At 37.0% G+C, this 68,212-nt stretch overlaps 1 long non-coding RNA gene and 2 pseudogenes across 2 annotated transcripts; 1 reads left to right on the top strand and 2 right to left on the bottom strand.

The window, feature by feature from the left end:
* The first annotated feature begins 22,135 nt into the window (after nucleotides 1–22,135).
* Nucleotides 22,136–24,771, top strand: LOC108528671 (uncharacterized). Its single transcript, XR_001885246.1, has 3 exons — nucleotides 22,136–22,192; nucleotides 23,332–23,488; nucleotides 24,689–24,771. It is a non-coding gene; the product is annotated as an uncharacterized LOC108528671 (long non-coding RNA).
* A 15,036-nt stretch (nucleotides 24,772–39,807) lies between these two features.
* Nucleotides 39,808–40,509, bottom strand: LOC108528669 (high mobility group protein B3 pseudogene; annotated as a pseudogene). Its single transcript, XR_001885244.1, has one exon. The product of XR_001885244.1 is annotated as a high mobility group protein B3 pseudogene (transcript).
* A 17,579-nt stretch (nucleotides 40,510–58,088) lies between these two features.
* On the bottom strand, nucleotides 58,089–58,929 carry LOC108528668 (citrate synthase, mitochondrial-like; annotated as a pseudogene).
* Nucleotides 58,930–68,212: the final 9,283 nt, after the last annotated feature.

Here is a 68,212-nt window from a genome sequence, read left to right as displayed (position 1 = left end):
ATAATAATAATAATAATAATAATAATAATAATAATATGCAGGCACTGTACCTGTGTATCTAACTATACTGAAATTTGTTGACACTGCAAGTCAGCTACATTTAGGGCAACTCTAGGGGCAGATAGTCATCCTGATGAGAACAACTGGTTGTTCTAGAACAAGTTTGTCCAACCTGTGGCCCACGGGCCACTGTGCGGCCCAGGACTGCTTTGAATGCAGCCCAATGCAAACTCCTAAACTTTCTTAAAACATTATGAGATTTTGTTGAAATTTTTTTGTTTTTTTTTTTCTCATCAACTATGGTTAGTGTTAGTGTATTTTATGTGTGGCCCAAGACAATCCTTCTTCCAATGTGGCCGAGGGAAGCCAAAAGATTGGACATCCCTCTTCTGGAGTATAAATTGGATGTTTAGGTTATGCCTTTGGTCAGCTACTGGTACAAGAAAAGAGTATATATAGCCTGTATCTAACTACAGTAGATATTCAAGCTTATTATCCTGTCACAAGTCTGTAAAGATGAAGAAGGGATCATTTGAGAGTCATAGGGTCAAAATAGCCAGAATGCAGCTGTGCTTTTGCACTGTGTAAAATCGGGTCAACTGTCCTGCAGGTCCTTGAGTGTCTATAATGTGAGACAATTCTAATAACAATTCTATAGATTTAGTTCATCTTACAATTATTTATCCTCATCTTATATACAGATATATAGAATGCCTTACCTAGTGGATTACTCTTGATAAAAATGGGATTAAAATTTTAAGCCTTCTACTCCTAATTTGTATTTATCTAATATTTTTTACACTTTTGATGTTTTCCTTTAATGAATCCACTGCACCTTAGTTGGAAGTACCTGGAAACTCTTAGTAAATATGTGTGTTTTGTTACTGAAGCCTTTTTTGGAAAGATTAGATATTATAATTATTTTGTCTCTTTTGGAATAGAGTCTATTTCATCTTCAAGATCTAGCAAAGGAGGAAGAGAATAGAGAGAAAAAGAGAAAATTAGAGGGGAATGGAGGTAGATCTTAAAGAAAATATAGCAGGAAATTTCTCTTGTCAGTGGTTCCTTCTTTGTTCATTCAACTAACATGAAAAAGAAAAAAAAAAAACTATTCAAGAAATGAGTTGTAAACCCTATGGACTGTCCTCAAGGTGGCTGTCATGCATTGAATAACTTGTGATAAATGTTACTGTGGCATCTAACACATTGTCACAAATGAGTCTTGTTGGCTGGGTGTGGTGGCTCATGCCTGTAATCCCAGCAGTTTAGGAGGCTAAGGTGGGCGGATCACCTGAAGTCAAGAGTTCCAGACCACCCTGACCAACATGGTGAAACCCCGTCTCTACTAAAAATGCACGACATTAGTCAGGCGTGGTGGTGGACGCCTGTTAATCCCAGCTACTCAGGAGGCTGAGGCAGGAGAATTACTTGAACCCAGGAGGCAGAGGTTGCAGTGAGTGGAGATCACGCCACTTGCATTCCAGCCTGGGTGACAGAGCAAGACTCTGTCTCAAAAAAAAAAAAAAAAAAAAAAATCAGTCTTGTTAAATATAAAGATAGAGTTATTCCAGAGAGGAGTTTTTCAGACTTGAACTTTATGAAATCCACGAAAGAGGTTATTGGGAGTGATGATATCCAAACTTTACATTGAGAATTATATAAAATTTAATACTGTAATCATAATAGACAATACTTTATTGTCTGCTACTTGCCCCTTATTGTGTGCTAACAACAATTCTGTAAATTTATTTCATCTTATAGTTACTTAAATAGAAACACAGGAAAGAGAGGAGCTTACCTGGGGTCAGGTAGCTAGTCAGTGGCCTCAGGGCAGTAGGTCTTCCTAACCATGATATCTAAAGCATGTCTCAACTGGAACCCTCCCTCTCTGGAAATTGGCCTTGTTCTGTATCCTTCATTTAAAACTCGTTTGTTGATTTATTTACTTATTTACTTTTGTCTCCATGAGACTATCTTGTAAGTTACACAATAGCAGAACAGTGCTTAGTACCTAATAGGTTCTCAGTAAAATGTTATTAAGTGAAAGAACATTTAATAGTCCTTTATATAATCCTCAAAGTAATCCTGGGTTATGTCCATTGTGACTGTTGATGTGTCAATTTGACTGGACTAAGAGAGGCCCAGATAGCCAGTTAAACATTATGTCTGGGTGTATCTATGAGGGTATATCTGGAAGAGATTAGCATTTGAATTAGTAGACTGAGTAGAGAAGATGCCCTCGCCTAAACAGCTGGACATCATCCAATCCACTGAGGGTCTGAAAAGAACAAAAAGCAGAGAAAGGGCAAATTGTCCCTTTTTTCAAGCTAGAATATTCATCTTCTGCTGCCTTTGGACATTGGACCTCTTGGTTCTTGGGCCTTCTGACTCCAGAACTTATACCAGTGTTGCTATCTCTCCCTTTCTGGCTTAACTGATTGGATAATTTCTTGGCTTCCATAATCCATAAACCAATTCTCCTATTGTTTCTGTTTCTCGAGAACCCTGACTAATACACCCGTGATTTTAGTATTATTTTCTTTCAAATGGGGAAGAGGAAACTGATGAGAGAAAAGAGGAGACCCAAGGACCTAGTATAAACTTTGAATTTAAAGCTAGATTGATTTTTCCTGAAAGCCCATTTGCTTTCCTCCATTTATGCCAATAATCTCTCCCAGGAAACATTCTTGGAGCTATGCTAGTAAAATATAGTAATAACAATTGAGGAAGATGAAACCAAAAGTTTGAGCATCAATTAAAACATGTAAAGAACTGGAAGTAACTGATATATTTTTGAAAAGTGTCATTTTTGTCTGAGTATTAGATCAGTCTTGTTCCTTTGTACTGCCAAACCAGTGATTGACACCATCCTGTGATTTATGCCTCTCAGCTGTGCCTCTGAGACACCAATCATAGAAAAACCACAAAACACACATTTCTCATGCACACATGTTGTGACCAGTTATTTGAATCAAATGACAGATTTATATTTAATGGATTGTTCCTTATACATTTCATACAGTTTCCCTGATACAGAATAAAAGATGAACAGTGTCGCATATATTTTTGGTTACCTTTTCTTTAAACTTGACTTCTTGACCTTTATTTTCTAGGAGAAGAAATGATTATCTAATATAATAAAGTGGCAATTTTCTCCCACCCCCGCCACAAAAATGGGACATTTGGCAGTGTCTGGAGACATTTTTTGTCGTCAAAACTAAAGGAAATGCTACTGGCATCTAGTGGGTAGAGGCCAGGGATGCTGCTAAACATCCTGCAATACACAGGACAGTCCATCCAACAAAGAATTATCTGTCTCAAATGTCAATAGTGCTGAGATTGAGAAACCTTGATATATTACAGCGATTCTGAATCCATCTTCTATTTTGTCACCTTCTCAACTTTCATATATAGAAATTTGGAAGTTCTTTTTATTAGTACATTAGAAAGTAAAGCATAAAATGAGTCTGGATTCTGATTTTGCTCTTGCTATTTGCTTTCTTCCTGTTTCTTGCCTGATTTTGGAGATAGAATTCAATCCTATGTAACTTCAATTTCTGTATTTAGAACCCAGATTATTTTTCAAGTTTGTGCTATGATTGCTAAATTACATTTAAAAACCCTTACATTAATTTATATCTTGCTGACAAATAATTAGACAAAGTGGATGGAAAGGGTTATTATATGGAAATGCCTATTTAACATTCAATGAATAACTGTTTGCTTAGTGAAAACTTAATTTGATACATTTATAGCATTGAGGAAGTATGGATGTTATTTATTTTACCTGAAGCTTTTTTGAAGTAATATTCAAGCTGTATTAAAATATAGAACATTTAGTGTGATTCTATAGTCTCTTTTTTTTTTTTTTTTTTTTTTGAGGCCCAGAGTCTCGCTCTTGCTCGCCCGGGCCTGGAGTGCAGTGGCCGGATCTCGCTCCCTGCAAGCTCCGCCTCCCGGGTTTACGCCATTCCTCCTGCTCCAGCCTCCCGAGTAGCTGGGACTACAGGCGCGGCAACCCTCGCCCGGCTAGTTTTTTGTATTTTTTTTTTAGTAGAGACGGGGTTTTTCACCAATGTTAGCCAGGATGGTCCTCGATCTCCTGAACCTCGGTGATCCGCCCGTCTCGGCCTCCCAAAGTTCTGGGATTACAGGCTTGAGCCACCACACCCGGCCTATAGCCTCTTTTAAATGGCATTCAGAGATTAAAAATAAAACACATGAATAAACAACCTAATTAAAAATGGGCAAAAGATTGGAACAGAAACCTCACCAAAGAATATATAGGTTTGTCAAACAATCATTTGCAAAGATACTCATCATCATATGCCTAAAGGGATTGCAAATGAAAACAATAAGATACAACTACACATTTATTAGAATGGCCAAAATTCAAAACACCAACAATATCAAATGCTGGTGAGGACGTAGAACAGGAACCCTCATTCATTACTGATAGAAATGCAAAATGGTGTGATCACTTGGAAGACAGTGTAGCAGTTCCTTATAAAATAAAACATACCCTTATCATATGATCCAGCAACATCACTCCATGATATTTATCCAAATAGGTCAAACATTTATGTCTACATATTAACTAGTACGTGAATGTTTATAGCAACTTTATTCATAAGTACCAAAACCTGGAAGCATCTAACATGTTCTTTGGTAAGTGAATGGATGAATAAACTATGGTACATTCAGACAATAGAAGACTATACAAAGCTAATAAGAAATGAGCTATCAGGCTAGAGAAAGATGTGACAGAATCTTAAATGTGTATTACTAAACGAAAGAAGCCAATATGAGAAGCCTGCATGCCATGTGGTTCAACCTATATGACATTCAGGAATAGGCAAATCAATAGAGACAGCAAAAAGATCAGTGTTTTTCAGAGGTTAGGGAGAGGGAGGAATGAATAGGTAGAGCACAGAAGATTGTTTGGACAGTGAGCTGCCCTGTAGAATATTCTAATGGCAGATGTGTATCATTATGCAGTTGACCCTTGAACAACATGGGTTTGAAATGCACAGATCCACTTATATAGGAATTATTTTTTCAATAAGTATATTGAAAACATTTTGCAGTTTTGTGACAATGTGAAAAAAACTCACAGGGGAACTGTGTGACCTAAAAATAAAACAATTAAGAAAACATTATTTTATGAATGTATAAAATATATATGTAGATACCAGTCTATTTTATCATTTACAATCATTAAATACACACAAATATATTTAAAAAGTTAACATTTATCAAAACGTATGCATACAAACACTTATAGACCATACATGGTGCCATTCTCAGTTAAGAGATAACAGAAGTAATGATGCAGTATTAAATTATAACTGCATAAAATTAACTGTAATAATTTTGTGCTTATTACACTCATCTTGCATGGCCTCCATGATCTCCTCATACTCCTCAATGTTCAGCAGCTTCTCAGGCAGCACCATATTCACAAGGCACAGGATCTTTGTTGGGTGGCCGCCCATCTGCACCTGGAAGCACATCAGGCATGGCACTTAAAAAAAATGTTTAATGAGCAAATTCATCTAAAAAAATATGAAACTGCCACAGATAGTGAGAGAGGGATGGGGCCGTGAGGCTGGAAATGGGTCAGGGGAAGACTACAGAGGAAAGAATTAACTACATTAAGTAACCATGGAGAAAATCAGGGAGGACCAGGGGCAAGATAAATGGAACCACGATCCTGGTAAAGATCAGAACAAGGCACTGAGGGCCAGACAACAAAATTCCAAATAGTTTGACCATAAAATATAAACCTACTATGTTTCTAGTGTGCAGAAGGAGAGGAGAAAGGGGATATAAGGGAGAAGGAGAGGCTGTTTTAGAATATATGGGGGTCCTCTTCTGTCCTGCTGTGCACCCTATCCCTATTTCAACCTTTTCCTTCTGTGCCTGTGTGGGTGCATGTGTCTGTATGGGCCTGTGTGTATATTTCCCCAGTCCTCTCCATTCCCTGACCCTCCACAAATCCCTTCCTTTCACTTTTTTTTCTTTTTGAGGCAGAGTCTTGCTCTGTCACCCAGGCTGGAGTACAGTGGTGCAATCTCTGCTCACTGCAACATCCCAGGTTCAAGTGATTCTCCTGCTTCAGCCTCATGAGTAGTTGGGACTACAGGTGCACACCACCACATCCCCACCGACTTTTAGTTGTTTTTATTTTTTCTGTTGAAGAAATGCTTTATTAACACAAACACATACACCACAAACTATAAAGAACTAAAAGATTTAAATATCTCTGTCATAGTAATCAGGAGCTAATTCAACATCCAGGGTTGGTGAAATGCTCGAAAGAGACTACAGTGGATTGGACTCTCATGGTGGAGAGAGCATCTTCACAGGTGAAGGAGAACCCAGCTACAACAACTTTTTTAAATTCCCTCTCCTCTTCAAAGATCATAAGAAGTGTTCCATTTAAAGGAATGTGTAATCTGTGCTCTTGAAGCAGGTGAAAACTCTCAAAATCCAATTATTCCTGTCCTCTGATGATATGATCTTATAACTAGAAAAATCTAAAGACTCCACCACAAAACTCTTAGATTTGATAAGTGAATTCAGTCAATATCAGAATCTAAAATCAATGTATAAAAATCATTAGCATTTCTATACACTAATAATGATCTGGCTGACAACCAAATGAAGAAATCAATCCCATTTAAAATAGATACAGAAAATTAAAATACCTAGAAGTATGTTTAATCAAGGAGGTGAATCGCTACAAGGAAAACTATAAAACACTGACGAGAGAAATTGTAATTGACAGAGAAAAATGAAAAAACATTCTATGCTCATGGATTAGAAGAATAAAATCATAAAATGACCATATTTCCCAAAGTAATCTATGGATTCAATGCAATTCCTATCAAAATATCGATGTCATTTTTCACAGAACTAGAAAAAACAATTCTAAAATTAGTATGGAGGCAGAAAAAAAAAAAAAAAAAAAAAAGCTGGAGACCTCACACTGCCTAAGTTCAAATTATACTATAAGGATATAGTAATCAAAACAGCATGATACTATAACAACAGACACATAGATCAATGGAATAGAATAGAGAATCCAGAAGTAAAGCCGCACATTTACAGCCAACTGATCTTTGACAAAACCAACAAAAACATACACTGAGGAAAGGACACCTTTTTCAATAAAGTGCTGGGAAAGAAAAATTGAATCACCATTTGTGAAAGAATGAAACTAGACCCATATTTCTCACCATGTATACAAGAATCAACTCAAGGTGGATTACATATTTAATTGTAAGACATGGAACTATGAAAATACTAGAAGGACACTAAGAATAAACTCTTGTAAACATTGGTCTAAGGAAATAATTTATTACTAAGACCTCAAAAGCAGAGGCAACAAGAACAAAAATAGACAAATGGGAGTTAATTAAATGAAAAAGTGTCTGCACAACAAAAGAAATAATCAACAGAGTAAACAGAGAACCTGTGGAATAAAATAAAATATTTGCAAACTATGCATCTGACAGGAGGCTAATATCCAGAATTTAAAAGGAACTCAAGAACAACAACAAAAACTAAATAATCCCATTAAAAATGGAGAGAGACATGAATAGACATTTTCAAAAAGAAGGCAAACAAACAACCAACAGGCTTACTCAGAATACTAATGATCAGAGAAATGCAAATTGAAAGCACAATGAGGCCTCAACTTATTATCAGTGAGAATGGCTATCAATAAAAAGACAAAAAGTAAAAGACGTTGGCAAGGATGTGGAGAATAGGAAACTCACATGCCATTGTTAGGAATGTAAACTGGTACAACCTCTATGGAAAAATCTATAAATATTTCTCAAAGAACTAAAAATAGAACTACCATAAGTTCTAACTACCATATTTTTGGTAGTTTACCAAAAAAATAAACTACCATAGCCAGCATAGATAGCCAGCAATCTTACTACTGGCTATATCCCCAAAGGAAAATAAATCATTTTATCAAAAAGACATCTTAACCTGTATGTTTATTATAGTGCTATTCACAATTGCAAAGACATGGATTCAACCTAAGTGTCTATCAACATATGATTAGATAAAGAAAATGTTATATATATACATATATGTACATATATACATATGTATATGTATAGATCATGAATATATACATGATTTATATGTATATGTATATATACATATAGATACACACCTATATACATATATACGCAGATATATATATCATATATTCTCACAAGTGAGGTTAAATAATGTGTACACATGGATGTAGAGTGTGGAGTGACAGACAATAAAGACTCTGAAGGATAAGGGGGAGGAGGGAGAGTGGATGATGAATTACTAAATGGGCAAAATGTACATTAATCAAGTGATGGATATACTAAAAACCCTGACTTCACCACTACACAATGTATGCATGTAACAAAATTACACTTGTATCCCGAAGTTTATACTAAATAAATAAATAAAAAGTTGGGGCCAGTCACGATGGCTTACACCTGTAATCCCGGCACTTTAGGAGGCTGAGGTGGGTGGATCGCTGGAGCACAGGAGTTTGAGACCAGCTTGGGCAACATGGCAAAACCCTGTCTCTACCAAAAATACAAAAAATTATCTGGGCTTGATGGTATGCATGCAGTCCTAGCTATTCGAGAGGCTGAAGTGGAAAAATCACCTGAGTCTAGGAAATTAAGGTTGCAGTGAATTGTGATCACTCCACTGCATTCTAGCCTGAGCAATGGGAGTGAGACCCAGTGTAAAAAACAAAACAAAACAAAACAAAAAAAATTACCTACCGACTATTGCTTTTTTGGTGAGCCCAAGTGTTGAGAGAATCCACTTAACAATGCTGTTTGTGCCTAATCATCTTTGCTTGGGCAGTTTGTGTCTCCAGTAAATTGTGTATCATAGTAAAAAGTACCTTCTAGTCATTCTCATGTATTTTTCATCATGTTTAGTTCAATACTGTAAACCTTGATCAGCACCATGGGATCCATAGCAAGTGCAAGTAGTAATGCTGGAAGTGCTCTCAAGAAGCAAAGCCATGACGTTACAATAAATAGTTGAATTGCTTCATACATACTGTAGATTGAGGTTTGTGACTGCGTTTGCCCACCATTTCAAGATAAATGAGTCCAGCTTAAGGGCCATTGCAAAAAAAGAAAAGAAAATTTGTGAAGCCCTTGCTGCACTGTGCCATCAGGCACAAAAACCTTGCACTTTTACAAAATAAATTTTATCTCATATTCAAAATGCAGCTATTATGTGGGTGCAGGAAAGAAAGGCATACCTAGAGACCCTAATATGATATGAAAAATGAAGTCATTGTATGGCAGCTTAAAGCAAAAGAAAGGTGAAGGATCTAAAGCTGGAGAATTTAATGCCAGTGAAGGATGGTTTGATAATTTTAGAAAAGGTGACTTTAAAATGTTAAGACAACAGAAGCAGCAGCTTCTTGTGACTAACAGGCAGCAGAGTTTTCACACACCATTAAGAAAATCATGGAGGAGAAAGGATATCTGCCTGAACAGGGTTTTAATAAAGACAATGTTGCCCTATTCTGGAAAAATAAATGCCAAGAAGGACATTTATTACAAAGGAAGGGAACACCAGGATTTAAGACAGAATGGGACAGGCTAACTCTACTCTTTTAAGCAAATGCAGTTGTGTTTATAATCAGGACTACTCTTATCTATAAAGCTACTAAATCATGAGCCTCAGAGGCAAAAGATAAACACCAGCCTCCAGTCCTTTGATTGTACCTTGAAAAGGCCTGGACAATGAGAACCCTTTTTATGGATTGATTCTCTCCCTGAAGTCAGAAAGTACCTTGCCAGTAAGACACTGCTTGTTAAAGTCCTTTTGATATTGGACAATGCCCCTGATCATTAAAAACCACATGAGCTCAATACTGAAGTCATCGACGTGGTCTACTTGCTCCCAAATGTGTCTAATTTAGCCTCTAGATCAGGGGGTCATAAGGATCTCTGAAGCTCATTACACATGGTCCTCTATGGAAAGGATTGCCAACGCTATAGAGGAGACAACCAACCCTGAGAGAGAGAATATAATGAAAGTTTGAAAGGATACACCATCAAAGTTGCCATTGTTGTTGCAGAAGAATCCATAAAAGCCATCAAGCCCCAAACAATAAACTCCTGCTGGGAAAAACTGTGTCCAGATGTTGTGCATGACTTAACAGGATTTATAACAGAGCCAGTAAAGGAAATCGTGAAAGAGATTGTGGAGATGGCAAAAGAGGCTGCGGGGGGTGGGGTGAAGAGTTTCAAGATACGAGTCTTGGAGAAATTCAAGAGTAAATAGACACCACACCAGAAGAGTAAACAGATGATTCCCTGATAGACATGAATACTTCCAAACCAGTGCAGATGACGGGGAAGAAGATGTAAAAAACAGAAGCAGCACTATAAAACAAGTTGACGTTAGACATCTAGCAGAATGGTTCTGATTATTCAAAACTACCTTTGACATCTTTTACAGCACAGACCCTTTGATGATACTGGCACTAAATCTAAAGCAAATGATAAAAGGATTGGTGCCATACTGAAATATTTTAGAAAATGTCAGAGAGAAATTATGATCATTTTCATAAAGTGACACCATGTACCTGCCTCCACTGCCTCCCCTTTCACCTCCTCCACATCTTCTAGCCCTGCACCTCCTTTGTCCTCCACCTCCTCCTCAGCCTACTCAATGTGGAGGCAATGAGGATGAAGACCTTTATGACGATCCACTTTCACTAAATGAATAGTAAGTGTATTTTCTCTTTCTTATAACTTTCCTCAATAATATTTTATTTTTCCTAGCTTACTTTATTGTAAGAATACAGCATATAATACATATAGCATTCAAAATGTGAGTTGACTGTTCATGTTATTAGTAAGGTTTTGGGTCAATAGTAGACTATTAGTAGTTAGGTTTCTGAGGAGTCAAAAGTTGCACGTGAATTCTTCACTGTGCAGGGGCCCCATATGGTACCTAACCCATTGTTGTTCAAGGGTCAACTGTATATTTGGCAAACTCATAGAATGTACAGCACTACAGACTTTGGGTGCCGATGGGATAATGTAGGGTTATCGGTGATCACAAATGTACCATTCGGTGCAGGATGGTGATAGCAGGGGAGGTTGTGCATGTGTGGGAATAGCGGGTATGGGGGAACTCTGTACTTTCTACTTGATTTTTCTGTGAACATAAAACTGCTCTAAAAAATAAAATATATTTTATTAAAAAAGAGTAAAACATAGAGATCATTAAAGACAAGAGAAAAGTCATATTAATTGAAAGAAATTGAGACTGTTGAAAGAGGAGGGAATCTAGAATTTGGAAACTCTAGCACAACAAAATGCCAGCTAGACAGGTCTTCATATTCCAGGTGATACATAGGCACTAAGTGACCATAGTGCCCAGCAAGCTCTGACACTGGCTAAAGGGTTTTCAACCTGATCCTTTGAATAATTTTCTACTGTTTGATAGGTCTGTATCTCCAAATTTATAAGTGAAATCAATGAGTAAATTCTACGTGTGTGTGTATAATTTTAAAATTGATTTAAAAAATTGTATAAAATCAGGTAAATTCAATTTATTAGTTCTTACATTTATCAAATGATAAAATCTACACATATTTTATATTTTATAATTGAACTGTTATTATTATTATTTCCTCATGTATAGATTCACCATGATAAAATGACAAGATACATATTTTTGGAAAAGCAATGGTTCTTGCACCGGGAAGGCTTTTTCAAGCAGATTGCTGGGCTCCATCCCCAGAGTTTCTGATTCAGTAGGTCTAGGGGCGGGACCTAAGAAGTTGCATTTCTAATAACATGTTGCTGAAACTGCTGGTGCAAGATCTCACTTCAAACACTACTGACATGTAATTAGTGTTGGATAAAGTGATTTCTCATTCATGAGTTAATCTTTATCACAACCAATGCACATCATTATTCTCATTTTATGCAAGTAGACTCTGAGCCTCAGAGGGTTAAATAGATGTCCCAAGGTCACTCAAATGATGTGTCAAAAAGAACAAGGGGGAAGTCTTTTATGTACCTACAGTTTTCTGGTATCCTTCCTTTGATATCTAGGATTATCTCTAATATTGCATTTGATTGTGCTTTATTTCAGAAGGTGGAGTTTTGGTCTACATATTATTTCTTCCATTATTTACACCAAGTGCTATATTCATGTCTGAGTTAGCATTTTTGTTACTTTTTCATTCATGTGTAAAACATTGTCTGTGAATGGAATAAAACCTTTATAGTAATAGACAGAATATAAATTTCAGAGAGGGAGTGGGTAAAATTTTTATTACATGTTTTAGACACAGTGGTCCTTGGCCCTGTGCTATATGTTCAATTATTACTACACTCTCTTTATAACTATGAACTTGAATTTCAGAGGCTGAAGCAAAAGAAATTTGGAGAATGAAAGTGAATTAACATTTATTCAGGACCTACCTGAGAGAGACACTTTATTAAGCCTATTATCTCACTTTTAATAAGGACAGAGGGAAATTAGAATGGAGGAAGATATGAATATGCAGGTAAAATTAAAATATTATTTGTGACAAACTAAAACAAATTTTAAGTTTCAGTATATAAAATATGGTCTATGAATGGAATAAAAGCCTTTATAACAATGGACAGATCCAAATTTCTAATATGCTATAATTCTGATTCAAATTAAGTACTGATGGATCCACACTTTCTGCAATATCACTTTGCAAAGCAAAATTATACCAGTTGACTCCTGTCTTCAGAGTTTGAGAGTTCTATTTCTTCAAGTCTATAGTTTTAAAATTTTAAAATTATATGTATATTCATATTTATTTCCAGGCATTCTGCCTACTTTTGTTCTGGTCTTTCCATGTTTTTTTTCTTTTTCTTTTTCCCTCCTTCACTGCTTGAGTCCAACACAAACGATTCCCTTTCAACGCACAGTTCTGCTCATTATTTAAAATGGAAATATGGCTAAAAAGGCATTTTTCTCATGCTATTTCTAGGATACCTCAAATTCAGCCTTGCTTCTAGTCCAATTCTTATGGAAAACCCAACCAACAGCTTCTGGAAAACCTAACCAGCATCTCCAGCAAAACAAGTTTATATTCCGTGGCCCATTTACCATCTACTCCAGTAAAAAACAAATTGGTTGGACTGTATTGCCATTATAAGTCTATTGTAGCAGCAAATTTTATGGAATAACTCAACCATAATTACAAAGAAAAACCAACATAGCAATAAAGCAATTTTAAAGAGTATTTCTTATTTAGCCCAAATTTTCTATTCTTGGAAAATGGTCATCCTAAACCCAAGAAGGGTCAGCACTGGCAGGAGACAAACAACAGACTGCTGATGTGTTTCTTAAAAAGTCACCATCTTTACAGGAGGACTTGACTCCAGGCTGTAAAAATGTATTCTCAGATTTTACAAGAACAAAATTCTCTCCAGAGTGGTGAGAGTGTAGAATATGTTTTCACAAGATGGATCTTCCAGGAGTATAAATGAGTGATTACCCTTTACATGCAAGGTTTCCACTTGCCTTAGGAAGGTTTGTAGTTTACATATAGACTCTGGAAGCACAGGGCTCACTGTTAGAACAAGAACTTTAGTCTACAAATAGCATAGCTTATCCTCTGTTTGGTCTGGTGGGGCAGTGAGTGTGTTGGCACCTTTTTCTTTCATCATTGGCTCATCCGAAGTTCATGACTAATTGCTTAAAAGTATGCAATCACCTTTTAATGTATTTAACTAATTTTCTTCTTTATTATTCTGACAACCTTTTATTAAATGCCTTTTTTTGAGCACAGTTGACATTATAAAAATTTTTTTCATCATGATCCCATTGAGCCTTATGGCTGAAATTTCCTGGTCTATATTAACTTTAAAATAAACTCACACTGCTTTCTCAGTGAAATAGCCATTTCTTTTGTTTTGACTTGGCATTCATCATATATTCAGTTTTCATATCCATTGTTTTAATTTTGCCTTTTAAAAGTTCTAGCACAGAATTAGCTGCGCTGAGATGTAAGGATATCTTTTCATAGCGGTATGAAAAATAAACTATAGCTGTCTTTTAAAAGGAATACCAGTCTCAGATATTTCTTTATAGCAATGCAAAAACAAACTATTATGACCCGGTCATGGGATTGCTGGATTGTCTGGCTTTGAATTCCTAGTTAGCCTCAGTTGCTTATTTTTTAAAAATGGTATTATATAAATTGCTATTCAAAGCATCATTTTGATTATTAAATGTGAAAATATTTGTTTTGAGCAAGCCCTCAATAAAGAATAACTCCGTCGTGTACAAGTTACTTGGTTCAGTGGCGGTATTGTTTTAATTTATATTTTAAAATTCTGTGGAAACCAGAATCACTCTAGTATTGCCCTACTCTTCTCTTTATTTCTTTATTTCTCTAGACGTCTGATGTATTTCTGTCTGACAAGTAATTAATTTGTTGATGGCTAGGGAGGAAGGCAGTTTCCGAGCCCTCCCTGGATACACGGGTCTTTGGCAGAATTGGTCCCCACTTTGCTTTAAAGGGACAATAAAGGGAAAGCTGGGTCTTCACAACCATGTATGAAAATGTTAGGAGATGGATTAATTTTGGTTCATGCATGTTAGTGTGTAAGTGACACTGACTATCCTCTCAGGGCACAAGATCCACCTATATAGAAATAATTGAGCAGCCCACCCAGTTTGTTGACACAGCTAGACTTTGAGAACAGGACTGAATTTTGTCCAATTTAGGGGACAATGAGTTTTCAGGCCATGAGAACATTTCAGGGTCCAAAAATGTTAAGGGAACTTTGCCATTATTCTGAGTCAATGTCCCATAAATGTATGCGCAATGTATTAGGAGGACGAAAGGGCAGTGTGGTGATTGGAAAAGTGGAAAGAAGGTGTGTCCCTGTTTGTTTCCTCAAACCTCTTTGACTCTGCTGGCCCATCTCCTTTAGAGTCCTGTTCCTCTCCCAGAACATTAAACATGGGTATTTACAGGGTTCCTTCCTTACACCACTGCTCTTCTCACTAAACACACTCTGGAGTGATCTCATCTACTCTCAGAATCTTCATTACCACCTATATCTCCCTTTCAGATATTTCCCCTGACACTCACATTCTTCATTCCAACTACTGGTTGTATTATTTCTGTCAATGAGTTTCATGGGCTGTTCAATCTCAGTGCATGTCAAATTAAAATATTCATGGTACCAACTTAGCAAACTCCCATCTCTGTAGATTCTGTGTTATCACTGTGCATCTGTTCCTCAACTTAGAATTACCTATGGTTCCCTCCTCCCCTTCAGCTTCCACATCCATTAGGACCTGACAATTTTACTTTTTATTTCTTGAATCTGTGTCTTCTAGTCTATGTCTAACTTCCATGCATTATCTTTTTTTTTTTTGCTGTATTTGCAGTAGCCTTCTAACTAGATCCATTCTCCACACAGCCACCAGAATGGTGGATATGAAATGTAAATCTTATTATGTTTCTCTCAGCCATAAGGTAAAGTTCAAATCCTTAGGGTGACACAAAAAGCCTTCCATGATCTGCTACTGACTGAACACTCATGGTCCATCCTGAGTGCTCCAGTTTTATGCAGCAGCTTCTGGGCCTCTGCACACAGCAAACTACTTTTCTGTATCATTTTTTGTTGTTGCTATCTCCTTGAACTTTTGTGCCATTCCTTACCTCTCCACCTACATAAATTCTACAGCTTCTTTAAATCTTAGTTGAGATGATCACTTCCTCCAGGAGCCTTCATTGTATTGATTTGCCATTTAAGTTCTGTTATCATTTGTCATAATTCGAGTTCTTTAGAAGCAACCTATCAGAGGAAAATTCATGGAAAAGTGTTAAGAAGCATTCACTGGAAAAACCAGCTGGGAAATGAGGAAGCTGGACTAATAGGGAAAAGGAATCAGACAGATAAAATTGTGTTATCAAGCAAAATTCTACAGTAACTTTGGCTCAGTCTCACAGGGAAGCCCTGAAAAGAAGAAAGTGTAGGTCACACCTCAGAGTTGTCTTGATTAGCGTAAAGGAGATGAAATAGTTATAGTTCTGCTTCCTGCAGTTATTGTTAAGGGCTACCCTCCAGGACAATGTAAATTCTCAGCCATTTGTGTAAACAGGCAAACGTGTACTGGCTTGTGTGAGTGAAAGCACATTTCACAAGAGTTGCACAATAATGGTAAAGAGGTCAAGGGAGTAAGACTGGAGCATCTGTTCCTGGATTCAATTCTTGATGGTTCCATAATATTGCTATATCAAAAAAGTGAGGCTTATGTAGCTTATCACAGTCTGGGAAAACATACTACAAAAGGGACTGTAGGATATTTCAATAAGAGAGGATGGGGAGGGGCTTTTTATAGGGTTCAGGCTTGTGCTGAATGATTCTCAGGAGGGCTTAGGGAAGTGGCCACCAGGTTTCTGTTGATGCTGTTGAGGAGCAGCAGCAGTTCAGCAATTGGGTACCTCAATGATCTTTGTTTGAGAGGCAAAAGATTGCAGTAGGGCTGAGATGTCATTGATGGGAAAGCAACAGTTGACTCAGAAGATGTAGCTATAAAATGTTAGTCATTTTATAGCTACAATGTGGACTTGGAGTTATACTGAAAACATTGTTTTCTATTGACCTTGCTAGGTATAATTGAAAACATTCTATTAGGAGAAGCACAGTTTAATTATCAGCAGGGTTTATTTTCACTTTCTCATCAATCATCACCATCATGAGTTAGTCCATAAATCCTACTATACAGGGAAGATTAACCAACCAACATACTACTCACCTTCGGGGGTTTATGGTTTAAAGCAATTTCCTCTCAAACAGAAATTCAGACAAGCTTGTAATATGTCTCAATTGCTTTTTTGGGTGCTAAAACACTTCAGTTTATATTAGGTGGTTACTATCAGGAGACTTTGGGCAAAAGGTTGGGACTGACAGTCAGGTTGATGTGGCAGTCCGATGCTCACTTAATACTCTACTACTCTGTGTGCTTGGAGATGGAAAGAAAGCAAATGAAACATTTCTTTTTTCCAGATGGGCCACATTTCCAAAGTTATTTTCACTGGCTTATTGAAGCTGAATGATCATTAAGGTCCCTGCACAAAACAGATACACTCAAATTGAGTAATTTCAAGAAAGTATAATACAGGTGTCAGTTGAAAAGATGTGGGCAAGGAAAACCATATGGGAAGTCAAGAACCCAGAACTAGTGGAGACTGTTATTCCTAGGCCCAAAGGAGTAAGGGAAGGAAGTGGTGATAGAATCTAGAGACAGAGCAGATTGTCTGGAAAAGGCAGCCTGACAGAAAAATGATCTTCATTCATGGCATAGAGCAAGCTGAGGTGATCCTCCCTCCAAGGAGCCAGGGGCAATATGCTCAGGCTTTATTCTGCTTACTTCCCCCTATGTCTTACTGGTGCTCTCCACTGGCCGATACAACAGGAAAGCAGAAGGCAAAGTGCCTCTTTGAAAAGGTCCATTCGAATCAGCCTCCTGGAACACAGAGTAGGATGGATCAGGGTGGAAGTGGATCTGAAATGGTAGATGGAAGAAATCTGGCACAGCCCATCTAGAGTGATGATAGAATTTTCTCAGCTGTTATGGATCAGAGGTCTCTGAATCTGCCTTCATCTGAATTGTCATATTTACATCAACAAAGAGGAATATTAACCAAATTGGCCCATGGAAAGGTTGGCAGTGAATAACAAAGTTCTGGGATCTGTTGCCTTTGACTATAAACTGTTCTGAAGATTGCTGGAATAGCTTAAAGCTCACCAGATTGCTATGTCTCTAATTATAGGTAAAATAGTAGACTTGCAAAAAAAAAGAAACATAGATTGTACTCATCTGTGAATATGATGACAAGAAATGTACCCATGCATTGCATCTAGTTATTTCAGGAATAAATATTTGATTTTGGGCCATTTACAGTTGTTTATTAATATGCCAAGGGATTGCTCTGCAGGTAATTAAATTAAGTCATGGCATGTGAATTTGCCTAAAGGTTTTCAACAAACCTTAACGTATCTAAGTAGTGTCAAGATCTCTACAAAAAAGACACTTGTGCCCCACACATAAAATTTAGAGAATGCTGTTTTGAGTTGAGAGTTACAAGAATGAAAAACATACAAAGAAAAAGCACTTAGCAGTTTTCTCATAGGCAAATTTCATTGTTGAAGTCTCAGAAGTAGTTGAGAATAGCAGGAGGATGGTTGTTGGGGGGAGGGTAGGGAATGCCATTGTGAACAGCTATTCTGGAGAACAGTGGTAGGTAAATTAGGCAAAAGGATCTGGGAGAACACATCTACCTGGAGCGATGTTGTCTGCATCAATATCAACATCACCTCTTTCTCTAACTAGAGAGCAAAGGAGCAAAGGAGCAAAGATTATGCACATGAAAAAATGCTGGTAAGCACGAAATGACCCAGGCGTAAGTCTCAGTAATGGAGGGAATTTCTTTGAAGTCTCAGAATAAATACAGTTGACAAATTTCTATAAAATGAATAAAATTCAATTTCAAGGAAAGATTGAAATAATTCAGTTTAGAGAGGTCAAGAATAGGGAAGAAAAATAAGTGTGACCAAAGCAAGCAATAATATGGAAACTGGAAAATAAATATTACTAAGAATTCAACAGTGTGTCAGGCTTCGTTTTAGAAATATGTGGTGCATGAAATACATTATGGAGGCATGACCAAAGGATAGAAAACCTTTCAAGCATGTTAATCCATGTTAGCCTTTGAATGCCATGTGACCCGGGGCAAGTCTTTGCATCCATTTGGTGCCAGTTTTCTTATCTGTGAAGGCCAGAGTTGGAATTGGTAATCTTGAGAGATTTTTTTAAATTCTTATTTTCATTTTTTACCCTGTAGGCCATGTGGTCAGTAAACATTTTTCTAATGGTAAATATATATTACACTAAATAACCCTGTTTCCTGCCAAAGACTCTAATCTTTACTGATTTATTTAATTAGGTGTAACTCACAAAGAGGAAGTTTGTAAGTGCACAAATCTCAAGTGGAGAGCTCAGGGAATTTTTACGTGCATCTGTCTAATCACCACCTGAATCAAGACAAAATATTTCTAGCACCTCAGAAGGTTTTCCTGTGCCCCTTCCCAGTCAATACCCTCTTGTCTAGTAGTCATCTAGTCTGACTTCTATTTTATTTTATTTATTTATGTATTTATTTTTGAGACAGAGTTTTGCTCTGTTGCCCAGGCTGGAGTGCAGTGGTGATCTTGGCTCACTGCAACCTCTGCCTCCCAGATTCAAGCGATTCTCCTGCCTCAGGCTCCTGAGTAGCTGGGATTACAGGCATGTGCCACCACGCCTGGTTAAGTTTTGTATTTTTAGTAGAGACAGGGTTTCGCCATATTGGCCAGGCTGGTCTCAAACTCCTGACCTTGAGTAATATGCCAGCCTGGGCTTCCCAAATTGCTGGGATTATAGATGTGAGCCACCCTGCCTGGCCTGACTTCTATTTTAGTAGTTGATTAATTTTATTTGCCTGTTCTTGAATTTTATATTCATAAATCACAAAGTATTCAAACACAGTATTCTGTAACTTAGTTGTTAGTGTTATTCAAAATAGATAACCTTTAAGTGTAATTGGTATTAATAATCTTATTATGATGTTGTATAACTTTATGTACTCTTTACATTTTATACAATTAAGGTGATCCACTCTAAATTTTATTTATTGTACAGCTAATTGTGTGGTTTTCTTTCAGATGGGAATAGTCTCCATTCTCAAATACGACTGTCTAATTATCACTCAAATGTCAAAATCCATTTTAAGTCTACTGCCTCTGGAAAATCCTTTTCTAACTATTTCAGTCCACATCGCTGCCCTGTTTTCTTATCTCTATGTTGTTCTTAGTCTATATTATTTACCATGGATATTAATTATATAGTACTTTATATTTTATCTGTTCCACAAATTTGTGGTATCTTCTGTCTAAAAAATTGCATGTGCCAATGAAAAGGCAGTTTCATCTGTTATTTTTTAAAATCCTAGAATAATAAAAATACCACAGAATAGAAATGGTTGACAATATGTGTGTGTGTGTGTGTGTGTGTGTGTGTGTGTGTGTGTCTGTGTCTTTCTCTCCATTGTATAGCCACTCTATGAAAATGTGAGCACTGGAGTCAAACAGCCTGAGCTTGGATTGAAGCTACCATTTATAAGCAGTGGATTTATGGGTAAGTTACCTAACTCTTTTAAGCTTTGATTTGCCATCTGTAAAATGGAGGCCATGGCAAAATTTAACAAACATGTAAAGTGCTCAGGACTTTTTGTCTTAATGAGGCATTTAGTCTTATTATACTCTGTTCCAAAATCACCCTTTATATGTGGTTCTGTCACATTTTCATGAACGTCACTCTGGTCTTAGAACTGAGCTAGTGAATTGTGTTTAAGTGCTTGTTTCTCAAAAAATTGTCTTAGAGTGATACATTTCAGATGATCAGTTAAAGAAATAACTCTTTTTCCTACTTTTAGGCCTGTATCAGTTGGTTTTAATACAAGCTACTAGCAGGAATTGCCACTACCTTCTGATGTAACACTTACTAACCTCCTGTTAGGTTCCAGATTGGGGAGTGTGCATATGTGTGTGTTTTGGGGGAATGGCATTAGGTTTTTAGTAGATGAAATATGTAATGTGTAACTAGTTAATGGAAATGACCTGAAATATTCTTACTTGAATTTCTAGAATAGTTTTTTCTAAAAGGATTCTTCAGTGAAATTTTGAAACAAATAAAATTAGAAGTAAAATATTATTAAAATAGTGTAAAATATGTCTTTTTTAAGTGACTTTTAGCCATAGACTCAAGGAAATGAGATATTTATTTGTATTCAAAACTCTATTGCGACTATAATTTGGTTAAAGAACTCCTAGAGGAATATTAATCCAACATATGTTAGAAAATAATGGAAAGTCATTCTTTTGAGGACTGAGATTCAAATGATTTCCAGTCTTGTCTTCATGTACTCTATGTAAATATTGACCTTTTAAAGTTAAGCCTTGAAATGTAGGGAGGATGGAGCATGCCATCACATACTGTTGTGGTTACACTACAGGGTAACAAGCCCGTGCCACAGATCTTCTCCTGCATCAGCCTTCTGTTCAAGTCAACATATCATTAAAAGAAGATCCCCAAAACAGCAAAAAATTTTCATGGACTCCAAGATGAATGTAGCTTTCTTACCATATTAGAACTAATTGAATTCTAACATAATACCCTGTTTCTCTCATCTGTTCCAATTCGTGGGTATTTACATAGCAATTTTGGTCATATTTTGGTAATGATGTAGATTTATGGAGGCTCATAAGAGATGACTCATACAAAATCTTTTTTTTTTTTTTTTTCATTTCTGGAATCCTCTTGGCATGACTTCCAAAACTCGACCACTAATAGAACATAAATATAGAGTGGCTATGTTTCTATTTCTAGAAAAAAGTGTAGTAAACTATAGTACTTAAGACATGGGGGTGGTTGGATTTGGGTATTTCCAAATCAGCAAAACATACTCATTTGCAATTTTTAAGGGTCATTTTCATTCTGAGTTTATCTTGGTGTTTTGTAATAACATGGCTGACTTTGGCAGTTCCATTTATATACACATTCTATATTTTTTCTTTAAGTTTTTCCTACTTATTCTTGGAGAAACTCAACTGGGTTCTAAGAACATTTTGGGAAATTTGGAAGTTTAGAGCAAATATATAAAACTTTTAAATATCCTTTTTGTTAAAAGGATTTATTTATCCTGCTGACAAAATTTTAGCACTTGCTGTTTAGTATGTTTGCTAGGTAATATGGTATTAAAATTGGAGTTGAGTTTCATTTTGATATCTTGCAATGAAAATAAATCTTTTGTTTTAAGTAAAAGGAGAATCTGTTTCAATGTGTGAAATAATAGAGAAAGAAAGGAACGTATTAACTTAAATATGTAAGTTCAAATTTGCCATTAAAATGTTTATTCTTAATTTTTTATCTAAACCTGAAAACAACCATGAATCAGATTTCTTCATTTTTGGAAATGGAAGAAAACTTGCTTTTTTAAAAACTGAGATTTATAATCCCTTCAATAGTCACCAAATGCTTAAAACTGAGAGCCTGCTATATGCCAGATGCGTTAAGACCCAAGGATTCAGTGGTAAGCAAAACAGATGCAGACACTGCCCTGGCCTCCTGGAGCATACAAAAGAGAGTCACACATTTTCTTTATGACTTTTTATCTTGCAATGCAATTTATACATTAATTATATGTAAACGACTATTCAATATAATACTGTATACTGAATTCTTAATCATATCACTTACATGATGATGATTCAAGTATATAGTTAATGAAAATATTATGCTTAGTCCTTATCAAATGGTATTTACAGAAAAAATCTGTATAGAAACTCCCAGTACTCTTGAATGTTTACATTTTATTGCTATCAAATAAAGATGCAAGTAATTGCTAAAAATGACATCTATAAATATTCATAAGTGAGACACGATGTTTGTGTATCCTAATTGTATTTTAAGCATACACAGTTTAATCAAAGGCAGACTCTAAAATGATAATTAATGTAACTGACATTGCACTAATGCAAGACATTTATAGAAGGTACATTTATTAAGTTAAGCACATTTATAGCACATGTGGATGCTGGATAATTAAAATAACCTCTGTATGGAAATTTACTTTAGAAACGAACACAGGAAATCTTTTAATTTTCATGTTTTGAGTAATTGTATTTGAATATTCTTTTCTTCCCAGAAGTGGTTATTTCATCTTTTATGGGAATTATAAGTTTAAATTTCTTATTTTTCCAGATATGTTAAGGAAATAATAGGTACTGTAACTCTGATCAAGTGCTTTATTCCCATCTCCAAAATGTTTAATAATTTTCACATAATATTGATTGTGTTTAGTTTTGTGTTACATTCCCTAATTTCTATGACTTTTATTAAAAAGATGAGTGTTAGATTTTATGCATATATACTATGGTGGACTAGTGACATGTCACCCTAATGTCTGTTCAGGATTACAGGAATTATTCTTTTAGCTGCTGATAGTGCTGCTGGAAGAAGGTCATTAGCTATCAATCCTCTTTGGGGATGGTACCCCATCCCCTGTCTGAAGCAGCCCACATTCAGACATTGGTCACTGTAGAGTAGGAAGACTAGCCAGTCTCTGAAGGGCTTTTTAGCTTCAGAGCACCTGTGGGGTCTGCTGAGACTGTTGGTGTTGGTATTGCAGGGTCACTGTTAAACTCTGCTCCTTACCTCTTCTTTCCACAGGTATTGCTCCTAAGAGCTATCTCAAATAAACATTCCATCTCAGAGTGGGCTGTCTGAGGAACTCAAGCTTGGAATGTGCCCACTGACTCAGAAGTCAAATGTCATTGTGTATCAACAGTAAATTCAAGCAGCTATTATTGCATTGAAATGAATTCTGGTCAGTTAATCGATGTAAATATTAATGAAGATAGAGAATTTTTATTTTAGTAATATTTTTTGATTCTTTAAAACAATCAACTTCTTCACTTAAACATGGTTAGCCAATGATTAATTAAAAACAGATGAACAATACTGCAAATAATTGATCTCAACAGAAAAATAAAGCAATTCCATAGAAGTCACATTTTTCTTTGGTGAAAGTCTTAGTAATATTTTGACCTGCTGATTTAGCAGGCTGCGATCTGATTTTAAACAAAGGAAAAAAAGATGAAACAGACGCTTGTTAATCATGCCGGAACTTCTAAAACAGCTGTTGCTATGGGAGATATTGCCCCAGTATTTCTTTTGAATTTTACATGAGGACATTTACTCCCTTTTCCACATCGCAAATTACAGGAGTGATTTAGATAGTTCTAAGACACCTAACCCCCTTTTCTTCTTTGAATGTACAACATTGCTATTTGGCATCCATTTGAAGGTAATGCCTTTTCAGCAAAGCAAGGAAAAGTCTATGAACTATAATTGCTCACTGCAAACGTGCTTTATTATTAACACAATTTCTCAAGTAAGCTGTAAAGAATAGAGACTGTGCTAAGGGAGTTAATAAAACAATACCACTATTTCCCTAGCCAGTTTTTCCAGGTGCTGCCCCTCTCAAACAAAATCTATAGTTGCAGAATAGCATAACCCCTACACATGCATCAGTGGTGAAAACCGGAGAGGTGAGGCTCGTCCAAGAGAAACAAGATTAAAAATTCAGCAAGAGACAGAAATCTGGACATGCACCAAGCAACTTTTCATCAGCATGTCTGCCCGAGAGGAAACATTTTCCAGTGTCCTCCTTCCTTTTTCTTTGAAAATGAGCTCAACGGCCGTGTTCCCAGGCACTGTAACAAATGAGCTGCTTCAGGCACAGAGAGGCATTAATAAATGATGCTATTTGTTAAAGGTAGCTTAGACGTCCCGCTCCCTCAAGTCGATGTCAAACCCAGTGAAACAACAGCTCTAACAAATTTCTCTGAGGTCCACATTGGTTCTTGGTTGTGTTTTGTTTTATGGCGCAGGAGGTTCAGGTGGACAGGGCAGACGTGGTGGGGTGAAGGAGCTCTATTATATATGCTGACCTCTGTTAAGGAAATGACAGAATTTCCGGAACTCGTTAGCTATTTCCTCTTAGTATTTTCCACTTTCTCTCCAGCTGTGGATGCCAAATCCCTTGAATAAAGGCGCAGAAGGCCCAAAGCCAGCAGAGGGCGCATCCCTGGGCCCTAAGCCGAGGAGGCTTCCACCTGTCTACAGGAAACAACACCGCTTGCAGTTGCAAGGTTTGTCCTCAACCTACTGTTATATGGCTTGAGCCATTAATCCACCCCTATCACTCAGGAACATTCAGAAGTTAGGGACATTAAAAACACACAGGGCTCAAGTGTTTTGCACTAAGCTTGTTTACAGGAAAAGGAGAGCCTGGTGAGTCATCCTTCTATTTTCAAATGGAAACTACCCAGAATTTGTGAGTGCACTTGCAACTCTACGCATTTAAATCGATCAAACATTAAATATTAATGTGAATGACGTGGGAGCAGAACGCTGTTTACCAGGTAACTGTGATAGAATGATTTTAAAGGTATTATGAGAAGGTGGGGAATTAGAAAGATACTTTGCCTTAGCTGTTTTTATTTTTTTATCCACCTGGGTATAGGAGAACTATTCAGTGTTTGGTGGGGACCAGGGTAACAGAAAGGTTACCGTCATTAGTGATTCTAAATTACAGCAAACCCATTGCAAGTGGCAATTCGCCAATAGACCATGATACAGGCTGTAGCTTAAACAGGAAAAGGAAGTGGGGCTAAAGGAGGAGAGAGGAAAAGAAGAGCATTACCACCAGTGGAGGATTCAAAAGAAGCCTTGCTGCCCTTCTCTGAACACTGTCACTCTCCTTCCAGTGAGGTGCTACACAGTTATTTTAAAGCTATGTCATTCTACACCTTTACAGAGCCTTGCAGGTTGGTGAAATCAGCTAACTGGGTGAGCTTATCTTCTGTGTATTCATTCAAGTGATGTAAATACTGAACAAAATGGACCTTGTGGTATGTGTCTAGGAGCCTTCCTCTAAGGTGACACTGTTTAATTAATCAGTATTGCTTAACATAATTTGTTTAATAAAATATGAACCCTGCTAATTTGCTTTAATTCAATCCACACATCTTCTGTTGTCTTCAAGACCAAGACTTGCCAAGTGGCTTGCTGAATAAAGACACACTTTATCATTTTCAAGTCAAGAGAGCAGAGAGCTAAAGCACAGACTTCCAAGTTAGCCTGCCTCAGTTTTAATCTTGGCTTAACTATGTACAGTTACTGTATGTCTTTGAGCAAGTAACTTTTCTTGCCTTAGTTTTCTTATCGGTAAAGTGGGGATAATAATAGTTTACACTTCGGAGGGTTTTTGTGTGGATGAGATGAGTTAGTGACAACTGTATATGCTCAGAAAGCACGGAGTCCACAGTCAGTATTGCCTAAGTGTTTGTTCTTATTGTCATTGTCATAATCATCATCGAGTGATCCTCCCCAAACAGTGATCACACCATGGTCTGTTGGTATTTAACCTATGTTGACACCCAGTGATTACTATTCTACATCTGTATGTCCTTGGGTAGATTACCTAGTCTCTCTGAGCCTCAGGGTTTTTTTTCCCATATAAAATAGAAATGAGAATATGAATTTGATATTCATTTAGTTAAAAGCAGCATATTGAGTAATTAATATGTTTCTTCCATAATCTAGATACTAGAGACATTTTATTCAAAGTGAATAAAACAAAATGATGTCTAAAACTCATTCTAGAGTTGTCCTGCAAATCTTCCCTGTTGAGGCATCTCTCTTTTAAAGGTGTAGAATATATATATATATATATACACATTTATATATGGGCTAGGAATATATAGTAATATATATGTAGTAATATATACATATATGTATATGGGCTAGGAAATGCTCAGCAGATGTAATACATGTAGTGAATATGAGATATCTAAACTATGTGTTCTTCCAAATACAGCATTAATTTGCTGAAAGCTTTTTTCTCCAAGTAGTTGAAGTTGTTAACACTTTGAAAAAAGCAAGTGGATCTGCCACATGATTATCTACATCTATATGTCCTTGGGTAGATTACTTAATCTCTCTGAGCCTCAGAGTTTTTTTTTTTCTTATAAAATAAGAATGGGTATATGAATTTGATATTCATTTAGTCAAAAGCAGTATATCGAGTAATTATGTTTCTTCCATAATCTAAGCACTAGAGATGTTTTATTCAAAGTGAATAAAACAAAGTCTTTGCTGTGATGATAAACATATGTAAAAAGTACATAGTATGTTAAGTGATTTAAAAATGTGCCATATGCATATAAAACAGAAAAGAGTCCAAAGAGTGATATGGAGCAGGAGCAGCAGATATGATAGCTTTTCTAATAGTGGATGCTGGCATGTTTGAAAATTCTTGGTGTCACAGCTGTAACATTATGAATTTTTTCATCAAAACTGAAAGGTGAAGAAATCTCTTTAAAAGTCTTCACTGACACATGAGGCTTTTCTCCAAGAATCTTTTTGAAGCTACCACAGAATGGCTTCTGACATTCTAGAAACCAGAGCAGGGGCTTTTGCAGGAAAATTGTTCCAATATGCCCCCATGTAAGGAGCATGGCTGGCCGTATCCTCAGGAAAAAGATATTTTCCCATGTGTTCATGGCTTCAGTATCTCTTCATGACAAAAGAAGATAATTATATTTGTATTTTTCAGTAATTAATTGTTTGCTCTGAAATCACTCAAACTTGTTTTGTTTTTTCTTTTTAAGATGGAGTCTCACTCTGTTGTCCAGGCTGGAGTGCAGTGGCACCATCTTGGCTCACTGCAACCTCCATCTCCTGGGTTCAAGTGATTCTCCTGTCTCAGCCTCCCAAGTAGCTGGGACTACAGGCATGCACCACCATGCCTGGCTAATTTTGTTGTTTTTCTTACAGAGGGGATTTTGCCACATTGGCTAGGCTGGTCTTGAACTCCTGACCTCAAGTGATCTGCCCTCCTTTGCTTCCCAAAGTGCTGAGATTATAGGGATGAGACACTGAGCCTGGAAAATCACTCAAATTTAACACTGGAATTAGAATTACCAGTATTTTCTATGTAGATACCTTCATTCTCATCTGGAAATTCTTATAGCTGGAACATTAACAATGCACTGAGTTACCTGTATTTCTCCCCTTTAGAACTTTTCCCAGAGAAGTCTCTATGTCCTTGGACCTTTTCAGTTATCATAGCTTAGAAAAAAGCACAGTCCTTAAGAGACTGTGGTAACTGAAAATTATTTCTGGGCTATCAGATATGCTTAATAACAGTTTCAGTAAACTCAATGACTTCTGTACGGCACATGTGATCTTAACGTGAAAGACATTTTGCATTTTTCATCTGGCAAAACCCTATGCAACACAGTTGGAATTATTCTTCAAGAAGTGTCAGCAGGGTGCTGAAACGAATCATGGGCTAAGCTTTGGTCACAGCTTGTCCATTTTTAGGTTCTCTGGGACCCAAATCATCTATCACTGTATAGAAGACCCATAGGTGCCTCTTCCCTCAGCACTCTTCTTGCTATTTCACCTTTTGCTCAGTCCTTACTCTTTTCCAGTTGAAGAGCTTTCCACGTATAAATCAAAAGTGGAGGTTGGTCCCAGAGATTGAACCTGAATTAAAATCTGTTTTCTATATTTTCCTTGTCAAATGGGATTGTCTGAATTTCAAATCATGTTAGTTTGCTTACTCTGGCTACATTTCTTATTTCTTTTGTTGATTAATTTTTGATATTTGATCATAGTTGTACAAATATTTTCAATTATTGCCAAATATGTGATTTAGTTTTTAGGCAATACACTGGGTTTCCCCTCCAAATTTATGAGCCTTGTCAATATTATCCAGAACTTTGATGTCTGAACAGGCCTCCCATGAAGAACGTTCTCCTTGACTTTACTTTTGAATGCACTCTATGAAATAGCATGCTGCGTTTTTAGATTTGTCACTCATACTAAACTCCACATTCACATACTAGTTATGAATATATTTGGACAGTTGAATTATACAAAGTAATTGTTTTGAGCTTTCTCAAGATTAAAGTTCACTTGTGTAGAGGATGCATTTTAAAACACTCTAAGGTCTTCTTAAATTTGAGCAACACATGAATAAGTCACTACGACCAATAGCTTATCTATTCAGGTTCAATGCTGTTTTTATAAGTACTTTCTATTTGGGCTTTCAAAAATGTAAGTGGGATGAGAGAGAGTAAACAGTCGTCATTTGTTCTCTTCCAGGGTTAGATTACATGATAGTTGCTTAGTTACAGCTCTACACACTGTACGTACCTTTATGTGTAAATACAGATTTCAAAATCTCTAAAGGTGTACCCTGGGTCAGAGAGGTTTTTAGCAGCTCCAGAAAATGCGTGGTCTTGGTTTCTCACAAAAAGGCACCAGCCAAACATGTTTGGTGATAGGAATGTAAATAGTGAAACAAATCTACCAACAGTAATAAGAAAAGAACTTACTTGATTCCTAGAACCCAAGGTACAAAAAGGCAAAGCTAACTAGAAAATGCCTCAGGTGGTACATCATGTCTATCAGGTGCATTGTGTGACACTGTTTGCTTCTCTTTAGTACTTTTCCATTAACTCCATCAAATATTTATAAACAACCTTCTCCCTTTTCAGTACTGCCAATTCATTCCATTCAAAACTAAGTCATTTGGTCCTAAGCACCCAGTTCTTGCCATGGTGCTCCAGGGGCCATAGAATGACTGAGTTTGGTCTCAGTAATGCCTCTCTTGCTATTCCATTCCCACCAGTGATGTTGAGAGCTAGAGAGTTGGGGGACAGAGCTAGCAGGGGATTTCCTTTCTGTTCTTGTTCCAGAGTGGCTGCAATGAAGATAAGATAAATAAGCAACGTCTGTGCAAGGCACTGCCCACTTCTGTCTTGGTGGAAAAATGCTTCCGAAAGTCAGGGACAAGGGGGAGAACTGATGCCTACATCTGTTCCTGGTTAATTTCCCTTAATTACCACCAGATCAGCCTTGTACCCTGTCCCTTGTTTGCACTCAGAAAAAAGTTTCTTTTACAAATGTTTAACCTGAAAACTTTGTAGGTATAAAAAAATACCTACAGCACAGTGCAAAGGCTCAACTCTGCCAGCACCCACCAGCCAAGGGCTTTAGGGACTGCTTACAGATGTTTATTTTAAAGTTTAACCAAATGGCTGAGAAACAACTATTTTGAACCCCACCTATTCTTAAACAGATTGTAACTAGATTACAAGTAAAACCCCAAGAAGCTGTTTTAAATTAGTTAAAACTTGTATAATATCCCAGAAATTTATAGAAGTTAATTCTCCATTTCTCTCTCAAATTCCTTCTTTAATTTATTTTAATAATTGGAGAAATGAGCAGTTTTCCTATTCTGTTAGAATATCTATGAGATAATGATAAAGAGAAAAAAATTAATCAAATGGAAGAATTTGCAGAGGGATATTAGGTTCAGAAATAAATTATTTCAACATGTGAGGTTTTTATTGGGCTGCCAAAGAAAATCCATGGAGTAGGTCACAAGAATAGAATCAGTAGCTAGTAGGCTTAAGTTTCTTGGTTTAGAAAAGTTAAGATGGTGTTCAGATATTACATTTTCTAAGAAGTTGGGTGGTTTGGAGCAGAATATGTACTTACAATTTTAATTTCAAAAAACAGATTTTGGAAAACTTGATTAGAAATGAATTTAACAATTACTAATCTTTGTCATTAATAATGGCTCACATTATCTTTGACTATATTTTATTCCAATATTTTAAATTTTAAGAAGTGGGCTAGAAGGAAGAAAATTGGGTTATAGTCCTGATTTTTGACACTAACAAACAATGAAACTTTGGGAAAATTCATTTAAATTTTAGAAGCCTCAGTTTTCACTAAATGTGAACATTGCAATGTCTAGTTAATGTACTTTCTAGCCTTCCAGCTCTAAAATTTACTCCAAGAAAAGTGAAGATATTTTCACCATCACTTCGGGTGTGTCCTCTGCTTTCTAATCATATTTGGTTAGAAATGGTACCAACTTCTCTGAATGCTCTGTAGTTATTGCAAATTTGTGCTATTCGGATAGTAAACTTTTGCTCCTTAAACAAAAGTTTGAAGGCTGCTGGTTCTATGAACAAGATGCATGAATTTGCATGCTTCAAACTCAAGAGATTTCTCAAGGATAACAAGGTTTTACAGGAAAATTTACATTTATTTCTTCTGTAGCCAGGAAATCCTTTCTGCAGGAGTCTGATTTAAATGATATTTTCGTTGTTGTATATTTTCTAAAATTAAGTTTTGAAAATACAATAAGTTTAGAGGACAGCTAGTAAAACAAAGTGAAAAAGCTTCATTACATTCGTCCTGGCAATCAAATACGAAAAAAGAAGGCACTAAAACCTTGGGATAAATAAGAAGTAGTAGTTTAAAATAATTACAATTATTTTAAAATAATGAACTTAGAGACTAAGAAAAGTTTTTGAGATGTTGTATAGGCTCACCCACCGACAAGCATTTGCACACACATATTTACACGCAATCTGAAGAGGTCCAAAAGGGAAAGGAACTCTATTAGGGTATCAGAAAACCAAATAGGCCATCTCTAAATTCCAGTTTTTGAAGTAATTTTTGTTATCTGCATTTTACATTAGTGAGAAAAAACAAAACCAAACAATGACAATTGTTAATTATTCAAACAAGGGAAGAGTTTACTGGCATAGATAAATACAATCAATGGATAACTCTCAAATCATTTTTCTTTGATTTTGTAAAACTCATTTTAGCTTCTTTTGCCTTATGCTGATGTTGAAATCTGGGCCTCTTGAAAATGCACCAGTTGTTGGTTAGCCATATTTGTGGTAAGTTCCTGGAGCAAAGCCAGCCTGAATATTCTATGGATGGTCTTTAAAGTGTGTGCAATATATGTGGATAATTATGAGCTTTCAACAGGTTTTTATGTATTAATAAGCATTTACTCCAAGGAGAAATCTGAGCACATTAATAAAGGCTGCAGTCAGTCCCACAGAGATACACATATTTTACCACAGCATGTGAATAGACTTCGGAAGGTGGCTGCCATTTCTCCTTCCAGATTTTACAGATGAGAATAATCTACAGTTAGAGGCATAGTATTCTGCTTTGAAATGTCACAGGATAGAACAAAAGAAAATGTCTGGCCTTTATCTCTCTCACCCACCTTTCACTTTTCTCTCCATTTCGATGTGGTCACTTTCTCATCTCAAATTCTGAAGACAATTTTAGTGTGGGTCTTACTCAGAGTGTTGTTCTGGAGAAATCACGAGGGCACTCAAATGTAATGGTGAGTCTGATTCTTGTTAGGCTTATATTCAAGCACAGTTTGTAAATAGATGAAACCATTTTTGAGGGTTTGTTTTGATAAATTTATATCAATAATTTCACCCTTACAACAACACTCCTTAGTAGATATTATTAACAGTGTTTATGAAATGCAAATCAGGTCCCCAAGAAGCTAAGTTATCTGAGGCCACTAGGGTTGTAAGTGACAGAGCCAGTCCCAACTAACTGAAAATGTACATTCCCCATATATATTTAGTTTCAGCTTCTTTCAGTCTTTGGGATATAGTAGATGCTCAGTTACTACTTAGTGAATGCTATTTGAAGGATATAGGTGACTTCAAAACTGCACTAGCTTCCTGATGTGGCATCTAGCCAAGCACATTGCTGTTCATCTTCCTCCATTCCAGACTAGATATTGAGCTTCTGTGCTCTTTGAAGCAGTGATGGACTAGACAACTCCAGCTGGAAACTTCATGTCTTGGAACGTATACAATTAAATGACTTCTTCACTAATAAACATCTTATTCTTTGAAGTTGTAGATACAATGATTTAAGACCTCCACATGTGACTTTTAGATAATAACATGTCTTTTAAACAAACAGTAGAAGATAGGTTTAAAATACACCAAAGAGTAGCTGAGCCATTTATATACTGGCATTGCATAATCCTACTTGCTACTGATGTCTCAAATAATTAAGAAATATTAAATGTTGACATTTTATAAGTACATGTAGTTTTTTTCATACTAATAATTATTTTTTAATCCTGGAAAACATTAAAGTAATTGCAACCAGCTTTCATATATTGAGTTTTCAGTGAAAATTTAAAACAGCGATCGTATGTCTGAGCTTTACAATGGTGTCTATATTAGAAAGTTCTAGAATGACTTCCTGTTATGTTTTCAGGTAAAAACTTCAATAATGCTGTAACTATTTTTAATTTAATAGGCATATTTAACAATGGTCATTTTTACTATTGCTTCGAATCTTTAATCTTCTGAATTTATTGATGTTTATGTAAATAATGGTGTACACTAAGGAAGTTACCAGGCTTGGGGTTCTTGAACATACTGAATCCTTTTTCACATTCTTCTTGCCTTGGTTGTTGGCATTCTGCCTGGATTAAAAAGAAAAAGCAAAACCAGAAGCCATAAGTGAGAGACTCTTCATAATTCTATAACTATTTAAGTATTTGTGTGTGTGTGTGTGTGTGTGTGTGTGTGTGTGTGTGTGTGTGTTTGGTTTGAATTCTTGCTCCTTAGTGAACTGGGTATAATCTTTGACTGCAGACTGAGTCTATACATTTCCCTTTCTTCTCCCTGTATGACTCATATAATTCCTGTGTTGTGTGCCATGGGAATGCTTATATCCTCTAAGCCTACATGTTTGTGTCAGAATAATAATCGAGTTGGCACAATGGATGAGAGGAGTATTTGAGGGAGCCATTTCTATGCTATGAAGGAGAGCACTATTCTTAACAATATATAGAAGTGACTGAATCATATAAATATAGCCTAGTAAACCCAACAAATGCAACCTCAACTTCTTAACTGAACTGAACCACAAATACTCATAGCCACTCCCATGAGGAGGGAAAGTTGGCCAGCAGGGAAACTAAGCAGAAGGAGGTAGAAGGCCTACTAATTGAGGTTAAAATATGCCATGTTTGCAAATTTTATTTAAAAATATGACTATGTAACACACTGTTAATCCCCCCTCTCAGGGCCTTGGAGGGATCCTGTGTGTGTGAGGAACCCCGAGGTTTTGGTTTCATTAGTTTCACAGTAAATCCACTTCTCTACTCCAAGACCCACCCTTTTCTCTAATGATGTGGTCTTTTTTCTCCATAAAGACCTTCGTAGTATGTTGTTTGCACCTGTCTTACAGAGGAAATTAACTCACGCTGCTTTCTTTATAATACTTAAGTGTGTGAATATACATGCACACATACATATATACCTCAGTTAACTATGTATATACCTCATTTTCTAGTATTGATCTGAGATTTTTGAGCATAGCTACTGTGTAATGCTTATTTTTGCATTCTATGCAATAGTAGGCTTTTGAATAAATCTTTCTTCATACATATAAATTTATCTGTCATAGATGGGCAAAGACATGGACATTTAAAAGGCCTTTTGATATAAATTTCATTATCATCTTCCAAAAGATTATTTCTATGTACACTTCTACCACAGGTATATAAGAATTATTGTTTAATCACATTCTACAAAATGATTGGTATTACTTAGGTTCCAAAATAACCCCATTGTATACATTTATTTGGGATAATTTTTTTTTTTTTTTTTTTGCTACATTGAGTTTTGCTATTTGGCATCATGCTGCATTTTTTATTACTTAAGTAATCTTTACATCTCTCAGGGAAGTTTAATAGTTTTATTTATTTATGTTTTACACATTCTTATTAAAATTTTCTGGCTATTTCATATTTTGTTGCTATTGTGAAAAGCATCTTTTTTCTCTTGAATTTATTATATCATCATTGCTGGCATATAAAAAACTATCAATTTTGTGTATTTACTTAGTAGTTACCTATTAGTTATTTTCACTTGTTAATTGTAATAGTTACTTAGTTAAGACAGATATTATTCCAGGAAAAGATTGTTCTTTTGGTTAAGGGAATTTGGATGTTAAGCTTGACCAAAGCTTTTTTAGCTTATACAATCATAATATGATTATTCTTTAAATCTCTTATATGATAAATTATGTTAATATATTTATTCATATTAAGTCATTATTACATTTCTTTAAAATCTTTTCTGGCCCTAGGTTTTTAGTTGTTTAATATTCTGCTGAACTAGCTCCTAATTATAATGTAGGCAGGGATGTAGCTACAAGAATGTTTGTTTATTGCAGAAGTATATATGAAAGCAAAGATTTATAAACAACTTGAATGTCCCAAACTAGATATTACTTAAATAAATTAAGGCACATATCCCCAGCAGAGAATAAGCAGACGAAATGATGTTATAAAGCTATATTTCCTAATATGTTTATATTATTTGGTAAAAGAGTAGTAAATATTGAATGAATTCTTTAAAAGCACATTTGTATGTGTGTGTGTAAGTGTTCGAGTAGGTCTGTGACACATTTGTGTGTGAATAAGTGGGTCTGTGTGTGTGTATGCATGTGTATACATACATTTGGAAAGATCTATGCTATAACTACAGCATAAGGTTTCTCTAGATAAATAGAGATTATACTATTTGTTTCCTTATTATTTTTTAGAAAAATTATGTTATAGATTTTTTGCTAAAAATTGCATACACTCAATATGAGAAGTTCTTCTAATATCCCAACCCAGAAGTGAACATTGCTAACAATAAGTGAACATCGCTAACAGTAAGTGAACATCATTCCATATATCTCTTGTGTATAGTAAACATATAATTAGAAAGATACATGAACAGATACTATGGTTATATTGTATATGTCCCTCCAAAATTCATACATTGGAACTTAATCTCCAAGGCGAGGCCCTTGGGAGGTGATTATGTGAAGCCTCATGGATGGAGTTAATGCCCTTATTAGAAGAGGCTTGAGGGAGCCACCTATCACCTTTGATCCCTTCTACTATGTGAAGACAAAGCTTTTGGCCCCTTGTTCAAGGTGCTGCCTTGGAAGCAGAGACTGAACCTTTGCCAGATACTGAACCTTTGCCAGATACTGAATTTGCTGGTGGCTTGATCTTGGACTTCCCAGCCTCCACAACTGTGGAGCAATAAATTTGTTTATAAATCACTCAGTCTGAGGTGCTATAGGACACCAGTCATACTGGACTGGGGCCCACCCGAATGACTCCATTATAACTTAATTACTTATTTAAAGACCTTACCATCAAAACAGTCACATTCTGAGATTAGAGGCAGAGAAGGACACACAATTCAGCCCATAACAGGTTCTTTACCAAAATATATTATAATCCCTTAACTTTTGAGTTTCTTTCAAGGGTTAAGAAAGAAGTGATTGTGTAAACATTAGGATGTTGGAATATCTTTCTAAAAATTATAGATTAGTCTTGTATGCTTACACTTCTTTCCACCACCTGTTAGTCATATATGTATATAAATATTGCTTTTACACTGTCAATATTTCTATTGTTTCTCAGTAAGTATAATTCCTATAGTCATTTAAGTTTAGTTCTACATTTGGATTGATTTAGTGTTCACCAACAGTCTTATCACAGTTTCTCCATTTCATTTATTGCCCACTTTCTATCATCAAGTAGAATTTTCAAGGCAGATCCATAAATATTGCTATCTTTTGAATTATTTCACATTGGTGGCTATGGGTCTACTATCTCTCTTCAAAGTTAGATTGACTGGGAGCACCATTTTGGGGTCTTATTTTATTTTCCACAGGTGACAAACTAGTCACTTACCAGTTTGTCCAGCCAACAGATAAATTTTTTCCCCAACAAAATTGAATAAAGTTAATTTTGTTGCTGGAATTAAAAAGTTGGGAGAATTAATACAAAAGTTTGGATTTCTGGATTTTCTTGAAAAAAATCAACGATGTAGTAATATGACATCTTGTTAACTACATTTTTCATTTTCTTAACACAAAATTGTCTGTGGCTACCTTGTTTTGATAGTGCATGTATGCTCTCCACTTCACTGAATCCAACCTGTTTCAATTACTTTTATATCTCACCCCTATGGGCATTAGAGTTGACGTCTCCAGGCTTATAATTTTTTTGACATTGCACTATCATTTCATGGCACTGAGTACTGAACTAGTCATTTTGCTATGGCTTTTCCAGTCATTTCTTGGTGGGCTTTATTTGTTTGCATTTTTTTTTTCCTCAGAAAGTTCTCATGCGTAATGTTTCCTGAGTTCTCTTATATTTCAGAATGTCTGAGTGTTGCCCTTATTCCTAAACTAACATGTCTGGCTACAATATATCTTGAATTTTTTTTTTTTCCTTCAGGATATTCTGTTAGAAATAGATAATTGGTGCTGTTAAGAAGAGTCAGCATGGAGACAAACAATCTCTCAGCAAGGCCATTTTTACTTTCTGTAGATTGAACAATGGCAAGAGCACATTTCAACAAAGGAAAAGCAACATATTTATCCCTTACACATTTGGGTCATCCTTACTGCTGTGTCCTGCATCCATTGGCTGGAGCTGGACCTCACAGTCTTAAACTGATACCTGATTTGCTAATAACTTAAAACTTTCCTAAATAGGTAAGCGCAAGGGAGAACAAGGAAGGAGAGGAAGTTGCTTATGAAAGGTTTAAGAAAGCAATAACATTTCCAAAAAAGGAAGGGATGTAAGCTATGAGCTAGGACTTGCCTGGGCCTATCCAGACATGCCTGAGTGAGCCAAAGCAACTAACTGTGCTAAAGTGTAAGAACTAATAGTTGATAGGAGGCTTTAGAGTAAGAAGCTATTATTTCTAGTGTCTATTATTTCATTTTTTAAACCAAGATGAGCTTTGAAGAGGAACTTTTCTACTTTCTATATTCTATATATTTGTTCTAGTATTTTCTGGGTTAATTTCTTGCTGTGGGGAGGTCAGCAACCAACCTGGTTTCCTCTCTTTTGTTTGACTTGCTCTTTCTGTCTGTATGGCTGAAAAAAATATTTCCTTCTCCTTGAATCTTAACAACTTAACCAGGATAGGCTGCAAGGCTGATCCTTCTGTCTACATTTTTTTCCTAGGTGACAAGGTCTGTCCCCTACTGTGCTTCTCTTTAGTTTCAGAGCCTTTTCTTTTTAATACTTTTATTTCTTGTTTCATTTTCTTGGGTTACAATGATAAGGTCATAAAATATCCTGTTACTTTGCCCTCTATAAGCTTAGTTCTAATTTGTTAATATTATCCCAGGCCTTTCCTCAGTCCCATTAATATGACATTCAGCTTGTCTTTTTTCTTGCTATTTCTAATTTATCAAAGAGACATGTAATGGTTCTAACGATGTTGTTGGACTCTCAATTTATCTCTGTCATCTTCCTTTATATCTACTTCTGTTGTTTTACGAGCTTTCATATTTTTGGCTTCCTATTCTAAGTTCTTGCACACTGTGAAGCAAGTTCAAGGAGTTTATTCTGCTCTTAAATACGGTTTATTTCTGTCTAGAATTTTGCTGTCTCTTTTCTATGCCATGTCACTTTTCCTCTCTGCATTTTTGTTTTAGTTATGCATAACTGCAATGTCATTTCTTTTAGCCTTGCCCATGCTTACTGTGGGCAGTTCCCAAACTCTCTTTTTGCTCTGAAAGTGTGTCTAAATGAATTCTCTAGGATACTTTTGCCACTAGGTCTCTCCAGTTTGGCTTCTTTCAGAGCTGCACTCTGATGCCTGAGTGTTGCTATCACTGAATTTTTCTCTAGCCTCAAGTATGAGAGTGGAGAAGGCAGAAAACTTAGGCTCCACTTTTTCTTCTTTGAATTGAGCAAATTTTCTGTATTACAATCAACTCCACCAAACTAGGGATATGTTCTCTTCCTACTCACTTCAGTTCAGTCTTCTGATTACATTACAGTTAATTGGGGTAGAGGTGACATAATCTTCTGCTTAATTTGTCAGTTTTTGGTGCTCACAGGTGTTTTGTTTGTTTGTTCCTATTTATCTACTCTTCTGTTTTCATTTCTGCAACTTATTGCTGGTGTTTTTTAGAGCCCTCTCTTTTCCTCTCCCCTGCTAGTAGAGCGTAGAATGACACTCATTGAAATTTTTCTCTTCCTCTATTTAGTACCTTTGGTAGGGGTGCTTGCATAGCTATTTTCCTGACTCTCCAACAGCCTACTTCTTCAGCTTCTCCTCATTTTTAGGAATACCATTAAGACTTTTGAGGCATTGATTAATCATCTGCTTTTCCTATCATTTCTTCTGAAAGATGCAGGTAAGTTTAAAAACTTCCTGAACCAAAAAAGCAATTTTTATTCATTCGTTTGGCACTTCTTTTCAAAATTTGTTTTTTGTGTTTCTTGTTCCTTTCATCAAGTGTTGGGGTAGGAACATTCTTTTATCAGGCTTATCTCTACTATCTCACCTTGGAAGTTTAAACCATCTTTCCATTTGTTTTCTTTTTTTTTTTTTTTTTAATGTAATACTGTTTATTTAACTTCAAAACATTTCAGCATTCTAAACATACAAAAAAAAAATAACAGAACGTTGCAAATCATGTTTAAGTACAGGAGGTTCTTGAACTTTCATTGATGCAGTGGCTCTTTGCTTTGCTGACAATGAAGAGTTCTACAGTTTGTTTAAAACAAACAGTTTAAAACTACCGCACTTAAAAAAAAATTCTCATGCCAGCTGACCTCTCTGTCCACAGCTAAGATGGCAGCAGAATGCTATGTCACTATATACAGAAACAAGACAACCTGAAGCTAAATGGATGCCCCCTGCAGAGTCAACAGGTCCAGCCTCACAGTGCACACCCTGAGCTATAGCCTCTCCAAAAGGCATCTTCCCCACAGCCTCAACGCCGAGCAAGGAGCATCAAGAGTTTGTCTCGGTTGTTTTGTTCTTTTTACAAACTATAGATATATACAGTTGAAAACTCAGGATTTCTAGCCAATAACCATAGTTAACACCACCTTACAAATTTAAAAAAAAAAAAGCCAGAAACATCTTTAAATGCCTTGTCACACCAACAGCAAAGTGCACAGAGTGAGGAGAACACGAAGAGTGCCTTTTCATTTTAAAAATGTTTGGAAATATGTACAACTTTGATACAGTTTCAGGGTGCTCCAGACACCCATGGCCACTTCATGTAAACCACTGACAATTTCTAGAGCACTTTGAGAGACTACAATATGACCGTGATCAAATTTTGTAATTAAACCTAATGAGGGCAACAGACACTTCTCAAATAAGAGATGAGTCAATTACGGCGCTCCCCTACTCTAAGTATTCACAAGGAGACAGATCAACAGTTTCTTTCTTCCTCCTCCTCCTCCTCCTCCTCTTCTTCCTCCTCCTCTTCTTCATCTTCCTCTTCCACCTTTTTCCGGGCAACTTTAGCAGGACCCTTTGCACCATCAAACTTTCCTTTTGACTTATAGTCGGCAACATCCTTCTCATACTTCTCCTTCAGCTTTGCTGCCTTAGTGATGTAAGGCTGCTTTTCACTGTCATTTAAATTATTCCACATCTCACCCAGCTTTTTTGCCACGTCTCCAATAGAGATGCCGGGGTTTGTGGATTTGATCTTGGGACGGAATTCTGAACAGAACAGGAAGAATCCAGACGGTGGCCTTTTGGGAGCATTAGGATCCTTCTTCTTCTTGCCTCCCTTAGCTGGTCCATAATCCTTCATTTCCCGGTCATAGCGCACTTTATCTGCCTTTGCCATTTCATCAAATTTAGATTTCTCTTTCCCGGACATCGTCTTCCACCTCTCAAAGCACTTCTTGGAAAATTCTGCAAAGTTCACAGGGACCTCCGGGTTTTTCTTCTTATGTTCTTCTCTGCACGTCTGCACAAAGAAGGCATAAGCAGACATCTTGCCCTTTGGTTTCTTCGGGTCACCTTTAGCCATCCTGACTGTATTGTTCGCTAGTCTGGGCAGCGCAAGGCACGACGCGCGGCTCAGCGCTCCCCAGCCTCGCGCTAGCTGCCTCCACGAGAGCCGCCTCTGTTTTTCTTTTTATCTTTTTTTATGAGACAGGCAGATGTGTGTTTAATTGTTTAAAATTTTTTTCTACTGTGGATATATACTGCTTTGGTTAAATTTTTTAAAAATTTAAAACATTAATCTATCTTGAAATAGATTTTATGTCATTTATTTAGAGTTGTGTAACTACATTAAAAGTTTATATCATTTATTTAGGTGTATATAAGTATGTTTATGACACATTATATTATAATTTCTATTTGAACTATTTATAACAATTTTGCCACCAGAGTTATGGCTAGTTTTATATAAAGATGTGGGAAGTTGAAATAATTTTATGTATTCTGAAAATATTTAAACAGCATGATATTTATTTATTAAATCTTATATTGAATTTACTGGTCTCAGTGGTTATTTCAGAGGTACATTTTGAGAGGCCTTTCATTATTTTCATGGTTATTAGCATATTTTGCTCCTTGAAATAATTTTGATAATGTCTTAGATAATCTTATATTTAACCTAGATTTTCCATTTTCCACTGTTGTAATCTTATTATCACAGTAATTACATATTTCCTTTATAGTAATTTTCTTTCTTATTATTTAATTTCAATTAGTGCATATCAGAATATCTTTCCCCATATTTTAGCTGGGTAAATGTTGTATTTGATTATATCTTTATAGCCTTTAAAAAACTACATTTTCACCATCACTTTTAGCTTTTGTATTTTAAAGGGGAAATTTGAGGCCAGTATCACTTTTGTGCTTGAGTGTATTACATATATATTTTTTGTACCTGGACTTTTATACACTACTTTTAAAATAAAATAGGTATGATATATCATTATTTCTCTCTTTTATGGACCTTTTTTTAAATCAGGAAACTTTTCTTTTGTAACATCTTTGATTATTGTTTTGTCCAATTTATTCACTTTTTTTCTGAGTAACAATTATTTGAATGTTGGTTCCATAGTCTCTGTCTGCCATATCAATTATCTTTCCTCTCTCATTTTCCTCTTTTCCTCAGCTTCTACATATTGAGAGTGCTTCTTAAATGTGTTATTATTGTATTATTATTATATCTTCTTTTCAATTTTCAACATATATTTTACTATTTGCCACTATCAATGTGGCTTACAGTTTTTTACTATTTTAAAGTTTTTTGAACCCTACTGTCTTAAAGTTTTTTGAAACTCTCCTATTGTATTTATTTTAAAACTCATTCTAAAGTTTTACAGCTTAACTTTTGCACTTGTTATAGCTTTCTACTCCTGTGTCATAGAGACTACCTTCTTTGTATCTTTTGGGGATGACAGTCAGAAAACCAATAGTATCACCACAAGAGCATAAACAACAACAGTAGCAACAACAAAAAAACTAACACAAAACCTCCACAACAATGAAAATCCCTGCAAAGAAAGAAAAAAAATTTGGTTAATTTTCAGATGTTTTCTGTGCATTATAGTAGATAATTGTCAGAGGTGAACTTCTCTTTCCTGTCTTCAGATTCTGTATTAATAAGGGTTCTCTAGAGTGTTGGAACTAATAGGATAGATGTATATATGACGGGGAGTTTATTAAGGAGAATTGACCTACACAGTCGCAAGGTGAAGTCCCATAATAAGTTGTCTGCAAGTTGAGGAGCAAGGAAGCCAGTCCAAATTCTTAAAACCTCAAAAGCAGGGAAGCTGACAGTGCAACTTTCAGTATATGGCCGAAGGCCATATACTGGTGTAAGTTCAAGAGTCCAAAAGCTGAAGAATTCGGAGGCTGATGTTCAAGGGCAAGAAGCATCCAGCACGCGAAATAGATGAAGTCTGGAAGACTTAGCAAGTAAGCTCCTACCACCGTCTTCTGCCTGCTTTATTCTAGCCATTCTGGCAGCTGATCAGATGGTGGCCAGCCAGATTGAGGGTGGGCATGCCTCTCCCAGTCCACTGACATACCCTTTGATGTTAATCCCCTTTGGAAATACCCTCACAGACACACCCAGGAACAGTACTTTGCATCCTTCAATCCAGTCAGGTTGACACTCAATATTAACCATCACAGACTCAAAGGTCTATTTCTTTCTTATCTCATGCATTGCTTTATAAGACTATAAGGATGTTTGTTGGACCTGGTACCCATCTTAATCTCTAGACTGTAGAAAGCCTTCACCTAACTAGGGTAATTATCTTCTGTAGATTCCATCTTCTCTTATCCTCACAACCTGAATCTTCGGAAAAGCTCTATTTTGTAAGATACATACTGCCACCAAGGATCTTTTTCCCTTTGCCTTGGTTTTGCTTGGAGTGGTGTGATGGTCATTACGCTCACACATAGTTGAGCTCCTACCAATCAATCTACATTTGTTCAAACACCATCCCCAGAAAAGAATAGTGTAATAATACATTATCATTTTCTGGGGATGGTGTCTGAGCAAATGTAGATTGATTGATGGGACCTCAACTATGTAAGAAACAGCACAGTGGTGGTAGAGGATTGAATGCCCAGACATCATGTCCATGTAGCTGACCAGAGAAAGGAAGAATGTCAGAAGGCCATGAAAGAAACCCTCCCAGCTGAGTCAGTTCCATAAAAGGGACCTACTTAAAGTCTGACAAACATTCTCACTATATGTCATGACCAGAAATTAGCCTTGTCCCCACACCCAAGTGTAAGAGTGTCTGGGTAGGTAGCCTTTTGTTTTGGGTGGCAATATACCCAGGGAAAAATAAGGATACTGAGAAGGATGGGAGAGAATAGGTCTTTCTGTAGGCAACTGGCTATCTTTGTCACAACCTAGGTCTTGGTGAGTCTGGGCAGACCGCAGAAGGGATTAAGAAGTATTTTCTGTTATGAACCATAAACTACAGGAAGGACCAGCATGGTCTCAGTCATCATTTTATCTCAGGCTTACTTATTATATTCTTTATATTATGGTCAAATTTCTTCCTCCTCCTCCAGCAATGTTAGGGTGGCTGCTATGTTGAAAAGAGGGCACAAACTGTTAAAGTCTCAAATTGAATGCCTCACCTTTCCACACTCTCCCTTTTGCAGGCCAAGTCATTCATTCTCTTCTTTTGGGGCAATAACTGGAAGATTACTCATATGACGATTAGTCAGCCCTTGTTCTCTGATGCCACATCCTCCCCCAACCAACTACCATGTATCAAAGAGTCCTGGGACTCCCAGTTTTGTCTTTTCTGTTAGCAGCACACTTAATTTCCCACTCACCATCTTCCTTCTTGCCTCCCACTCTGTTCCTACTAATAGTGTTAATACTATCAACAGCAATGAGTAGCATTTTTATTGTTCTTTACTTCTTACAAAGTACCTTCTCATATTTTTATCTCATGTGCACCTCACAGCCATCCTGCTATATTTTTTCAATTTTCACTGTGGCATGTGTTTTAGAAGGTTGGCAATTAAACAAATGCATGTGAGTAACTGGTAGAAATGTAAGTCCAACCCAGATCTCCTAACCTCACATGTCATGCTCTTTCTATCACACTATGCTGCAAGCCACACCTCTTGTATATTGTCTCCCAACGGCAGCAGTCGAAAAGATGAAAAGTCCTGGATTTAGTGGGTACATGAGAAGGGAGGTTATACAGTGCACTAAATTGAAATGGAGGCCATGAGGCCCAAATAGTTGGAGATGATCCTTACTACAAAGTAGGAATGAGCAGTGACTATTCGTGCTTAAGGGCACATGGACTTCAAAATATTCTTTCCTCTTATCAAAATGTTCCTGGAACTGGACAATATTAATAGGACAAACACTGGAGAAGTTCACAAATAATGAACAGTTGCAATAGCAAATCTCTCTTCCTCCAGAGTGTTTCATCAGAGCTCATGTGCTCCTGGCTTAATGCTTAATGCTTCACCAAGGGAAGCAATTCATGGGTGGAAGCAACCGTGCAGATCAGAGAAGATTGGTTTTCTTTCTGTCCAGTGGTTTGGGACCTCATAGAATAGCCTCACATAAAAGAGGAAGCTGCAGGCAGAAAGCCATGAACTCCTGAGCCTGACTGTAGAAGACAAGTGAATAGGTGGTAGAAATATAATGATAATATTTTTCCCAAGGGAGTTAGACAGCTTTTTAGTGAATAAAAGAAGCACAGCACAAATTAGTTCAGATCAAATTCTCAGCTTCTAAGCTTGGGTTCCTCAGATTATTTCTTGACTTTCTTTGAAACCACTGAAATCTGTAATAATACCCTAAGCTTCTGTTTTATTTTAGCCACCACATAGGCTATACTCAGATGTAAACATATTTGTCTAATTTAGCCTCAGTCCAGTACATTCCACATTTTATCAGGAAGTTACAGTTTTACTGCTGTGTCCAGGGAGTGGTATGGGGGATAGTGCAAGTGTATTAGTCCATTCACATACTGCTATAAAGAACTACCTGAGGCTGAGTAATTTACAAAGAAAAGAGGTTTAATTGGCTCACATTTCCACAGGCTATACAGAAAGCATGACTGGGAGGCCTCAGGAAACTTACAATCATGGTGGAAGGCAAAGGAGAAGCTGGCACGTCCTACATGGCTGGAACAGGTGGAAGAGAGAGAATAAAGCAGAAGGTGCCACACACTTTTAAACAACCAGATCTCTTGAGAACTCTATTATGAGAACAGCAAGTGCTCCTCCATGATTCAATCACCTCCCACTAGGTCCCTCTCCCAATACTAGGGATTACAATTTGACAAGAGATTTGGGTGGAGACACAGAGCCAAACCATATCAACAAGGGAAAGGGCTGGGCCCTTGGAGATATATATAGACTTGTGAGAGTTTTATATTTGGTCACTGTGCCATTTACTCTTCTATACAATGTGGCATTTAATCATTGGTGTGATTTGCACAGACTAATGATAGTAGGGCTGGATAATATTTTAAGATAATAATGTACTTGTTTCTGTTACATATTTAGTTGTTTATTCATTCAGCCATTCAGCAGATACTTACTGAGTGCATCTATAGTGTGCCAAGCACTGTTTTACCTGCTGAGGATACAACTGTGAACAAGACTAGCAAAACAATTCTTGTCTTCATGAACATAGAGCATGCACTATACTCAATTCCTCATGAATAGCCAAGAGGAAAGCAGAAAACATCTTTGTTTTCCATTAATCTCAACTATGCTCACAAATGCGAAGCCTGCTGTACCATTGACCCAAACAAGTGTGTTGTTTGGCCTCCACAGTTAAAAATTTTTAATATTAATACTTTTTGAGGTTCTTTCCCTTCCCAGTGTACAGCACTCACTATCAGTCTTTTTTATATTACAACTGTCTTGCTTCTCTTATTTATTCTGTCCCTATGGCTCCTGTAAGTGTCGGACTCTCAGACATTTGTGCCTAAATCCTAAAAACTGGGGAACTGTGAAACAAGTAAAAGTGAGAAAAACATTTTTAAGTCCCAGAGAATTATGTGTAGAAGCCAGGGAGTTAGGGGACTCCAGTCACAAACTGAAATGAGATTCCCCTCCAGCCTGTAGGGGGAGAGGAGCAAATAGTCTGTGAGTGCTGGAGCAGTGACAACTCTGCTTCCTGGGTTGGAGAACCCAGAAGAATCTAGCAGGGAGTTTCTCTGCAGTGCTTTTAGTCAGACTGAACCATAGATGCTTCATAAGAGAGTCTCATAGTAACAGTGTGAGGAAGCAGCTGATAGGGAGAAAGCCCACGGACATACTGAGGATGACTCATGTGGGTTGAGGATTGATACTTGATGAACACATAACATTGAACTCCATACTGTGCCTGGGACTAGTCTATGATTTCTGAGCCACATCCCAACCTGGAGGAGAACAGACACTTCAAAAATAACTGAGGTTGCGTTTTCCAAGCTGGGATAGCACTTGGATTCAGCAATAAAGTACTGAATAATCAGGAGAATGGTGCTTCCTGTCCACTACAGTCAGTGGAATGAAATTCACACCTGTTTTACTAGCTTGTAGGGGAAGCTTCTACCACTTTCCATTAGGGTAGAGGACAGGAGGACTGGAAAATGATCATATTTTAAGATGCAGGATGATTTTTCCTTGTAATCTATCTGCCTCAGTTGTTGTCATTTTTTAAAGGGCTTGGTCTGTGATCTATCTTTCCCTTTTAAATTTTTCTGGCACTTATTTCTTATTCTGTAGGCTACTTCATTCTCATATCTCTTGGTTCAGTATGACCACATGGAGTATTTTCAAGACCATACTCTCCATAGATTAGCTACTGAAGCAGCCCCTTGTTTCTACAGCCTTACAGACTAAGCTTCTTTCCACAGATCTCTCTCCTGGCTCCTGTCCTCCTTCTCCCTCATGCTTCCAAGCTTCTCCACTCTGCCCCCTCTTAAATCAGAGACGTCCAAAGTGCAATCCCCAGGCCAGCAGCTCAGTAATCCTGGAGTCTTGTTAGACATGCAACTTCCAAACCCAACTCCAGACCTACTGAATCAGAAATCTGCAGCTGGAACCCAGCCCACCAGGGGACTTGGAGGCTTTCTTATGTTTGAGAATTCCTGTTCTGAAAGGAAACACTAAGAATGTAGCGTCCCGTGACAGGCAGCAAGAAAGGCTCCCCCAGAAGTAAACAAAAGTGTCTTGTGAGGAGTGCTGCTGTCCTTTATAAAAAACAAATAGAGTGATGTCCATTATTAAATTTTCAAGTTCTCTTGTATAAATTCCAACCAATTCTCTCCACATCTAAACCAAATTTAAATGTTTTGACATTGTGGGTAACTTTTCAAGAAAATCCTAAAATCTAGAGATTTCACTTTACTTTTAGTCCTCTTTGTGGTGTTGTTTCAATTGATTTTCCATTATGTCATGTGTATTTTCATGGCTATATATGGTTGATTGTCTTATTGGCCTCAAAAAAAAAAAAAAAAAAAAAAAGAAGAAGAAGAAGAAGAGAAGAAAGACTTGGCTTTGTAGAAAGCATGTGGAAAGTTAGATGGAAATTCTTATGTGAAGTGTTGCATGATTAATACAGGTTTTCTTCTGGTAATTATGCATTGCTCTTTATGAAACTCCTCTTTTAAAAAGTGCAGGAAATTGAGACTTAAAAAATCTGAAACCTGGACAAATTTAATATTTCCAACAAGAGAGCCTGTGATCAGAAATACTTTTTTTAGCTTCTGTGTTTGCATAACATGCAAGATTTGCTGCCTGCTCATTTGCATTTTCACTCAACAGTCTAACGTGAATGGAGTGTTTCACTTTTTCTCAGCCAGTAAAGTATTGATTCTGCATCACAAGGGGAAAATATAAATGTAGGTCTTTCAAAGATGACCTCAACCACAATGTTAGAAAATTGCTAAGTGTTAGAAACCTTAAGTATAGTATTGGCAGAGAACAAAGGTTCACAATTTGGGATGCATAGTGTAAAATCTTTAGATTCTATTTTTAATAGTCAAACCAAATCCAAATGGTGGGGCCAGTTAAATCTCTGTTAAAAAGACAAGACCCTTAAACCTCCAGTGTCATACATTTGAGAAAAAAAAAAAGCAGGGTCAACTATTTATATAGATAGTAAAACACAAATCCTGAACATTCCCAAAATTGAAAATAAAATTCCCAGTGGATCAGTTATGGCCTCCAAAAACCAATCTCCTTCCTGAATTTCCCAAGAATACTGAATCTTATTGGAAAAAAATGCTTTTAATAGAATACTACCTCTGTAAATGTATTATGCAAAAATCTCACTCCTTTTTTATAGGTTCATTATGAAAAAGCTTCACTCCTATGGTATAGATAGTTCATTTCGGATTGCTATGTCCTTTTATTTTGTAGCAGTAACCACTCACTCAGTAATTTCCATGCTGATATGAATTGCATTTTAACTTGTGGTGCTGTTTTACATTAGTGTGCACTGGCTCTGTATTCTCCTTTCATTTCCTTGAGGGAAGTATGGTATTTAGACAACAAATTATTGTTTTAAAACAAGGGATGGGGTTGTTGTTAAGGCATAGTGAGAAGATTTACTTTATTATCAGACTTGGTTTGTTCTGAAGCAGTGTGTCCAAAAGGAAGCCAAGTAGAAATATCCATGTTTTAATCATGGGAAACCTTGATATTGTTTGTGCATGAATAAATATATTAAAGGAAAACATGCAGAGCAATCATGTTTGAGTTTTTCCTTATGATGTTTGCCAACATGAGTAATTATGTATTAGATGTTAAATCAGCTTGAATTTCCAATTTGACATTGTCTCTCTCTTTGTTTTCCCTCATTTCCCTCTTTCTTTCCCACTACTCCCACACCACTTTGTCATCTGATACATTTATTTGAAGGATGTGAGCATCATCAATTAAACAAATGTGTTACTCACGTACTAGCTGCATAACTGTGCTTGGTATAGAAATATGAAATTGAAGAGGAATGGGTCCCCATGAGTAAACAGAAGTGCAGTGCTCAAGGAGCTAACAATTTAGTGGTGGCACAGACATGGACACAAAGAAACATAACACAGTCAGAATGTGCTGTAATAAAACTATAAATATAGTTTTAGTGGAGCCATTGCATGAAATAAGAGGGAATGCATACGTTTCTTTATAGAAGAAATAGCTTTGAGCTTGACCTTAAAATCTGAATAATGTTTGAAAGATGAAAATGGAATAAAATGCTGTATCAGATGAAGGTAACAGAGGTGGGTAAGTGTGCAGATAGAAATGCAGATGTCATGAATTATGGCTGTGGAAGATGCATTAATATAAAGAAAAAAGTCAGACTATAATAAAGACTCTAATAAAGGGATTTTAACAAAACCAAAAACAAACTAAGTGAGTGACAGAATGCTTCAATGAGGGAGGACATGGCTCTGAGATGATCACTTATACCCTCCTCCCAGATCCTCCTGTATTCCAATGACAATGGGGCTATTCTGGTTGAGAAATATATTGTCTAACCTAGAAGCCAAGAAACAGAGATGATAATAAGGTGGTGGGTTCCAGGAACAGTGAGCTGTATTAATTTGTTTATAAAAAACCTGACATGGTTTGGTTCTGCCCTCAACCAAAATCTCATCTTGAATTGTAATCCTTATAATCCCCATAATCTTCATGTGTCAAGGGCAGGATGAGGTAGAGGTAATTAGATCATGGGGGTGGTTTCCCCCATGCTATTCTCGTGATAGTGAGTGAGTCTCAAAAGATCTGATGGTTTTATAAGCGTCTGGCACTTCTCTTCCTTGCACTCACTCTGTCCTGCTTCCCTGTGAAGAAGGTGCTTTCTCTTCGCCTTCCACCATGATTATAAGTTTTCTGAGGCCTCCCCAGCAATGCACAACTGTGAGTCAATTAAACTTCTTTCCTTTATAAATTACCCAGTTTTGAGTATTTCTTCATAGCGATGTGAGAACAGACTAATACAGTACCAAAGCATCCCAAACTTTCAGGTCACTATTCATTAATCAATTAATCTGTTACTCAGAATGTTTGTTTTATATAGTATTTGTCCGAAGCAGTTTACTTCAGGTTTAACATTTCTCAAGCAAAATAGCCAGATTATTGAACTAGATTTTAGAATTAAATTTACTAGGTATTTTGGAATCATGTAAAACCAGCCTATGTAAAAAGCATCTTCACCAGTGAGTTGGCTGGAGTTATTGTTAAACAAAAGCCATAGCACTCTGTCACAAGGTTGAATTTAGTTTCCTACCACGTTTTTTTTCAAGTGAGTCACTAAAACAACATTCTGACCCCACAATATGTTACCAACAAAAGCACTTCTTTATTTTTCTCTGGTTTCTCCTTGCAGCCAAGCAAATATCATATTCATCAGCAAGAAATCCCCAAATACCAAGCAGCATACCAGCATCTGCATGGGCCACGGATTCAGGACAGATTTCAAATCTTGGAAGAGAGACAATATCCTCTTCTTCTTGGGCATGATCTAGAGCAAAAAATGATTTCACTGACCCATGTCAGTCTTAACATTTTGTTTCTCAGAAACAGAAAGGGATCTCCATCAGGTATTATTTGTTGTGGATGTCTGTATATAGAGCATGAAACAGGAAATTGGCCTTTGCAGTATGCAGAAATACATCTTTGGCCTTGGAATAGCCTTGTCTAAAACTCTGCAAATGAGCATTTCTGCTGAGGCTTAATCTGAATGTTTCCATGTTAAGATCAGATGAAACCATTTTCCTTTTCCAAGTCAGGATTACTCTTTTAGGGGGCCGGTAAACACTATTTATCTTTAGCAGTCCACATTGCAATGATAAAATTTTAGCCACTTACCCTTATCTGACAGTCCGAGTCTCCATGTGCATACACCTTGATAGAGGAGTAGTTGCCAATTACTGAGTCAGTTATCAATTCACTTTGACTTCAAACGGCAGCAACATAGTTTCATTTACAGTGCGCTCCTAAGCAGCAGCTTAGGACAAGGAGGAGACCAATAGGAATTCCAGGAGAGGGTGCGGCTGCACGCACATCCACAGTCAATGCTTAGAAAGCCTGATGCAGCCAGGAGTAACTTGCACAAGAGCAGATGTGGGCTTTTGTCCTACTTAAAACAATAGCTTTGCTCCCTTCTAATAACAAAATAAGAAATCCCCTGAGTCGTTACATGGAAGAACATAAATTATAATCATATTTTCCATATTTTAATAGTTCACTGTCTAAATCAGGATAGAATTAAAACTCAACATCTGGAGACAACATCCAAGAATATCCTAGATTATCTTTTTCCTGGCAATATTATGCTTGCTATGTCTTTAAAACTTTCCTCACAGCATAAAGAGATCTATGACTTTCTGGAGAATATAGTTTTATTATTTTCCCTTTAGAAAGAAGAAATTATTAGCCAATGTCAACAGTTAAAGATCTTTGGAAGGCTTTTTGGTTCATCCTCTTCTTAAATGACTGGAAGATCTGGATTTTCAAGTTCCACAAAACTAAGAATGTCCCACTTGCTTTGCTTTCTTATATTTTAGGGTAGAGCTCTGCCATGTAAATGAGATTGGCTGAGGTTCAAACCTGAGTTCTGTCTATCTAGCATGATCATGTGAGGACCTAAGTCTGTATGGGTGTGTTTATTGCTTCTCTTAGTACATGAAGACAGAGAGATATAAGTTGCAGGTATGATCATTTTACTCCTTTTCTTAAAATGCGTCTTTGGTTCCCCTTTGCCTACAGGAAAACATCACACTTTCTTGGCCCGGTTTTCAAGCCCTTCGAATCTATGCAGCTTCACTCACATCACATCTTCTGCTTAAACTTTTACGTAATAATTCTTAAACCCTATGTGATTTCCCTTTGTTTCTGTGTCTTTCCCTTCATTTTCCACCCAACACAACTTCATTAGTCCTTTAAGGGTCACTTCAAATTTCTCTCTCCCTGGGAGCCTTCCTTACTTTATTCAAGTAGAATTGGCTGATACTTTATTTGGCCCACACCCTTAGTTAATATCACTATTCTTACCCTTAAAGAATTACTCTGTATTTATTGGGTCATGGTCTGTTTAATTTAACTGATTGCTAACTGCTTGAGGGTAAAGATTGTCTTACTCATTTTCAATGTCTTTGACATGCACAGTGCCTAGAAAATGGTAGATTTTTTTTTTTTTTAAATCAGTGGTACATAGAATGAGGCTGATCAGGTTTTCTGACATTTAAGCTATTAAATTTGCTTCATTGGCACGTGGTACAATCAATGTTTCTCAATGCTGATGGCTCACTGCCATCACATAGAGGGCTTTGGCAAAGTACCAGTGCCTTAGCCCAAATATTCTAATGATTCTGATGGCTACACTTAATCTCCATAGATTTGGATTTAGTTAGTCTTCAGTGGAGCCCAGTAATAATAGCAGGTATTTACGTAACTCTTACTATGTAAGGCATTATTTCTGACACTGTTTTAAGCACTTTATTTACATTAATTTATAAGCATTTTTTTGAAATCTATGGTTGAAAATAACTACAGTCTGATTAAATGTCAAGAAAATATAATCACTGAGATTGAAGTAGAATTCTGATATACAGTGATAGAACTAAACCAGTTTCTTTTAGCAAAGCCAAATAAAATATTTTATTTGTTTTGTTTTAATTAAAGGAGTAAAGTAGCAATCTCAGTGTGTACAATGTGATGAGTTATGATTAAACTAAAAATAATTTTCGGTGACTGAAGGAAGAATTGAGATTGACCAAGGAGATGTTAAACATTTCCAGTTTAATGTCCAGTTCTCATGAGACAGCATTTTACTAATCAATTTGCCATAAACATTTGTCTTTGCTCACTGGAGCTTTTCACTTTTGAAACAGAGGGCTAATTTAATATGACCTCTTTGCAATTACTTAAAGGAAGCATAACATCTGGAGAAAAAGAGACAAATGATTTAAGTGAAGCAACATTAAAAGAGGTTTACTAAAAAATGGTCCTAAGTGAAAATAGTAGGTTTAGAACATTAAATGGGGATTTTATGCATTGTATTTAATTATGAAGAGTATTTTCAAACTAAATACATTAATAAAATAGTTTGCTTTTGCATGAAAACGTATTTTTCTAGTTTTCTTAAGGAATGTTACTCATATGATTTCAGCCACCTTCAGTACTGTTCAGCCTGCTCTCTAGTCTTTTTGTCGTGGGTAGTAACTATCTGGGGTGAGTGGAGCAGACAGTAAAGGAATTTACCAAGACAGTTGTAGGTAAAGAAAAGCAGATTTATTAGAGAAAGTATGAAAATATGTGGCAAGACTGCAATAGGCAGGACAGCAGAGAAGAGGCTGTCTGCAAAGAGGCAGGGGCTGGAGGGAAGTTATATAGGGTCCTGCTGGAGGGGGGCTACATGCAAAGTTGTTGTGCCCTCAGGTTATTTGTGGTTAGCTATCTCTCAAAACAATTGTTCATTGTTCTTCCTTACCTGGGGACCTCTGCCACCTGGGTCCCCTTCCTTATTATTGCTTATTTATCGGGACTCCACATTCTTGCTGCTTTTTCTTTCTTCCCATCCATCTTTCCCACCTGCCCAGTCATCTGTCATTATCTGTGTGTGGAGGGTTAACTTCAGTGAAGTAAGACAGACTTGTCAGTGGGCCTGGAATAAACCCCACCATTATATAATACATAGAGTTTTGTGTATGATTGAATTTTCATGATATTCAGAAACTATTATAACATTACTTTTATGAGTTCAGAAGATAAGTTTATAACTTAGATTAAAAAATCCAATGGGTCTAGTCATTGCCTTATACTTTTAATATTGAGTATTAGCTCTTACTGAATGATTATGTATAAATGAGAAGGAGCAGATCAGCATTCAAAAGTTATTCTCTGTATCATATAAACCAGTGGTTCTCAATCAGGGTTTCAACTCACTCCTCAGGGACATCTGACAATATATAGAGACATTTGGTGTTTTCACAAATGGGGGGCAAAGCTAGTGGCATTTAAGTGAGAGACTAAGTGTGGCGATAAAAGTCCTGCAATGCACAGGATAATCCCCCACAACAGATTTATCTGGTCTAAAATGTCAATAGTGCTGAGACTGAGAAACTGGGTATAGTACAAGGCTAATATTTGGTCTATTGAAAGTAACTGAAATACAGTCATGCACCATATAATGATGTTTTGGTAAACAATGGACTACATAGATAACAGTCATCCTTTCAGATTATAATGGAGCTGAAAAAATTCCTCTCCCCTAGTGATGAAGCCATCATGAAGTCACAAGACAATGCATTACTTTTTCTATGTTTAGATACACAAATACTTGCCATTGTTATAGTTGCCTGCAGTATTCCCTACAGTAACATGCTGAACAGGTGTGTAGCCTAGAAACAACAGGCTATACCATGTAGCCAAGGTGTGTAGTAGGGTAGGGGTCCCCAACCTTCACGCCCCCATTCTGTCAAGACCGGTAGCGGTCTGTGGCCTGTTAGGAACCAGGCCACAAAGCAGGAAACAGGAGGTCAGTGGGCCAGCGAGCAAGCGTTACTACCTGAGCTCTGCCTCCTGTCAGATCAGCAGAAGCATTAGATTCCCATAGGAGTGTGAACCCTATAGTGAACTGAGCATGTGAGGGATCTAGGTTGCTGCTCCTTATGAGAATCATGGAGGTGGAACAGTTTCATCTCCAAACTATCCCCGCTCCTCCCCCTCCAGGTTTGTGGAAAAATGATCTTCCACGAAACTAGTTCCTGGTGCCCAAAATGTTGGGGACCACTGCTATCCAGGTTTATGTAAGTACACTCCATGATCCCATAAAGATAAATTTCTCAGAATGTATCCTTGTGGTTAAGCAACTCATAACTATATATACAAACTAAGTTCATTGAAAGGATTAGCCACAGAGATATATTAGCTTCAATGAAGAGTCTGCAGTTAATCAAAGTTGAAATTACATAGAAAATTAAGATGTAGAATAATCTATCAGAGATTATGGAGTCTTCTTATTACATAAAAATTTACTGTGCTGACTTTTGCTTAAATAAGTGAGTCCAATTCTCCATAAAATATAGTTTAATAATGCAGAAACTTTTGTAGTGGTTGTATAAACTGTGGCTGATTTGGTTTGGATTCACATGTGGCTAAGCTACATGTTTTTATGGTTTCACTGGATTTTAGGTTTTACTTTATGAAGTAATATTGGTAAATGGAGGGACAGATATAAGGTGATTAGCCTGCTAATCAGATGTAATGTTGGAACTTTTTTTCTCCCCCTTTAAAGTTTTGTATAGATTGGACTCTTATACTTTAAATCAAACTACTTATAATCCAAATGATTTACAGAAAAACTCTGCAAGGTGAGGTCAGTATATGCTTCAGGGCCAGGGCAAAAGACTTTACTCTGCCATTTATTTCCACTGTTTTGTTTGGCCTTGTCCAAAGAACCAGATGGATAAGCAGGACACATATGGTGTCTGAACTGGCTGGGGCTCCCAGCAGGCCTGAGCTGTAGACGCTGTGGCCTGCTGCTCTGCTTTTATGTTTGAGTTCAAAATTCTCCTACTCTTTTGTGCAGGGGCAGAGGCCCGGCCCATTGAAGCTCAGCAGGAAACAGCCACTCTGAAATCCAGAATGCTCATCTAGAAGGAAAAGACCTTCAGCAACAAAAACCCTCTCGTCTATAATCTGCTTCTCTTTTCCTTTGTGCCAATGATTTCCTCTCTCAGGATCAAAGAGCTCTGTGGGGACACAACTCCTGACTCAACCCTTCGAGCAGTTTCTGTTTTGAATCCAGGTTTGGGTCTCTGGGTTGAATTTCCTTCTGGCTAGCCTTGTGACCACTCCTGGAGATAGATAGAGAAACTGCTACAGGGATTTGTAAAGACCAGAAAACAAAGGCCATCTTTTGTGTTTACAGTAGTAGCTCTGAGCCAGATGGGAGGTTGGGCCTAGGACCATTGCCCTGTGATTAGTGATGAAAAAATCCTGGTCCTATCTAGGGCTGAGCCACCTCAGTGAGATGGTGTGGTTCAGGTCACTAATATAATTTGTTCCCTTTTGCTTGTATTGTTTTTGAGGGTCATAATAACTTTCACATCTTACACAGTGGTCCTGCATTTAGGAGGCTGCAGTGGTTTTATAAGTTTATAATTGGTTATAAGCATGGACTTCGGAATCAGAAAGATTAGAATTGAATCTATCATATTAGCAGAGGAAGCTTGAAAGTTATATAATCCCACTAAGCCTCAATTTTCTCATCTGACAAATGGATATAATAGTATCTATATAACTAGGTCAAATGAGATGTTATATTTTGTTGTGGTAAGACTATATACTACAGAGCCAGACTGCTTGGGATTGAATGCTGGCTGACCTTGGACATAATGCTTCATTTTTCTGTGCTCTGTGGAGATAATAATAAGATCAAATTAGAGGGCTGCTGTTAAGATGAAGAGACCAAATATGTAGAACACTTAGAACAATGTCAGGCATCTAGTAGTGCTTAAGAAACGCTAGCTATTTATTATTGTGTAGGTGAAAATACTTTTCTCAGTAGCAGAGAAACCCTTTTGTGAGTACGTATTTATTACATACATGCATAACATTTATAAATGCATTACATAGAAACTCTTTTTAACACCCTAAATGATTGCATTATTTGGATAATTTCTCAGTCTTCTACTATAATGGGAAGTTATTTCAGATATATATGACCACTTGCAAAGCCAGCTCAGAGTGTCTGGTATTGTTCTTTTTTTCATTGTTAATAAACACATTTACTTTGCATTTTATACAGGGCAACCTGAAGTCTGCATCATGACCTTACAGTTATTAGGGGCTTCCACTGTGTTCATCTCAACAGTGTAGTTCTGGGAATGGTGGATCCACAGAAACACAGGCAGGAATTTGGAGGCAAGAAAGGGGCACAGAAAGAATGTATCTTAATCAGTTCTTCAAGAAAAGGCAGTAGAGCATTCTGAGTTTCTGAAAACGTGTGCAAATGAGGCGTCTAAGACAAACACTGTATTGTGAGCGCTTGAGGCAGGACAGGAAAAGGAAGTTGATAAGTAAGGGAGCATTTTCTTGAGGCAAAGAATGAAGAGGAAGGCTTACTATTTTTAATCCTCTCAACTCCAGGACCCAATAATCAGAGGAGACCGTGTCCAATCTTGAATCATTTTCTTGCTCCAAAAGAGGAGCTAATACTCCTGGGACCAGACCCTGAAGCTATCATGCTGTCATTCCTGAGTCCCTGTTTATGCCCCACAGCACCTTAGAAGGGCAGGTGAAGGTCAGAGGGTAGTGGCTTGTGTTCTGTGGAACTAAAATATTTAGTTCACATTAAGCACCGATAAAAGCCCATTGACTGGGACCACAGATAAGACAGATCTGTTGAAAGAGGTCTCTGGTGAGGGCCAACATGGGGAGGTCCCAGACATCCTTACCTTGCAGTGCAACAGGTGTAGAAAGTCTGAATGGGGGTATTAAAGTAATGGGAAACAGAACACTCCGAGACCTTAGTTTTAATAGGATAGTTTTGAAAAGAGAAATCAAATCAAACACTGGGTGCCAGTTACAACAAATATCATTACTTTATGCTCACCTGGTAGCATAAAAAATTGCCAAAGCATGTCCAGCTAACCAATAGATCTTGCTAGGAGGTGTTAGTGTGCAGGAGAGAGGGCTGAGGGACTCGGTACAGCTGACTATCCAATGACATTCCTATGGAAACAGAAAGGGAAGAGTCCTGGCTTGCTGGCTTATTGTGCACTTGGCAGAGTAGAAGCAAAATCTCAGAAGTGACTCCACATTCTCTGCAAATAGCTTTGACCCAGGGAAAGAGGAGCAAGATTCTCACTCTGAGATGGTGCAGGGGCCAGACTTAACCCATTACACATGCATTAGTCATGGTCATTCTGCAGTTGATGGGCAACTCATACTAGGCAAGTGAAGGGAGTTGGTTAGGTTTTTCATCTTTTAAACTTTTAATTTACATTTTAACCTCAAATCTATTATCAGTGCCTCAGATACAATTTAATTCTAAGTCTTTAAAGCCCCCTTAAAACAAAAGTAGACTTTTTTTTTTTTTTTTTTTTAAGTGTCCTCACTTTCTGGTAGTCACTTTCCCCCCAGTCTCCAGTTTTATCCCAACTTAGAGTCCATGAACTTCATCAGACCATCTATGATCTTGGACTTGGGCCTTTCTAGAGAGAATCTGAGTGCATGACTTCAGATGAGCTGCGCCAGTACACTCAGTGCCCGAGACACTCTGAACAGAACAGTGTAGTAATTCATTTCCATCATGCCATAGTACTGGAGCAGTACCCCAGGGTGTGTCTACATTGGGCCAAGGATTCTTGGCTTTGCCATTCTCTAAGAGGCTATTGAGCACAATCTTGTGTAGCTGAGCAACCAAGTTAACATGGGATCATTATGTGGTGTTTCAGAGCAAACTCTCACTGCAGGTACCACGTGGATCAGTCTTCTTTAGTACTGCATGGCCACAGTCTGGAATAACTTCATCTTAGGTTCAGTGTGTTCCAGGTGTAGTCTCATAACTTCTCACATGCCACATCTTTGCCAGCTTCCTCCTGTAGTTGAGTTAGCCAGACAAACACTTCCTGATTTGCTAGTACATGTAGAGGGCCTGTCAATCTATACATGGCTGTTGCAAAGGACAGATAAGAGCTTGAAGGGGCACTGCCAAACAAGTTGCTGATATGGGCACTTACATTGCTGCCCTCATGGTCACTGTGGATGGTGTGGTACAGGTGCATGAGCTCAGTGAACTGAGCATCAGTATAGCCTAACATGTTGGTGAAATTGTGGGACCAGTTCAGCTTGGAGTCAATGGCCCCAACATTTTTGCCCTCTTAGTAAAGATTTTGGTAGATCTTTGCTGCAACATAGGTAGCTTTGTGATCAGATCCACACAGTCTTCATAAATCAGCTCCCAGTACTTGATATCCTCTGCATATGCTCAGGTAGTATTACGTTCACTGTTGAGGCCTGTATAGGCTGCACTGAGCTGAGACATGGGATGTATATTGGTGGGAAAGTTGTCCAGCATGGTGACCGCATGGGAGGGTAGAGCTGCCCTCTTTGACCACTTTTTTGAAAGCCAGGATACCTGTTTCCTTTTACCCTTAGCCTTGGGTGGCAGTTTTTGGCACTCAGGGACACTAAAGCCTCAGAAATGGATGCTTTCATTAGGGTCAAGAACTGATGTTTCATGTACCAATCCCCTCGTGCCTCTCGGGCCACCACACATCCTGCACACAGTGGTTCGGCCCACCAGCCTCTTGCCACTTTGCTGTCTGAAGATCTTAATTCTGGCCTGCTCCTTGGGTATCAGGTAAGCCGATATGTCTCCCAACTTCCTAGAGGAGGTACTGGCATGCCAGGCAGCGAGAACAAGACAAGATACATCCTTTGTTCCCAAGAACTGGGTGGCAGCAGTGAGTAAAGCCATGGTGGGCCAACTCTGGACTCTGATGGGCGGAGGAGGAGGGAGAGAGTTGCGGCAGGAACAGGAGCCTATGTTGCTGCATAAGAGGCCATGCCAATGGGTAGACAAGGTTCCTGTTCTTTAAAATGAGGCTCACCTCAGCACTTTGGGAGGCCGAGACAGGTGGATCATGAGGTCAGGAGATTGAGATCATCCTGGCTAACACGGTGAAACCCCGTCTCTACTAAAAAAATACAAAAAACTACCCGGGCGAGGTGGCAGGTGCCTGTAGTCCCAGCTACTCGGGAGGCTGAGGCAGGAGAATGGCGTAAACCCGGGAGGCAGAGCTTGCAGTGAGCTGAGATCCAGCCACTGCACTCCAGCCTGGGCGACAGAGCGAGACTCCGTCTCAAAAAAAATAAAAATAAAAATAAAAAAATAAAATAAAAATGAGGCTCACACCTGTAATCCCAGCACTTTGGGAGGCCAAGGAGGGTGGATCACCTGAGGTCAGGAGTTCAAGATCAGTCTGGCCAACACGGTGAAACTCTATCTCTACTAAACATACAAAAAATTAGACGGGCTTGGTGGCAGGTGCCTGTAATCCCAGCTACTCAGGAAACTGAGACAAGAGAATCGCTTGAACCCAGGAGGCGGAGGTTGCAGTGAGCCTCTTGTGCCACTGCATTCTAGCCTAGGTGACAGAGTGAGACTCCATCTCAAAAATAAATAAATATGAGTAAAGTTTGAGAAAAGTACAAATACACACAGACACCTTATGATAGAAGTAGATGGAAATTAAGTTTGATGAATGCAGCAATTGAAGAAAGGCTGTCACAACTCAGGACTATTAGAAACCCTTGGCTGTAGGTGTGCCTGGAAATTGAAGGTCTGTTTGCCACACGACTGCAAATCATCTGCTATACAATTGGCAGCTTACACTGACATTTTCTTCTCTGTTGCCATTGTTTTTATCTATCCCAGGAGGAACCCCCATGTATCATCCCTCCCAACTCTTTTTCTCCCCTTGACCCAGTTGTTCATTTCTAATTCTTTTCTGGATTACTCTGGCAGAGAAATTAAGCACATTTACACAATGCATATTTTAAAAAGCACCAAAAGGAAGATCTATTTACTCGTATGGTAGACCCAATCCTACCATTTGGTTGTTCAGTCCACAGAGGGGACATTTTCTGGTTAATATTCTGACAGATTAAACAAAAGGAAAGGACTGCTGGCTTGTATTTTTACATGTACCTTATGAAATCTATTTGTTTGAAAAAATGAAAAAAAGGAAATGCAAAAATGATTATGAAAATCAATACACTTCATGCCTGTATGCTAGCAAAGTTTCATTTCAGATAAAAAAGCTACATGTTGTTGAATTGATTAAAAATGATTTACTGAGAAAATATACATGTGATGGCTTAATACTCCTTCCTGAGTTTAATTGGGTTTAGGTTATGAACAGATGCTAAATGAAACTGCAAATATTTTAAGATTATTTGTGTAAAATACATTTTAGGAGTGTGAAAGTCAAAAGATTTCATTTGAAGGTTTAGCTGACAGATGTTGCTTTATGTTGCTTCAGTAAGCTTAAAGTAAAAAGTGTTGATATCACAGATGTTTTATATTCATTTATCAAAATTTAATTTATTCATAAAAAGTTTTACCTTAACCTCATAGAACTGAAATGCTTTAGTTTTTTTGTAGGAGTATGTAAATTATTTCAAATCTAATTGTAGCATCAAAATAAAATTAAGGTATGATGAAGATCTGCATAACTTCAAGACTTCCTTCAAAACAAAAGCATATTTAAAATTGTTCTGAGTTTTCAGTTCATTTGGCCTGAGCAGCTTCCTGCATGTCTTGTCATAACTCCCATGTTAAATTTAGTCATATATTCAGAAAATGGAGAAAAGTACTCACCAGTGGCAGGTGAAAACAGGAAATAAAAATATTGACTCGGGATGTTCCCAAGGCCATTAATGAAAGGATTGTAGTTCCTAAGGCCACCGTGAATAGGAAAGTGGGCATAATTACCTCATTGGGCACCCACTATATTCCAATTCATGATGCCTATAATTTCTGGTTATGTGAGTAACATGGCAAAATAGCTTGGATTGCAGTGAATTTTTTAAGTGCCTCTTAAAGATCTTCTATTTTTAGGATCACAGCAGAATCTTCACTTTTCCATTTCCTCTCTTTTGGAAACACTTGGGATTTTTTGGAAATGCCTAGTCTTTCATTTTGATGCTTTAGTTCTAAACAAAATGAGCACACACCTAATCACTGATGGTACTGTTTATCTGGAAGACCAAGCTGTTTTGGATCTCATATGACCCTGAATTAGAATTGCTATAAAAATGGACATATACAAAAAAATATATACATAGTATATATATGTGTGTGTATATAATAAATATATGTGTGTGTATATATATATTTTGTTCAGGTTCTGACTAGAACACTAAGATAAATTATTTGGAAAAGATTTCTTCAAGAAAAAAGTATTCATCTAGGAATCATCTATCAGAGAGTTACCATGTATGAAGCACTGTGTGCTAAAAGAGAGAAAAATAGTGTTTACATGTTATCTTGGAAAGTTAAATTGATGGAATTTACTGAGAGGTTATGACTTTTGCTTTTAGAAAAATATAAAGGCAATTAGCCATTTATGTAGCAGTTTTCAAGGCTTATGGCAATCTGCATCAGGCACTTACACTAAATGTGCTTTGATTATGGTATAAATCATTCAAACTGTGTCCATTTTGTTTGAAAGTATTGTTTGTTGAATACATTGCCTACAGATATCAGGGAAATAACTTTTGTTATAAACCATAACTGATGGATTAGATGGTAAGGCTTAGTTCCAGAGGAGGGGATTCCAAGGTGGAGTTTCAATTAACACAAGAGGGTAAGACTTGGAGGTTCTTGTGGGCAAGGCATCTTAGAGGAACAATAAAATCCACCCCTACTCTGGCTCCACTCCTACCAGATAAAGAGATGTTTGGAACATGAGATCCTGGAGGACTTATCTCTTTCTTAGGGCCTGGAAAAATGAGTATGAACACTGCCTGACTACATTGTAAGGCACCACTGTGCCTGAGCACATTGTAAGGCACCAATATATTTGGCTCTCAAAAGGGAGAATAGTTTATTTAGAAGCCAATTGTCACTGAAGAGTTCTCTCCATTGTGATAAGGGGATGCTAGGAAGTGGTTTGGGCTAGTGGCTGCAGAACTGGTGGACACAGTGTCTGCTTGTGTTACCCCTAGTGGAGGGATGGTCCTGCCTGAGGTCAACAACCAACTTAACACCAGACACCTCCACCCACTTCTCACGACTAGACATCTCAGGGGAGGGAAAAGGCCAATTCAGAATTAACTGAGTTTATGCCTCACTTGACCAAGAAACTCTGAAGTGGCTGAGAAAAAAAAAAACAAAAAACGTGGAATTGACTTAAATTAAGTTTCTGCCATCCAGCAACTAAGCTCAATTATAAAGATAAATATTATTTTACGTATCTGATTTTCTCAGCTAAAATATTGTGCTGACAAACATTGCTGTAATTTCAGTAAATGTGCTCTATTTCCTATGTGAATGTACAAAATGATTTTGGAACATCTATTTGATACTAGGATCAGCTTCATAGATAGGATTGTAAACTATTTTATAAAGTACCTTTAAAGGGTTAATAAGGAGAAATTAATTACCATATGTTGATATGCTCAGAAATGTTTACATAACCTGTTAGTTGATTGGAATTTTAAAATAATTAATATTTCAAGTGAAAATCACCAATAGCAGAAGTTCAACAATATCAATTACAAAAACCTTCAGGATTTTGCTTGTCAATTTCTAGAAATGCTCACTTAAGGGAGCAGATTCTATTCTGTAAATGCATTTAGAGTGTTTGGAGCTGATTTTATGACATCCTAACTTTTTTCTTAATTGTAAGACCATTGAGAGAACCATTGAATTACATTTTTGAATTAAATATATATATATGTTTTGCTTTTCTTACTTTTTAAAGCAGTTGAACTTAATCTTTTATTGCTCTAAAAGTATGGCTCAAGTAATTTGTAAGGATTTCCCTTAAGGAAGTATTTTTTTACATACCTGGTAATCAACCATTTCTCGAAGGGTTTTGGAGACATCAATGTTCTGAGTATGGCTAAGACTTGGGTGGTTTTACCCAGTCACAGAACTCCCTATATTCACTATAGTGCATATCATAGATCTAGGTTTATGTCTAGACAAGTTCTACACTCTGAGACCTCAGTGCTTTAGAAGATTGTTTTGGATTTATGTAGCCTAAAGTAACTAATGATTGTGCTGCATAATTTTTATTAGGAATCTGTTATATGTCCAGTCATTATCTTTCTTACCTTTATCTCTTTTTATGAGTTGATTTTCAGATACATTCTTTCTTGGTAGGTATTACATTATGTTCATTGCTGAAATTCCTAAAGATTATGTCTTATTGCTTTTCAATTATTATTAACAAATTTGCATATAATGTTATAGGAAACCTAGGATGGGAGGTGTTTCTAACAGCCTGTAACCTAAGCCTGAAAAGACTTGTTATAGAAAGTTTTAAGAAAAGTTTATGTATTTTTCACATATAATAAACTGCAAACATTTAAAGTGTACAATTTGATATGCTTTGCAATAGATACATACCTGTGAGCCCATCACTATAATGAAGATAATGAACATATTCATTATGTCCCAAAGTTTCCTGTGCCATGGTAATACCTCCTTCCTGCCTTTCCCTGTCCCTCTTTTCATCCCCATGCAACCACTGATCTGTTTTCTGTGACTATAGATTACTTTACATTTTCTAGAGTTTAATATAAATGGGATTGTACTGTATGTACTAAAGTTTTCATATTAATTCTTTCACTGAACATAAATATTTTGAGATTTGTTACATGTATTGATAGTTCATTTCTTTTAATTGGGTTTTCCCCATTGTATGGCTATATGACAATGTGTTTATCTACTCATCTGTTGGTAGTTATTGGAATTATTTCCATTTTGTGGCTTTTACTAATAAAGCTGCTATTAAGTCATTATATGGATATATGCTTTTATTTTCCCTTATAAATACCTAAAAGTGGAATGACTGCATCTTACAGTAAGTGTAGGTTACACTTCTTAAGAAATGGCCAAACTGTTTTCTTAAGTGGTTGTGGCATTTTATGTTCTATAAGCAGTGCATGAGAGTTGTAATTACTCCATATTATTGACAATCACTTGGTATGGTCAGTCTTTTTAGTTTTAGCTATGCAGTGGTAACTCATTGCACTTCTGATTTATACTTCCTTAATGTTTAATGACATTGAAACACTTTTCCTGTGCTTCTTTGACATACAGGTATCTTCTTTCATAAAGTATTTGTTTAACTATTTTCCTATTTTAAAATTTTACATATATAACTCAGAGATTCAAAGCCCATTCATACATTTGGTTGTTCATTAGAAATACTCACAGGACTCAGAAGCAACAGTATTCCTGACTATATTTTTTTAGTGATCCGCAATGGAAACAGATTCATCAGGTAGTCTGGAGGAATCCCAGCACAGACTTCCAACATTTTCTCTGTCAAGAGGGATCACACAGAAATGCTTCTCCTCCACCAGTGAAATGCAGCAATATATGTGCAGTGTTTTGGCCCAGGAAACCCTGTTTGAGACTCAAGAGTCCAGAGTCTCAGGATGTTCCCAGATATTTGGGGCTAGTTATGTAACCACCCTTTGCTGGTGTGGCCAGCCACACGTAGCAAATTTCCAGAAGGGAAGCAAGTATTCACCGTCAATCACATTTTCTTGTACAATCAGTGTAGGCAAGCTGGTACAATAACAGTACAGTAACTCATGTAGACAAAACAGCCTTATTAGCATAGAGAATATTCTGAAAGCCAAGTCCTCAGATGCCAGCCAAAGACCAATTTTGCAAGCAGACCCATCTAAAGATAGTAATCCCCAAAATGCTATGTTCTCTCTCTCTCTGTCTCGTCTCCACACGCGCACACACACGCACAATTTTATTTTCACCAAAATCTTATTACTGTGTGATATCCAGAAGAAGTGAGAGTATGGTAAACCAGAAAAAGTCACTATGTTGGAAAAAGTAAACAGCATAAGATACAGGGAAGCACAACATCTGGGAATGTGGTATTTGCCTTGCTGCCATAGCTACTGGGATTTGAGTCAATTGTAATTTATAACAATATGGTAAGGAATCCAGTTTCACCCAAAGGTAGAACTTGCTTGATCTGATGGGAAAGTGAGGCTGAGATTAGGATGAGATTTATAAAAACATAAAACTTTCTTCTGGATTGTTCTTCAGCATGACCTGAAGCCCAGGGGACATATTGGAGGTTAGGTAAGGAATGAATTCAATGGAGGGGGATTACCACTCTGGTAGCACCTCAAGCCCAGAAAAGAAATCTTTGGGATGAACATGCCATGCTCCCTCTGGGAGGCTAGATGGGTGCCTCTGGGGACAAGAATCTTACTACATCAAGCAGTGTTGCCATCTTGAACTTATTTTGATTCGTGCTTGTTGAACTGCTTGTCTTAAATTCTTGTCCCACTCTCTTTACCCATGAAAGCTTCTTGTCGTATCATAAACAATGACCTCCCCAACATTCTGGTGGTAAAAAGTACTTCCCATGTTGCTGTTTTTTCTTTTCTTTTTTTTTTTCCCAAGAATGTCCCTCAGGGCAAGACAATGGGGTATGAAGGAGAATGTGGATGTGTGTAAATTAATAATTCAATCCATGTGGGCAATGTTCTATTGGTCTATTTTAATCTGAGGACAAGTTTTAGAGTATATGGTAGAACTGACTACTGGAATCTTTCAGGCAACATTGTATAAGTGTTGCTTTTTTTAATTTGGTTTTTGATAGCCATGTAAAGCCTTTCCACTAGGTTCAAGATTAGGCTTCCTGAAAAAAACCTGAAGAATAGGTATCAGACCCGTTCTTGTTAATAGGTAAGAGGCACTGGCTTTGAATTTATATTATTATGTGAAAATGAAGGCAGTCAAGAAAGACAGTTTCTAGTCAGGGTCACCCCTCCTTAGTGAGAGGGTGTGAATTTACTTTAAAGGTAAAGTTACAGTAAAGGTAGTTAAGAATGGATAAAGGAACTAATTGAAATTTGTCTTTGATGGAAATAGTAGATGTTTAGTTTATGGGCTGTCATCTGTAGTTTGATTATGCTGGTAAATTTTTTTAGGTCAAGTTATAAAGTATAAATATTCTAATTTTACCTTCATTAGAGATATGGATTTTGTTACCTGTATCTTTTGAAATTGTGTTAAAAATCAAACAAACAATTCCCATAAAGCCTTTCACCCCTGATACAAAACAGTGGTTGAGATAACCTTATTTATTGAATACTAACTTTATTAAATGAATATAATTTCTATCAGTGCCATAATTATTATTGTGCTAATTGTGAATTATTGACATGTTTAGTGCCTAAGGAGCAGAAAGCCATGTAAAGATATTTAAAAACTTTTAGGTCTTCTATTAATACAACACTAATCATAGCCCTGAAATATTTTGATATTACATTCCTGATATCGAGTCTCCATACATCTATTCAGAATGTTGCCATTTCAAATATTACTTTCCTCTTTTTAATGGAGACAAAGATGACTCATTGAATTCATTTCATTTCATTAAACTACTTTATGCTTCTTGAGATCAACTGTGGCAAAAGTAGAGGAAAACAAGTTTCAAAGACAAAGAATTGATGTTAGCAGTGAGCAGCAACATCAAGACAATGTCTATATTGGCACAAAGTGAAGTAAGGATGTGGTAATCAAACGATTAATTTGTTCTGAGTACATAGTCATTTCTGATGATAATGTTGATGATGATGGTAGTGGTGGTGGTTCTGGTGAAGATACTAACCCAAACTACCACTTTTTGAGTACTTATCAGTGTCAGGCAATGTACTGAGCACTACTCTTGCATTAGTTCATTTAGTTATCAAATAACTCTAAGAAGTAAGTCTTATTTTATGCTCATTTTACAGACAGGTAGATTGAAGAAGTGACAATGTTACGTAATCTAATGTTCTAAATGATCATCTGATGTTATAAACTCTCCAACCACCTCACATGATTGTCTTCAGAGACAAAAAGGATTGGTGAATGAGAAGCATTTTTAAAACTCAGAATATAATTAATAACACAAGGATGAATTATTTAACCAAAACCTTTTATCCAAAAAGTTTAAATTTTTTTTTATTATTATTATACTTTAAGTTCTAGGGTACATGCGCACAATGTGCAGGTTTGTTACATATGTATACATGTGCCATGTTGCTTTGCTGCACCCATTAACTTGTCATTTACATTAGGTATATCTCCTGATGCTATCCTTCCCCCCTCCCCTCCTCCCACAATAGGCCCCGGTGTGTGATGTTCCCCTTCCTGTATCCAAGTGATCTCATTGTTCAGTTCCCACCTATGAGTGAGAATATGCGGTGTTGGTTTTCTCTTCTTGCAATAGTTTGCTGAGAATGATGGTTTCCAGCTGCATCCATGTCCCTACAAAGGACTCAAACTCATCCTTTTTTTATGGCTGCATAGTATTCCATGGTATATATGTGCCATATTTTCTTAATCCAGTCTGTCACTGATGGACATTTGGGTTGATTCCAAGTCTTTGCTATTGTGAATAGTGCCGCAGTAAACATATGCGTGCATGTGTCTTTATAGCAGCATGATTTATAATCCTTTGGGTATATCCACAGTAATGGGATGGCTGGGTCAAATGGTATTTCTAGTTCTAGATCCTTGAGGAATCGCCACTGTTTTCCACAATGGTTGAACTAGTTTACAGTCCCACCAACAGTGTAAAAGTGTTCCTATTTCTCCA

Source organism: Rhinopithecus bieti, unplaced genomic scaffold, assembly GCF_001698545.2.
Source record: "Rhinopithecus bieti isolate Rb0 unplaced genomic scaffold, ASM169854v2 scaffold_5740, whole genome shotgun sequence".
NCBI classification, from domain to species: Eukaryota; Metazoa; Chordata; class Mammalia; order Primates; family Cercopithecidae; genus Rhinopithecus; species Rhinopithecus bieti.
The sequence above is the reverse complement of the archived record's forward strand: the minus strand, read 5'-3'. Positions and strand labels throughout refer to the sequence as shown.